Source organism: Salvia hispanica, chromosome 2 (assembly GCF_029641045.1).
Source record: "Salvia hispanica isolate PSC_SH4W2 chromosome 2, Shi_PSC_v1, whole genome shotgun sequence".
Lineage (NCBI taxonomy): Eukaryota > Viridiplantae > Streptophyta > Magnoliopsida > Lamiales > Lamiaceae > Salvia > Salvia hispanica.
The window spans coordinates 26,745,741-26,817,829 of record NC_142693.1 but is presented as its reverse complement, the minus strand read 5'-3'; the positions used below and the strand labels follow the sequence as shown (position 1 = coordinate 26,817,829).

The 72,089-nt window shown below is 37.0% G+C and overlaps 3 protein-coding genes, 1 long non-coding RNA gene and 4 pseudogenes across 10 annotated transcripts; 3 read left to right on the top strand and 5 right to left on the bottom strand.

Moving 5' to 3' along the window:
• Window positions 1-10,610: 10,610 nt before the first annotated feature.
• Window positions 10,611-20,382, top strand: LOC148931969 (uncharacterized; annotated as a pseudogene).
• Window positions 20,383-23,074: 2,692 nt separating this feature from the next.
• LOC148931968 (uncharacterized) lies at window positions 23,075-26,141 on the bottom strand. Its single transcript, XM_089063543.1, has 3 exons — window positions 26,005-26,141; window positions 23,997-24,832; window positions 23,075-23,296 (listed from the first exon to the last, which is right to left on the bottom strand). Exons 2-3 carry the CDS (start codon window positions 24,406-24,408, stop codon window positions 23,268-23,270), a joined length of 441 nt encoding a protein of 146 aa, XP_088919669.1. The 5' UTR covers window positions 24,409-24,832; window positions 26,005-26,141; the 3' UTR covers window positions 23,075-23,267.
• Window positions 26,142-31,454: 5,313 nt separating this feature from the next.
• Window positions 31,455-33,359, bottom strand: LOC148931967 (uncharacterized; annotated as a pseudogene).
• Window positions 33,360-38,990: 5,631 nt separating this feature from the next.
• On the bottom strand, window positions 38,991-40,895 carry LOC148931966 (uncharacterized). Its single transcript, XM_089064969.1, has one exon. The coding sequence runs from the start codon at window positions 40,893-40,895 to the stop codon at window positions 38,991-38,993; it is 1,905 nt and encodes a 634-aa protein (XP_088921095.1).
• Window positions 40,896-43,120: 2,225 nt separating this feature from the next.
• Window positions 43,121-65,314, bottom strand: LOC125191135 (uncharacterized; annotated as a pseudogene).
• Window positions 45,797-46,554, bottom strand: LOC148931965 (uncharacterized; annotated as a pseudogene).
• LOC125197988 (uncharacterized) lies at window positions 53,883-54,401 on the top strand. The gene is made up of 3 exons (XR_016134958.1): window positions 53,883-53,985; window positions 54,051-54,166; window positions 54,254-54,401. It is a non-coding gene; the product is annotated as an uncharacterized LOC125197988 (long non-coding RNA).
• A 1,294-nt stretch (window positions 65,315-66,608) lies between the features above and the next one.
• On the top strand, window positions 66,609-70,989 carry LOC125190923 (receptor-like protein Cf-9 homolog). Of its 7 annotated transcripts, none has more exons than XM_089063540.1 (6): window positions 66,609-67,233; window positions 67,732-67,781; window positions 67,854-67,947; window positions 68,472-68,615; window positions 69,108-69,254; window positions 69,584-70,989. In XM_089063540.1, exons 1-6 carry the CDS (start codon window positions 66,609-66,611, stop codon window positions 70,987-70,989), a joined length of 2,466 nt encoding a protein of 821 aa, XP_088919666.1. The 7 variants fall into 7 exon arrangements, with proteins under 7 accessions (XP_088919666.1, XP_088919665.1, XP_088919664.1 ...); XM_089063539.1 differs by having other exon boundaries at window positions 67,732-67,947; window positions 69,584-69,655; window positions 69,728-70,989; XM_089063538.1 differs by having other exon boundaries at window positions 67,732-67,947; window positions 69,108-69,314; window positions 69,584-69,655; window positions 69,728-70,989.
• Window positions 70,990-72,089: the final 1,100 nt, after the last annotated feature.

Genomic DNA, 72,089 nt, shown 5'->3' with positions numbered 1-72,089 from the left:
CGTCCGATCGTGACCCGAAGTTCACATTGAAATTTTGGACTAGTCTACAGCGCGAGCTTGGAACGCGATTGAATTTTAGCACGCCATTTCACCCGCAATCCGATGGGCAATCCGAAAGGACGATCCAAACCCTCGAGGATATGCTGAGAGCTGTGGTACTCGACCGCGGTGGAAGTTGGGAGACCGTACTACCGCTAATTGAATTTGCTTACAATAACAACTTCCAAGCAACAACCAACATGGCGCCATATGAAGCCTTATACGGAAGAAAATGTAGATCGCCGCTCTATTGGGAGGAAGTTGGAGAGCGACGAGTGCTAGGACCCAATGCGGTCGAAGAGATGGTTGAAGTCGTTCGACAAATTCGTGTGAGAATAAAGGAAGCCCAAGACAGACAAAAGTCATACGCTGACGTCCGACGAACCGACTTACAATTTCAAGCCGGTGATAAAGTCTTTCTAAAAGTGTCCCCGTCGAAAGGGATAACACGTTTTGGTGTTAAAGGAAAATTGAAACCGCGTTTTATCAGGCCTTACGAAATTCTAGAAGAAATAGGACCCGTAGCCTATCGATTGGCGCTATCGCCAAGTCTTGGAAACGTGCACAACGTCTTTCACGTATCGCAGTTGCGAAAATATGTGTTCGATCCGAAGCACGTGATTCACTACGAAGAAGTCGCGTTGAATTCCGACTTGAGCTACGAAGAGAGACCCCAAATGATCTTGGACCGAAAGGTTCAGAATTTGAGAAATAAATCCATTTCTAGTGTGAAAGTACTATGGAGGAACCACGAATATGAAGAAGCCAACGTGGGAGCTTGAAGACAAGATGATGGAACTGTACCCGGAACTTTTTCCATGAGGTACCAAATTTCAGGACGCCCCACTTTTTCAAACCCTAATTTTCGGGTTATAAAATTTTTGCATTAAATGCCTTAAATGCTATGATATGTGGATTATTTGATGAGTAATTAATTGCATGGTGTCTTTGTGACCTAATTGCGTATGAGAATATAGATTGTGTTGAATAGTCAACTTGATGAAATTATGACGTGGCTATTGAATAGTCAAAGATGTGGAAAATATGACGTGGCCGTTGAAAGGTCAATGCGTTGAGAAAATGAAGTGAAAGTGAAGAAATGATTGATTTGGTGTGAATATTTGATGCGGAGTAATATAATTGTGGTGAATTATTTTCCTAAGGGATGAGTGAGAATTAAATAGGAGCATTATTTAATCATGTGGAATTTCCGACCCCTCCTATTTATTGGAAAGAAATCCCATTTTTCTTGGATTTAATTATTTGTTTGGGATAATTATCCAAATTAAATCCAAAGTCCGATTATACTCTAATTCCATCTTGGAATTTTCGAAACCTTTGATTTTCCATGAGATTTTCGAAAATCTCATATATATTGTGGGAGAAGGGATTATTTATTTATTTGATCTCTTATTTATTCTCTTCCATGAATAAATATAAATATGCTAGAATATCTTACCATATCTTGCCATATCTAGGAAGATATTGCCATATCCTAATTTAATTAGGATTTATATTAAGACTCACTTGGAAGATTTGAAATACACGCCTATTTCCTTTTAAATTGGGGAGTATTTTTATTTTCATCTTGCTCCGTAATATTTTATTCTACTCCGTGAAATATTTGAATTAAATCATAGGCTAATTTAATAAGCCCAGAATTCGAAATTTCCTACTAATTCTCTTCAAATTTTCGGTCCTTCAACAAACAAATCTCTCCAAATCTTTTATGATTTAATTGTTGGAGTATATCTTAACCTCTATAAATAGGAGAGAAATCCTAAACCTAAATCATCAGAAAACCGCCGCCCCACTCCCCTAATATTTTCGAATTCTTCTCTCCCCACTCTCTCCAAAATTTCTCCTACTTTCTCCATTAATTCTTCATCTTTTAGAGAAGAATTGAAGCTGATATTCAAGAGTTTATTGAAGAATCAAGGCTATAACTTGTTTCTACCGATCGTTCTTTTGGAAAAGGTACTTTAATTTTGATCTTCTCTTCTTCTACCGATTAATCGGTGTTCTTGAGTCCACATGCATTTAGATTGAGTGAAGGGGAATTAAATTGATGAATTTGGGATGCATGAATGGCCGTGTGTGTGTGGCCGTGCGTGCGTGTGCGTGCATGCCTCGGGAGGCGTGCACATGTGTGGTGTTCGTGTGCGTGTGTTGTGTGTGTAGAACACTCATGCGTGACACGATTTAATGGTAAATTTTGAGTTGTTATTCGAATAAAAATGATATGCTAATCGTACTTCGATTTTTGAATGATGATATTAAAGATTTATCGATGGGAAAAAGGGAAACATGGGAACATGCATGATTTGAGATCAATGATTGAAACTGATTTATGATACGCCTAATTTAAAGGTGATACTTCGCGCTCTCAGCGTGATAAACGAGGAGAAGAGAATACTTTCGAGTTAAGCCGACGAGGTGGGCTTTCTTTTAAAATAAGGACATTGTCCTAAACTGATATTGATGAGAATGAGATATGTGTTATCATGCCTTGATTTGTTTTGTCGTGCCTATCCCTCGTGGCTATGCCACTAATGATTTAATCGAATTCAGATCCTTGTAGAGCCGCAAACTCTACTTGGTTTAGTGTACACCAATGTTAGACCGAGTGTCAGCGTACGGGTTGGCCGGTCTAGTGACCTAGATTGCGGCCGCATTCCTTGTCATGTAGAATGAGGATATGGTAAACGTCGATGTGAAAAATGGTTGCGCGACCGTGATATTTGATAAAGAATATATTTTGGTGTATAATTTATAATTAGTCAATTTATAATTAAAGGAGTATAATTTTGAAGTCAATCTTCGTCAAGTGTATGTGATAGAATATAATTTATACGTTAATTAAATTTTTTACTTGACGTCATGGAAATCTTTAATATACTACTCCCTTTCTCTGCGGTAGGGGCATTTCTTTTCGGAATGAATTTTATAAAAAAATTGTATTAAGTGAGTTCAATAAATGGATAATAAAGTATGAAAGGAAAAAGGTAAAGAAATGAAGAAAAAATAAAGTAAGAGGGAGTAAATAAGAGAGAAGATAGATTGTTGTTTTTTGCCAAAAGAAATGACTTAATTAGGACAACCTAAAGAGGGATAGACTCAGAGGGACGGAGGAAGTACATGATATCATTAGTAAGATTTTCCGCATTAATGAAAGTCTCAATTTTCTTTACACATTCAAAATCAGATCCACAACTAACATGAGATTTCTTGATGTACAGTTCTGTTGTAACGATGACATAAGATTTCTTAACGTAAAGTTGATATGCAAAATCAGAATTTGGCAAAAATTTATAAATGACTAAAGGTCAAAACTGGTCCTGAACATATGCCCATTTTACGATTTTGGTCCTAAACTTTATCTTTTGAATATTTTGGTCCTGCACATTTCACGTTCGGATCAATTTTGGTCCTCCGCTAAATATTCCGTCCATTTCTAACAGTCAACGATGTTAAGTATAATTTTGACCAATTTAAGCATATTAACAGTGATTACCAACTCCTTAATTAAAAATTAATTATTTTATTGACATATTATTTAAAATACCAAATAAATAATATTAGAAAACAAAATAAAGAGTAAGAAATTGGTTTCGACAATAATTCGAACAATAATTCGAAAGGTCATTCTTCTCTCACTTCGACAGCTTGACGACGCCGTTCTCCCTCTCTCACTTCGACGGCGCCGTTCTCCCTCTCTCACTTCGACGGCGCCGTTCTCTGAGCGGCGATCGGCGGAACGAGAGCTAACCTTGTTGGCCGAACGAAGAAACTCTAGTTTGTTGGCCGAACGAAGAAACCCTAGACATGGAGAAGGAGAACGAGAAGGGAGAGGGGAAGGGGAAGAATCGACCTCAAGCACCTACTTCGACTGAGAATCGACGTCAAGCACCGCCTCCTACTGCGAATCGACCGCAACCACTACCTCCGACTCAAAATCTACCGCAACCACCACCTCCGACTGTAATTCCACCACTTCCAAGACGTAATGTATGGGCCCCGACCGCTTATCGTGAAGGTGAAATTTTAATTAAAACTGCTTTTTAAATGTATCTCATTTCATATAGATGATTAGGGTTGTTTCAGTTTTAAAGTGATTAGGGTTTCACTTGTTGGATTCTGGGGCTTTACATAGATTTGAGTATGAATATTTTGGGGAAAATTTGGATTTGGGATTATGGGGCTTTATATAGATGCATGAATATGAAAATTTTTTTTGGGAATGTGGATTGTGGTGGGACAATGAAGTCGAATTTTTGTTGTTGTGTGTGTATGGTTTGTCATGTGGGGTTTAATTTTTAGGTGGTGGGGGAAAATAAATAATGTGGGGTTAGTTTATTCTTTTATTTTTTAGTGTTCATTGTATGCTACTGGGGTTTACAAGAACATTTGGATTTGGATTTGGATTTCTGGGCATTTTATAGATGCATGAGAATGAATATTTGTATTCGGGAATGTGGAATTGTGTTTTGACAGTGAACCCAACTTTGTATTTAGGATTTTGAGTTTTTTGGGAGACATGTGGATTTGTTGTTTGTTGTGGTCCCCAAGCATGAGCTTTCTATTTATAGCTTTTTTTGGGTGTGTGTGAATTGGTATGTTATTTATTGTAAATGGGGGAACATGTGGGGTTTATTATTTTGTTTTTTACTTTTAATGGTGTTTTTTTAATGGTATTATGCTGCTGGGAGGACAAGGCAGAATATTTTGTTTTTTAGTGTTAAAAAACTATTATTCTCTTCCTAAATGTGTAGTACTAATATGATATTTGTTGAATAATTTATGCATTGTTTGGTCATTGTGTGTGCAGTGTCTGGTCAAAATTGTGTGACTTGTTTATGTGCATTGTTTGGTCAATGTATGTATGCATCGCGTGAGAATTGTGCAATAATTTTTAGAACTGATATGATTTATTTGCATTACAGATGGGATCTTTACAACAAGGCTTCATTACTCTGGTCAAATGGTAGATACCAATGGAAAGCACTATGTGGGTGGGAAGGTACAACTCATAGACAATTGTGACTCAGATAAGTGGTCTAAATTAGAGGTGGATGATATATTGGAGAAGATCAATTTTGATGTGAGTAGGTTAGAATACTATTATTTGAAGCCTGGGATGAGCTTAGACGATGGCTTGATGAGATTGTTTGATAACCTCTCATCAGTGGAGATGGCCGAGATTGGAGTTCAAAAGGGGGTTGTGGATGTGTTTGTGGTTGAAGCTAATGACTTAGTAGTTAGTCAAATAACACAGGAAAATTCTATTGATGGTGTGGGTGGTGAGTCTGGGGACGAAGCAATGAGATCTGAGGGTTATGAATTTGGGGATGAAGATGACAAGGCAGATTATGAAGATTGTGAATTTGGGAAGGGTGAGGGGATTGAGGAGGCTGCTGCTTGTGGGAAAGGGAAGGCATTTGAGAATGGTACTGGGAAAGGGAAGGGGAAGGTTGCTGATGATGATCTAGAAGAGGATCCTTCCTTCATTGATAGCGACTACGACCTCAGTGACCATGAGGAAGATGCTATCATGGCTGGTCAAGTAGAAGGGTGGAAGAAGATTGTGGATGAGATGGTGAATGACCACATGGGAGATACTAGCGATAGTGATCACCTTCCTAATGAGTCACCAAATTCATCAAGCGAAGAAGAGATGGAGCATGATGACAACAATGATAAACTTGTGTCAAGACGGTATAGGCGCTTGATGGAGCATGATGACAACAATGATAAACTTGTGTCAAGACGGTATAGGCCAGCAACCGATCTCAATGACCCCAGATGGGAACTTGGGATTCGGTTTAATTGCAAGGAAGACTTTGCTGACCTCATCCGTCATCAAGGAGTATTGCATGGAAAGAGACTGAGATTGGTGAAGAATGACAGCATTCGGTGCCTCGCGAAATGTAAAGGGGTGATTACGAGTAAGAAGAAACTTGCATGTCCATGGTTAGTACAGATTGCATATAAGGGGCCAACCCTTGGTTTTTGGCAGATTTCCCGCCTCCGCAATCAACACAAATGTGGCGGGTCGTCATTTAACCATGGATGTGCGAATGCAAAGTATCTAAGCAAAAAGTACAAAGAAGATATCCGGGTGTTCCCTGGTATGTCTGTGGGACAGTTCATCGAGAAGGTCCACTTGGATATGAAGATAACCATTTCTTCATCCAAAGCAAAGAGAGCTGTGCAACAAGCACGAAAGCTGATTGAGGTGGACTTGGTGCGACAATACAAGAGGCTGCACGACTACAAGGCTGAGATTTTAAGGAGCAACCCGGGAAGCACTGTTGTGTTATCAACCCACCGTCTAAGTGATGGCACTGACAAGTTCAAGGCCATCTACATTGCCTATGCAGCTTGCAAGACATCGTTTAAATGTCATTGTCGTCGCTTGGTAGGGCTAGACGGGTGCCATCTTAGAGGTAAAGGCAATGGAATTCTACTGACAGCCATCGGGCTCGACCCGAATGATCAAATTTTTCCTATCGCCCATGCTGTGGTACGCATTGAAAACACAGAGACATGGACATGGTTTCTCGGGCTTTTGGTGACGGATTTGGAAATTACCGACTCAAGCATATGGACATTCATCTCGGATAAATAGAAGGTAACATAAAATCTCTTTTTTTTGCAATCATAGTAGGTCCTAAATCTGATAGCATGTGGATTTATATGTGTTTACTGAATTATAATGCCTTAATTTTGAGCAATCATAATAGGTCTTAAAACTGATTTCTTTTTGTGTATGAACTGATGGAGAAGGTGTCAATTCCTTGTGTGAGTATATTGTGTTTACTGAATTGAAAAACTTTAATTATGTGCAATCATAGTATCGTAGGTCCTATATTTGATTTCTTTCTCATGTAAATTACCAGTGTGATGAATATATCATCAGCAGCTCTCTTGTTTGAAAGTTATTGCATGAACTCAAACTCTTTAGCATCATCCTTCCTGCTGTCATTTTTTAAGGGCTTGCCAATCCTTTTTTTTCTCCTCCAGAATATTCCCATATAGTTCCAGTGTCATCTCCTATTGTTTAGACAGAATTAAATCTCTATATCAAATCTATGGTGAGCTTTGAATGAAAACAGTTAATAAGTAAATAACTTTTAAATAAGTAGATATTGTGAGTTGGACTAAAATACTAATCTATAAAAGAATATTTGCATTATTAGATTGAAATGCATATCTGAACCAGATCATTCAATTTGTATAAACTGATTTCTTTGAGTGTGGATTTATGTGTGTTTACTGAACGGGTAAACATCATTTTTGAGCAATCATATGATTTCTTTGAATAAACTGAACTGATGTATTTTATTTTCATTGATTTCGTTCTTGGCAGGGGCTGATCGCCGCTATGAGGTCCTGCGTAGAGCATGCTGAACACCGGATGTGTGTATGGCACATGCATAACAATTTCAAAAAACAATTTCCTTCGGCCAAATTGAAGGATAAAATCTGGGAGGCGGCTCGGGCGACCAACACTTACGGGTTTGATAAAGCGATTCTGGAAATTAAGGACCAAAATCAGGGAGCTTACAAGTGGCTTATGGAGCATACAAGAAAGGAGAACTGGAGCCGAGCATTTTTTGGGTTCGATGCAAAGTGTGACATCCTTGTTAATAACATTTCTGAATGTTATAACAAGGTGTTACTGTTCGCTCGAGAGAAGCCACTCTACGCGATGCTAGAGTGCATCCGAATGTACCTCATGGACATATTTACGACGAGGAGGAAGATGGGTGAGAGAATGGAGGATGCCTTTGGCCCGAAAATCCGTAAGAAGCTCGAGAAGGCGAAAGCCAAGATAGGTGAATGCATGGCCAGGGAGGCTGGGGAGTTTATCTACCAAGTGAACACAATTTGGGATGAGCAATTCGTGGTTGACCTGTGGAAAAGAAGTTGCAGCTGCCGGCGATGGATGTTGACAGGATTGCCTTGTACACATGCGATTGCCGCGATAGAGATGACGACAGAGAACGTCGACAACTTTGTTTCGAGACTATACTCCAAGGAAACCTTCCAACAAGTGTACGCACCCATCATCTATCCGGTGCAAGGTCCGCAGTTATGGACGAGGACTGTCCAACCGGATGTCGTACCACCCGAGTTGACCAAGCTGTCGGGACGCCCAAAGGGAGCGAGACAGAAGACCATGCAAGAAGCCCAAGAAATTAACAAAAAGAAAGCTCGGGCAGCCCGAATTGTGCAAATCAGAGAAGATGGTGAGGGATGCATGACTATGTCCCGTAAAGGGTTAATGTCGGACTACAAATGCCGACTTTGTGGTGTCGTCGGCCACAACAAAAGAAGCTGTCCGACGCGTGAGCCAGTAGCAGGATGCAGCGGCCCCAAACCTACCACAGGTATTCTTTTTGTATGAGTGTATTATCTGGATTAAAATTCTAAGAAACAGCCTATTGTCTAATTGTTGTTTATATAAGCAGGGAAGAAGCGCAATCGATCAGAAGAACAACAAAAATGCGCATTATGTCGCCAACCCGGTCACAATAGGACACGTTGTCCAAGTGCCATAGCTGACATGTTTGCGGATCATCCGGCGTCTGCCTCGGTGGTGGGTGACAACCAAGATAGTGCATCGACTTTGAAGAAGAAATGAGATGTGTTGTGTTCCTGTCAATTCAAACAATTGTCTTACTGCCTTGATACAATTGTGTTATAACTTCACTGTTTTTTGTTCATATTTTGGTTGGTTTGGCAGAGGGCAGTGCCCATTGTGGCTGAATAGAATATTGACAGGTTATCGCTGATTTATTTTGGTACAGGCAGTGTGGCCATTTTGGCTTGGGCACTGCTCAATTATGTAAACTTTGGTGAAACCTTTCTAGGTTTTCTAGGTAATTTATGAATTTAGTTGATGGTCTTTATGATTCGTACTACTGCATTAAAACCATTGAATTGTTTAGAGTAGCCTTGTGCATTTATGCCATTTATTGTTCTTAGCTTTGAATATGGTGGTTGTAGGCATTTAACACTTCTCATCTATTTATAACACCAAATGAGTAAAATTTCTAAAGAAATCTCTATAAATCTTGTCTACGAAAATGTATAACAACAACAAGCTTTCGAAGTCTGAGGTTGAGAGGGTGATGGAAAAACTAAAGAAACCGACCGACGTCTTAAGCACCACGTCAAACAAAGAGTTCGAAACCAAAGCAAAATGCACAACACATACAGATAAAGGAAGAAGTAAACAAAAGATCAATTATCAACTCCAACTGGAGATTGATGAATTCGAGAAAATTTGTTATACATCAATGGAGTAGTTGCTGGTATGTTCAAATAAGAATTTTATCAAACACTTGGTGTGCAACCAAGTGGTACTACTTGTTCTACTTTTTTCTCAATTTTAGTTCTCAATTTTAGTTCTCAATCGTAATCCATTACTTAAGAATCAAGCTGCTTTACTTCTTCATACAATTTTAGTTCATCTGAAATTAATTGCAACACCATTTCCAGAATTGGCTCACCATAATTTTCAGAATACACAATTTTAGTTCATTACTTCAACATTACAACAAACATCACAAACATTACAATAAAAAAGAACCATAATCCATACATCACAACAGTAGCTAATTTCTGTATGGTCCGATTATTCTCATCTATTGATGCCAAAATCAACCCTAAAGTTTCCCCATCCGTCTCGGCCTGCATCAGTGATGAATCCTCGTCGTCTCCTTCTTCTTCTTCTTCTTCTTCTTCTTCTTCTTCTTCTTCTTCTTCTTCTTCTTCTTCTTCTTCTTCTTCTTCTTCTTTAATTGGCTCGATTGGTTCGCACCATTTGAAAAAGTTGCACTCATTTCTCTCACAAACAAAGTAGAGCTTCCCCCTCGTAGGTTTTCCATGGGTTTTGACGATTCGGAGTGAAGCAAATTTCTTGCAATTACAAGACTCGTACCTGAATCGAAGGTCACGTCGGCCACCACTCTCGCCGGACCTGGCCGCGGAACCTCTGCTGCAGGACGACCGCTCCACCATGACGAAGTTGAGCGGCTAGGGTTCTAAAATATTTTTCAGCGAGGAAGAAGATACGCGCTGGGTTTTGAAACGGTGCTGAATGAATCTAGATTCATGAAATTATGTGTTTATGGTACATTATTTATGATTTTATTTACAAAAAAATATTTTGATTATTAAATAATTAAAATTTGCTTAAATTGGTCAAAATTATACTTTACATCGTTGACTGTTAGAAATGGACGGAATATTTAGCGGAGGACCAAAATTGATCCGAACGTGAAATGTACAGGACCAAAATATTCACAAGATAAAGTTTAGGACCAAAATCGTAAAATGGGCATATGTTCAGGACCAGTTTTGACCTTTACTCTTTATAAATTTACAGGAAAGTACTCCAAACATAAATACAAAAAGACCAAGACTTTGCCCCACTTGAAAACTTCAAACCATTCCCATTCTTTCAAACTACTTTCCACCACTAATATTCCACCACTATAAAACTTATATACAAAGCTGGTAGTTTCAGAACTTCAAATTAAGCATTTAAGAAATCAAGCCTAATGGGGAGATCTTCCCAACATACCCTTCTTCCACTCCTTCTAATTCTTCATTGTCTACAAAACTCTTTACTTTCCATCTCAGCAAATACAAATATCAACACAGATCTTTCTTCTCTTCTTACCTTGAAATCCCACATAACCCCAAACCCTAATAACATACTCATGAAAAATTGGACCTCTGAAGCCAGTGTATGTAGTTGGGTCGGAGTCACTTGTGATTCTCGTTATAATAGGGTGACTCAGCTGAATATATCTTCGATGGGCCTTGTGGGAACCATCCCACCCGAAATCGGGAATCTTTCTTTTCTATTTTCTTTAGATATGAGCGAGAATTCGTTTCATGGTCCTATCCCTCCATCTATTTTCAACATGTCAACTTTGGAAGATTTGAATTTGAGGAATAATAGTTTGTTTAGTAGTCTACCATTTGATATGTGCAAACACAATTTGCATAGACTCAAGAGACTTCTTATGTCTCACAACGAGTTGTTTGGGGAAATACCATCGAGTTTGGGGCAATGTTCACAGCTTGAGTATCTTTCTTTGTTTAACAACAGTTTTAGTGGACATGTGCCAATGCAAATCGGGAATATTACACTACTTCAGTTTCTAAGCTTTGGTGCCAACAACTTTACAGGTAAAATCTTACATATTCATCTAGCTTAAATTCAATTTGTTTCCTTAAATATTGAGTACTTTGATTGCAGTGTCATAAGTTAATTTAGTTTTGAGAAAATTGTGCCTATATATATGAATTTCTCACCCAATATTGGTATGTGTACATGAATAAAATTTCCGTCTTCATATATATCAACTTTACTTTTTAGTTGGTGTATACCATTGTAGCTAGCCATGATTATATTACTTTGCTTGATAAGAATTTAGAGTTAGGAGTTGGACTATTTTATCACATGAACTTATAGCATAACCGTTATAAATATATAATTCGATTTTCATTTATGCAACTTTACAAGTAATATTACAAAAGAGATTGTGAACTTGACAATGATTCAAATATTAGACTTAAGTGCCAACAATTTCAGCCAGAATATCTTTATCTGACTATAGCTCTTTATTTCCTTATGTTTTCTGTTTTATTGGTCTAAAATTGACTGCTTTAGTTGAATTCTTAATTTCTATGCTTTCCATTTGAATACTACATATCCATATTTACATTTAAAAAATTGGCAGGTAATATTCCAAAAGAGATCGGCCTTCTTACTCAATTACAATTGTTGAATTTGAGAGAGAACAAGTTCTCAGGCCCTTTACCATCAACTATTTATGGCATGACTTCGTTGGAGTATTGTGACCTTGCATTGAATGATTTGAATGGATCATTGTCAATAGATATTGGAAATATGACATCCCTTCGCAGAATAGGGCTTGAAGACAATAATTTACTACCTCTGTCCCTGAAAATTTGATACATATTACTATTTCGGTCCGTCCCTGAAAATTTGATACACTTTACTTTTACCATTTTTGGTAGTGGACCCCATATTCCACTAACTTATTCCTACTCACATTTTATTATAAAACTAATACTTTAAAAGTAGGACCCACATCCCACCAATTTTTTCAACTCACTTTCCATTACATTTCTTAAAACCCGTGTCGGGTCAAAGTGTAGCAAATTTTGGGGGACGGAGGTAGTAATTGGTATGAGTTATTCCACCATTTCCTGCATTTTAGTATAATATCTCCTAACAACATAGAATGTTTATATTTTATAACAAGATATAATTTCTGTTTGTTGTATGGTGAATCACTTGTTGAGTTTATGGATTAATCACAAACCCTATAGGTGAAATTCCAAAAGAGATCGGCCGTCTTACTAATTTTGAGCGATTGAGCATGTGTTGCACAAAATTAGTGGTTCAGTGCCAAGAGAACTTAGGAACTTGACAGCCATGGTTGGCATATACCTTGGCAATAATGCTTTAAGTGGTACGATTCTAACCCTTCTCTTCCTTTCACACTTTAACTGTTGATTAATAAACTTAATTGATTTTTCAAAACCATTAAATAATTTACTATACACTTAACTTGGATTGACTATTGTAAGAATTATTTATCGTCAAAACATATATTAACTGTACTTAACGTCTTAACGTAAAAATATTTCCATTGAAAGAACTAGGTACAATGATATTAATATATTTTTAATATTATCATAATAACATCTAGTCATTTTGTTCGATTAAAATGCCTCATTTTTCTTTTTGGTCCGTTCCAATAAATATGATTTATTTCTAAAAGTAAAACCACTTTATACATGGGTCTGGCTAGTTAAATCGGTTCTCACATTTTCCTTTCTCAGAATCTTCTTATTTGGCATCCCTTTGAACCAATAAAAATTACTTTATGAAGAAGCTTGAAGTAAATGTGCCATAAGAATGATTAAATTGATAGAAAAAACACAAGAACCCCTAGTTTCTTGATTTCAATTTTTTTTCCGGGATAATATAAAATCTTACATCATTAATAATGAAACTCGTTATTTATAATTGGTTCGCAAACCCTAAGACCTTAAAAGTAAATAAAATGAAATTGCAAAAATTAAAAATAAATTGAGAAAAATAATGAAATACTAACTCATGAGCTAGAACAGCAGCATTCTTCTTCTGTATCACATGCCATATTTGCATGATAACTAAATTGAACATTCAAGATTTAAAATTCTTGTAGGTCATATACCAAAAGAGTTGGGTCGCCTTGTGAATTTATGGGAACTCCAATTGAAAGAAAACTTCATCAACGGACCAATACCAAAGGAATTTGGGAACATGACTTAACTTTCCTACTTATTGCTCTACACTAATGAATTAACCGGTATGATATTCTCCTTTATTGCTACATGCATGTGAGCGTGCGTGGTGTAATACTCTCTTCTTCTCAAAATAGATGTCACACTTTCATTTTTAGTTTTTCCATCAAAAGATGTCAAATTTCCTTTCTTAGAAAAGTTCTGTCTCATATTAATATAATTATACTAATTTCTCTCTTCATTTAAAACGCAAAATAACATCTCAATAAATCTCGTGTCATTACCTAAGTGTGTCATCTATTATGGGATGGAGGGTGTACTTAGTTTTACCGACTATGTAGAAAATCGTTATATGTCGAGATTTAATAAAATTTTGCAGAGTTTTAATATTCAGCACTTATTGATCATCTGTATATGAAATAGGAGACGTTACACAATCTTACTATGTGGGGATCTAGTTGTTACTTCCATACTACTTTCATTTATCTTTAATTCTTTGTCATAACCTTTTTATTTATTGAAGTTTATTTTTAACTATTTATGAGGAGTAGTAATAATTATTCCAACCAGAGTATATCATTATTCCAATTGGATTGTCAAAAGTTGATTATACGCAGGTCCTATTCCAAAAGAGATTGGAAACATGACACTCCTTTTCCGCCTATATCTCAACAACAATAATTTAAGTGGTATGCTTTTATGTATACATTTATATTGTTGGATTACAAAGTTATAGTAACTACAAGTACTAATTAACTTATTTAATTTCTTTGTTTCCATTTTCAAAATTTGTACGACATTTTTTCACAGGTAATATACCAAAAGAAATTGGTCATCTTAATAATTTGGAGATACTCAATATTGCAACCAACAATATGAGTGGACCATTGCCGAAGGAAATTGGAAACATGATAGCCATCAGTAGAATATGGCTTTTCGAAAATAATTTAAATGGTATCACTCACTCTCTCTCTCTCTCTCTCTCTTTATGACTCTCTATCTTCCATATGTTATTCTTGATTCAAAATTTTTTTTAGGAACTATACCTTCCATTTTTGGGAATATGTCGAAGTTGACTTATTTAGGACTCTATCGAAACAAATTAATTGGACAAATTCCATGGTCAATATGCAACTTGAGATCCCTAGAAGTTCTCCATTTGTCAAATAATCAATTGGAAGGGGCAATTCCAAAATGTGTGGGTAACTTGAGCTCATCTCTATTAGTCCTCCATTTGAATGCAAATAAATTCAGTGGCCTTATCCCATCAACATTCAAAAAGAATTGCAGTATTGTGTCAATCAATCTGAATGGAAACAAATTGGAAGGAACACTACCCCAAACCATAGCCAACTGTCAAGGTCTGCGGGGCATAGACATAGGTGGTAATGAAATACGAGGTGCGTTTCCCTTTTGGATGGAAACACTCCCTCGACTCCGCACTCTCATCTTATCATCAAATAAGTTCAATGGTACAATGTCGGTGACTTCAAACACTGAGCAACCATTTCCAATGTTGCAAGTGTTGGATGTGTCACAAAATGCGTTTGTTGGTTCTCTACCTAATGGATATTTCAAGAATTTTCGAGGTATGATAGATGTAACATCCCGAATTTCCGAACCCTAATTTTAGAACCCTAAAATTTATTATTGATGACGTGGAAGATGTGAATTATTTGATAAAGTGAATTTATTGCATGAGTTTCTTTGACCGAGAAGTTTGAAATGTCAAATTTGTTGACTATGTGATGTGGCATGTGATTTATTAAATTATGAGGTGAATTAATTGATTAAGGGTGAGTGGGAACATTAGAGAAAATATCCATAAATACTAGCCATTTTCGACCCCCTTGATTTTTTAAGGAGAAATTCTATTTTTCCGGATTTAATTTAATTCTTGGGATATTTATCCAAATTAAATCCAAGACCCAATTATTCCTTATTCTAAAGAGGGAAAAATCGAAACCCCTTGTTATTTGGTGATTTTCGAAAATCACTATGTTGGGAAGGAAGAAATTATTTTATTGTTTAATTGATCCCTTATTTGATCTCCTTCCATACCTAGAATTAAAATATTCTACCAAATCTTTCCATACCTCAAGAGATCATGCCATATCTATTTTAGTTGATATTTAAAAATCCCTTCCTTATTTAAAAGGCTAAATACACGCCTAATTCATTCTTCCAAGGGGAGATTTTTATTTTTATTTCGCTCCGTGATATTTTATTCTACTCCGTAAAATATATTCAAGACAAAATCTTGGCTAATTAATTAGCCTAATTTTCGAAAATATCATGGAATTATGCCTTGGAGTCTATTTTTGTTATTTCTTCTTCCCTACTCCACAATATTGTTTTATTTAATTGTGGAGAATAAAATCTTACCAAATATTCTATTTACCTAAAGATCTTGTTGAGCACTATAAATAAGAGAAGCCCCAACCCTAGCCCCCATATTTTTCGTCCCCCTCCCTTCCTCACTCTCTCAAATTTTTCTTCTTCCATACTCCAATATTTGGTCATCCTTTGAGAAGAATTAGAGTTTGAACATCAAGATTCTTGAAGAACCAAGTCTAATACTTAATTCCTACCGATCGTTTTTCTCACAAGGTATTTTATATTCATCTTATTCGTTTCTACTCAACTCCTCTTCTTTTTAACCGATTAATCGGTTTTCTTGAACCCTCATGCATCTTGGTTGAGTGAAAGTGGGATAAAGGGGATATGGGAATATGTTACATGTGTGTGGCGTGTGTGTGTGTGCGTGTCGTGTGTGTGTGAGTGTTGTGTTTGTGTGAGTGTTGTGTTTGTGTAGTGTGTGTTTGATGGCTAAATATTCTTGTGTGACATATGTTGATGTTAGATCTAGATTTGGAGATGCGAATGGAACTTGTGTGATAAACATGATCTTGATTGATTAGTAATGATAAGATAAATCCATGGGAAAAGGGAAAAAGTATTGAGACATGCATGATTAAGAGTTGTGTTAAACCTAATTTGTGATATGTGCCTATGTGATTAAAAGTTGAAATCTCAGTTGCGAAGCCGGATAACAAGGGAAAGAACTTACTTGAAACCTAAGCAGTCGAGGTGGGCTTTACTCTTAAACTCTTGTATGTGCAATTTTATGAATGTGGAGAAATAAGGGTGGTATAACTATTATGCCATGCCTATGTCTGTTTTATTGTGATATTGTGCGCCTGATGCCTAGCTTGTGAGTTCGCTCCATTGGGCAATCAGGCTATGGATATGTTTATACGAATTCGGGTCAGAGTATGGGCCACAAACCCTACCAGACTGTGTACACAAGGGGATCGGGAGCCGTCCTTGCTAGTCGGCCGGTCTCGTGGGCGAAAAGTGTGGTCACACTTTCGTCGCACTATGGAAAGATTGTGATTTATGAATTGATGAGAAAATGGGGAGTTGTTTGATTGGCCAATCTATCTTAAATATTTTGGTAAGGGTGGCATAACTTATAAAATGTTTTGGCAACGATTTCACTTAGTATTTCAAAATACTCAGCCCTGCATGTGTTTTCCTTATGTGCAGGTTGAACGATGACGAGCGGTGGCGGGTGTTGAGCATGTTAACTAATTAAGATGGATGTCTTCGAACTTCAAGCGTAGTTGTGTCTTCATACATAGCTGCGTTTTCTCTTGGTCGTTTTCCGCTGAATTCTTTTTGAAACACTTTAGTATCTTTGACCATTTTGCACGCTCCTTCGGTTTAGAGGCTTTAGACTATCTTGTGGTTTTTATCTTGGAAACTATGTCATACTCTTGAGATTTTTGAACGTCATTTATTATACCTTCCTTTCTCTCATTCAAGCTTCTAGGTTAAGTTGTTGCTTTAAATGCTCTGATAGTTCCTTCTAATCTTTTGGTCAACACTCTTTAAGCGAAACCCTAGCCTTTGTTTATTTCTTTAAGTCCGTTTTGGTAGCAAACGCCGCATTCATTGTACCCTAGGAAAGCGGGCTGTTACAATAGATGCCAAGGAAAATCAGATTGCCGATGATGCAACATATTGGTTTTTAATATTTATGGAGTTGAAGCTCACATTGAAAGGATTGGATCAGTTACTGGGGCGACAGCTGACAACATTTACAAATATCGACTTGTCCCCTTGATTTTTTAAGGAGAAATTCTATTTTTGCGGATTTAATTTAATTCTTGGGATATTTATCCAAATTAAATCCAAGACCAAATTATTCCTTATTCTAAAGAGGGAAAAATCGAAACCCCTTGTTATTTGGTGATTTTCGAAAATCACTATGTTGGGAAGGAAGAAATTATTTTATTGTTTAATTGATCCCTTATTTGATCTCCTTCCATACCTAGAATTAAAATATTCTACCAAATCTTTCCATACCTCAAGAGATCATGCCATATCTATTTTAGTTGATATTTAAAAATCCCTTCCTTATTTAAAAGGCTAAATACACGCCTAATTCATTCTTCCAAGGGGAGATTTTTATTTTTATTTCGCTCCGTGATATTTTATTCTACTCCGTAAAATATATTCAAGATAAAATCTTGGCTAATTAATTAGCCCAATTTTCGAAAATATCATGGAATTATGCCTTGGAGTCTATTTTTGTTATTCCTTCTTCCCTACTCCACAATATTGTTTTATTTAATTGTGGAGAATAAAATCTTACCAAATATTCTATTTACCTAAAGATCTTGTTGAGCACTATAAATAAGAGAAGCCCCAACCCTAGCCCCCATATTTTTCGTCCCCCTCCCTTCCTCACTCTCTCAAATATTTCTTCTTCCATACTCCAATATTTTGTCATCCTTTGAGAAGAATTAGAGTTTGAACGTCAAGATTCTTGAAGAACCAAGTCTAATACTTAATTCCTACCGATCGTTTTTCTCACAAGGTATTTTATATTCATCTTCTTCGTTTCTACTCAACTCCTCTTCTTTTTAACCGATTAATCGGACTTCTTGAACCCTCATGCATCTTGGTTGAGTAAAAGTGGGATAAAGGGGATATGGGAATATGTTACATGTGTGTGGCGTGTGTGTGTGTGTGCGTGTCGTGTGTGTGTATGTGTTGTGTTTGTGTAGTGTGTGTTTGATGGCTAAATATTCTTGTGTAACATATGTTGATGTTAGATCTAGATTTGGAGATGCGAATGGTACTTGTGTGATAAACATGATCTTGATTGATTAGTAATGATAAGATAAATCGATGGGAAAAGGGAAAAAGTATTGAGACATGCATGAGTAAGAGTTGTGTTAAACCTAATTTGTGATATGTGCCTATGTGATTAAAAGTTGAAATCTCAGTTGCGAAGCCGAATAACAAGGGAAAGAACTTACCTGAAACCTAAGCAGTCGAGTTGAGCTTTACTCTTAAACTCTTTTATGTGCAAATTTATGAATGTGGAGAAAAAAGGGTGGTTTAACTGTTATGCCATGCCTATGTCTGTTTTATTGTGATATTGTGCGCCTGATGCCTAGCTTGTGAGTTCGCTCCATTGGGCAATCGGGCTATGGATATGTTTATACGAATTCGGGTCTGAGTATGGGCCGCAAACCCTACCAGGCTGTGTACACAAGGGGATCGGGAGCCGTCCTTGCTAGTCAGCCGGTCTCGTGGGCGAAAAGTGTGGCCACACTTTCGTCGCACTATGGAAATATTGTGATTTATGAATTGATGAGAAAATGGGGAGTTGTTTGATTGGCCAATCTATCTTAAATATTTTGTGATACTCGTGAAATTCTCTTTAAACTGCTTAATACTCGAGTTCACTTGGTAAGGGTGGCATAACTTATAAAATGTTTTGGCAACGAGTTCACTGAGTATTTCAAAATACTCAGCCCTGCATGTGTTTTCCTTATGTGCAGGTTGAACGATGACGAGCGGTGGCGGGTGTTGAGCATGTTAACTAATTAAGATGGATGTCTTCGAGCTTCAAGCGTAGTTGTGTCTTCATACATAGCTGCGTTTTCTCTTGGTCGTTTTCCGCTGAATTCTTTTTGAAACACTTTAGTATCTTTGACCATTTTGCACGCTCCTTCGGTTTAGAGGCTTTAGACTATGTTGTGGTTTTTATCTTGGAAACTATGTCATACTCTTGAGATTTTTGAACGTCATTTATTACACCTTCCTTTCTCTCATTCAAGCTTCTAGGTTAAGTTGTTGCTTTAAATGCTCTGATAGTTCCTTCTAATCTTTTGGTCAACACTCTTTAAGCGAAACCCTAGCCTTTGTTTATTTCTTTAAGTCCGTTTTGGTAGCAAACGCCGCATTCATTGTACCCTAGGAAAGCGGGCTGTTACAATAGATGCCAAGAAATCAGACTGCCGATGATGCAACATATTGGTTTTTAATATTTATGGAGTTGAAGCTCACATTGAAAGGATTGGATCAGTTACTGGGGCGACTGCTGACAACATTTACAAATATCGACTTGTCCTCCAATAGATTCTCTGGGGGCATTCCACTTTCCCTGGGATATACTTGAATTTGTCTCACAATACCCTCATAGGACATATACCGCCATCTCTTGGAGATATGAGATTACTCGAGTCATTGGACCTGTCTTCAAACAAACTGGATGGAGAAATTCCAAATGAATTGGTAAGGTTGACATTTATTGGAAAGTTGAACTTTTCAATGAATAATCTCGAGGGAAAAATACCACAGTCTACTCAACTTTCCACATTTGGTAACGAATCATATGCGGGAAATGTAGGACTGTGTGGATTTCCATTGACGAGAAACTGTGCAGAGAGTGATGGAAAACCATTGATTCCTGAAGCAGAAGACGATGATTATGATGATGAGTATGGATTTATAGATGGATTTGGTTGGCGATGTGTTGTAATTGGATATGGAAGTGGTTTCATAGTTGGGATTGGAATTGGTTACATGATTATAAGAAGTGGAAGGCCATTATGGTTAGTTGAATTCTTTTTTGGAGTTGGTTATAAATATAAGACGGAGAAGAAACGCAACCGAGCTGCACCAACACGAAGGAGAACTTAGGTTGGAAGACAAAAGGAGGATTGTGTGCTCTTCTTGTGTTTAATTTTGAACTCTTTCTTGAGTTGGTTCTAATTTTTTTTCTTACTTATTTTTTTCGTTTTTGTATGTCTTCATGAGAGCTTGTATTCGAGTTGTATTTATATTTCTTTTACCTTCTTAATTGCTAGTTCTGTGGTTTTCTCAATTTCATTTTCAGTTGTTGAAGTATATGAAATTGATCCCTTTTGATGCCTCTGCATTTTGATCGCCCACAATATATAGATAATGCATCAAGAGTCCTATTTCAATAACTCTAAAACAAATAAAAACGAAATTGAATCCTGACTTGGAATCAAATAACAAACCAATAAAGAAAACAATTAGAGTTAATCAACTATGATAAAAATGGAAAAATGATTTGATACTAATCACAATATCTTCAACATTTCGTATCCCTTAGCAATATTCACTGCACTGAAAATAACTTGCCGTCCGTCCTCCCAAACGCCGCGCAACGTAACCACCTTATCGTTATGCCTAAATTCCATTGTGTGGTCGTCATAGTTTTGGTTAATCTCACCCAAGCTCTTCAGCCACGGAGCTCCTAGGACCACGTCCGGACCATCAATGTGGAACACAAATAAACCGACAACAGTCTCATGTCCTCCAAAAGATAACTTGGTGTTTTTACACTTTTGCCCACATACCAATGGAAAGGATTGGTTGGCCACATGCACACAGAAAGGATCGATTGTTGTAACCTGCAACTCAAATTTCTTGACAATATCGGGATGGATAAAATTATGTGTACTGCCACCACTGATCAAGATTTGGACATGTTCCTCCGAAATCGTACCTATTAGAAATTGGCCACGCACATGAACTTCAGATTTCGACAGTGGCGGAGCCAGAGTTTTAATCCTGGGGTGCCCAAATTACTAGTGTACTATTGTTTAATTTGTTGAGTGCTCTTATTGTCAACAACACGAAAAAACTTAAACATAAATAACATAGAGTTGCATGTAAAAACGGATAATGAGATAAATAAATAGAAGTCGAATAGTAGAAACTAGAGATACAATGACAATTAACATCAAAATAATTAATAATAAATTTTTTTTTTATAATAAATAGCATACTATTGAAATTGTTATTGCTAATATTAGTATCTCCTTTATTTATATGATTAAAGAATTATTTTCTATTCTAGATTTTAAAATAATATTATTTGACACATTTACATGTTTATGAGATTAAAGAAATAATTTCTATTCTTAAATTATGAAAGAGTACAAAATATAATTATTTATACAAAATTATTAGCTATAACTAGAGAAAATAAATAAAACTACAAATATTAGAAAATCCAAATAGAGAATAAATGAAATTTAAGAGAAAATCCAAGGAGGCAGAAAAATAAAATATTAAAAATAAGAGAAAATCCAAGGAGGCGGAAAAATAAAATATTAAAAACAAGGACATGGGATTCGAACTTGAATTCATTTGGTTGCTAGTCACTCTTTATGCCAACTGGGCTGTAGCATCAAGTTTCCATTGAGGTATACATATAATACACATAGTAAATTAAAAAAGGGTGAGGGGCCCAAGGGCCCCCCTGGCCCCACCCTGGCTCCGCCAGTGGATTTCGAACTTCAGATTTCCACTCATGAGGAAAGATAAGAGAAGAGATAACAATATCTATCACACCATACGGCTAGCCCAATACAACAATTAAGATAACATCAAACAATACAGATTCAAGGCATACTAACAGTATAGATGAGATATGATAGTCAATGTGGGATAAAATTTATTGATTTTAACAGTACCTGTCACTTTCAACACCCGGGGAGGGTCGAATCTCCACTTCACGTCCTCCAAGAAATTAGGCCACGACGTCAGCAAATCGTTATCATGTTGGTATCGGAGCCAATTGGACGCCGGGTGTTCAAATAGTAGCGCAACTAAGCGTAAACGCTCCTCTTCTGAGAACTGAAAATAGTCGAAATACGATTTCACCTTGTAAATCCAGCCCGATGGGTTATCTCCGTTTGAATTTTGGAGGATCGATGCGAAGATCGGGCTGCCTTGCCTTGGCCTCCAATATAGAAAACAGCCGGTCCGCTCTGTGTGAGAAGGCAACAAATTCATGTCTGTTGTAGCGAAGTTCCGAAGATATACATTTTATGGATAACACAAGATCTTCTTGAAAATTGGTGTTTGAATCATCAGCCTGAGTTTTTCTTGCCATGTGATTGAAGGGGTGAAGGAGAAGTCAAGAGAAGATTAGGGTTTAGGAAAAAGTTAATCTTGTTCGTGTTTATTTGAATATCACATGTTTTAGGTAATTAATTATACATTACTTATCTTTTGTGTCAAGAAAAGTTAAGAAGATGGCTTACTCTACCGAAATTCAATTAAGATATCAAGAGAAGATTAGTGTTTAGGAATAGTTATCTTGTTCGTCTTATACATGTCTTTTTTGTTAAGATAAACAAACACATATTTTAGATCATTGTATATTTCTTATTTTTTGTGTGAAGCAATCAAGAAAAATTAGGAAGATTATTTTCTTTAGTTCAATTCAATTAATATATCGATGAAAGTTAAGGAAGATTACTTACTTCAGTTATATTCAACCGACTAATATACCTAATAATTAAAGTATGTTTTTAAATCAATAATAATAATCATAATAACGATGAGAATAATAATGATAATAATATATTTAATAAAATTATCCATAGTGTTTTGAATTAAGATGTTTTTAATAAATTATTAATTGAGAAAGTCATTAATAATTAATTACTAGTAGTAATAATAATCATGACTAATTGATAAAACAATATCAATAAACTAGCTTAAAATGACAGCCTCCTTATCTCGAGCCCCTTCTTCTGTTCGTCTCAAAATACATCGTCTCTGCTACATCTACCTACAAGATGATAAATGATTGAAAATCAATAACTGGAATCTCACTATAATCATCAAAGATACAAAAGTGGAACCTCAATTACCATCACATTTTCTTTAACTTTAAGGCAAGAACATGAAGTCCAATTAATATGGACCAAAACATAATATTTAGAACCAAAAGCTAACTAAGTTGATGTGTAGGACTAAAATATCTTAACAAAATAATATTCGTATCAACTCCCCACGGTTGAAATCGAGTGATACTAGAATGGCACCATGAAGCTCCTTAACAATTGAAAACCCCATGTACTCAATTGAAACCATTCATATTCCAGATTTTTGAGAAGACTTAGTTCTACCGGGAAGTTTGGCTCGCAAAGAGGATCCATGAGGAAGTACAAGCTTCTTTAAAACATAAACATCATGGTTTACAGGATGAGCAGATGCAAGCTAAGAAACATACCCCCTTGGATAACTGGTAAGAAAATAGGAGTAGCAACAGGTAGTGGCATTGTTGATAGGGTATTAGTCCTATCGGGGCTGCACGGCAGATTGACTTCCGAAACTCGTGCCCTTAGGGGCCGCCATCTCTATTTACCTCTTAGTTCCATGATTATCACTAGGCAAGCCAATGGTTGGATTTGATACATTTTCTTTTGCTTTTGTCTCCAATCTAGAGTCAGTTGAAATCACATATTCTGGTTTATCACAATGCTCACCTTTTCCAACTGAGTATTCTATCTGAGCATCCAAACTCGATAAATCAGACACTTCTCCTTCTTGCTCCCTCATTCGATGCGTACTTCCATACATAGAACTATCCATCCCTTCACCATGTTTTAGCAAATGTGTATGAGAGAACTCATCATCATAGCATCTCTTCTCCGAGACTTCATTATTACTAACCTGGAAGTTTGGCTCGCAAAGAGCAAAGAGCCCCTTCTTTCTAATTTGATCCCTGAGAATAGCTTTCTCAGTCACTGAACCCGGCTTTGAGCACTTTTTGACATCTTCAAGATATCTATTATGGGAGAAAGATGACCTCCTCCCCCCAACATAGATCTTCACTTTCAAACCTCCCAAATGACCAAATGATATCGATCCTGAAAGAATAGATTTGGCCTTTGCCATTGAGGTCGGGACAGCGACAGTATGCAGCGGTGCTGCTGAACGTTGGTGGCTAGGTGGATCAAACACCGTGCAATCAGGCTGCAAAGGCTGTGTACCCAGGCGTGGGTTAAGACAAGAATCAGCAAGAGTTGCTCTCAATTGATAGCTTCAATTCCTCAAGGGCTGTAGACTAGATTGTACATGTTTTTAAGATAATGTACTTGTATCTTCTGAAGATGTTGCACTCCCCCCTAGAATTTGCCTTCCAACAAGATAAGTTTCTTCCTCGATTACATCTCTGAAACTTGTCATCGACCTATCCAAAGAGGCAGAATAACCCCTTTGCCCATTTTGGAAGTTACCAGCAAAACCAGAGTCCGGGCTGGCCGAGGTCAAATTCTCATGTCTTTGGATCCATTTCCCACAAGATATTACGAGTAAAAAACTATCAAACCAAGAAAAGAAAAGGAAAGTCATTGACAGCATCAGCAAATCCAATCAACAGAACAAAAGCAAGTACGCATTGATTGACTAATGCAATCCACCGGCCACAATGAAAAAACTCAGAGAGAATTTCTACAAACAATTTCGTAAAGACGTTCATTCAACAAGTAGACAGCCTTCTAAAACATCATAAGAATACAAGTACACTTAGTTAACTGGTTGCACAAAACAGAACCCCAACAATCTTCATATTAACAGAATGCTAAGCACTTCATAAAAACAGAGGCATATAAAGTTAAAACTAATTACAAATTTATGGTTGCCATGCAGCTGGTTTAATCAGACAATTTCATCAATTTTATAAAAATATTTCATCTTAAATTTAGATCAGGTGACGGCTATATATTCTAAACTTTAATAAATTATACTCATCAACTTTAATATTTTTTAAATACAGAACAAATTTTAGGTTAAGACTTTACATATTACAAACTCTAAATTTGAAATCGAGTACGACCACATAACTAGCAATTAAAAGTAGTAAAAAAAAATAGAAAACACAAATCAAACAATACTTTTAAGTCTTTGAATCAAGTTCACCTGCGTGTGGGATCCATTTCTTCTGTGTCTTATATTTATACGTCCAACACCATAAAACAATTTTTGTGGGATCCATTTCCCACAAAACTTAAATTAAAACAATTTCGTAACAAATGCAAAACGATACACATTCAAACAGTTTGCAACAGAACAAAGAAAAATTGCAATCTTCATAAAAACAGAGGTATATAAAGTTAACTAATTACACAAAACCGAATCCAACAGTTCCCTACACACCAATGCAAAATTCAATCTTCTTCTTTAGTGATAAGCAAAAAAAGCGTAAGTTTAAGTAATTAAAAGCCATATAACAAAGAAAAGGGAGCAATCAAACACATCACTACCCACTAACACCTACCAACTCCAAAATTAGCTCATAAATATCACACTAATTAGTGAATTAACACATAAACCACTCATCAAAACACTTCAATTTCCCATTCCCATGCTCAAAAACAATAATTGAGCTAAATGAGAAATTAGGGTAAATTCACAATTCTCAAAATTCACAAAAAATACGAAGCTTCTAGAACAATTCAAGCAGAGAGGTGCGAGCTGAGCAAATAATCTAACCATCATTCATCGACGAGTCGAGAGGGATCCAAGAGATAACAACAGTGAGATATTTTAATCTTTATCCCCTTTGGCTTCATGAGCGTGTCCGGAATTTGCAGATAATAATTTATTACTTCCTCTATTTCTTGTTAATAGAGTAAAGACGAAGACACAATAAAATAAGAAAGAGACATTTACTCTTTTGTTAATTTAAATTATAAAAATAATTACTTCCTCCGTTTCTTCATAGTTGAGGCCGAACTTTTTGGCACGGAGTTTTAGAAATGAATGTTGGGTATGTTAAATAAATAGATAAAACAAAGTAAGAGAGAGGAAAAAGTAGAGAGAATAAAGTATAAAGTGAGTAAAGTAGAGAAAAAGTAAGAGAGGATAAAGTAAGAAAGAGAGAAAAATTACCATATATGGAAATGACTCAATTATGAAGAAACTTCCCGAAATGAAAAAATGACTCAACTATGAAGAAACAGATGGAGTAATTAATATGGAACGGAAAGAATAATTAGCAGTACTAAACAAATTTAAACACGTGATTTTAAATTTATTTTTTACCCAACGACTCTTTCAAATTTAACGAATATTTATCAATTTTTAAAATATTTTATAATAATACTCCTTCCGTCTATCATTAGGAGTTTCGATTTACTATTTTAGTATATCGCCATTAGGAGTTTCAGTTCATTTTTAATATAAATCGTAGGTAGAACCACCCACTTTCCACTAACTCATTCTACTAACATTTTATGATAAAATTGGACTCCACATTCCACATTTTCTCTCACCCATTTTCCTTTACATTTTTTAAACTCTTGCTGAACTCAAATAGAACTCCTAATGATGGACGGAGGGGGTATAATTTTAAGATCATAATTTTGTTATTTTAAAATTTTATTTGGTGACTTTATTAAAAATTCGGAATTGCAAATTACTCAACATTAAAGAATAACAAAAACGAAGAGATTGGATTTATAAATATTGGTAAAAGAAGAACAATAACAATGCATGAAATTTGGATTTGTTCTCGATTATCTAATGATGACACTTTTTTGTAAAATTGTACTCCCTCCGTTTATTTGTAGTAGGGACATTTCTTTTTGGCATGAAATTTAAGAAAAATTATGTTAAGTGAGTCAAGTAAATATGAAGTAGGAAAGAAAAAAATAGAGAGATGAAGAGAGAAGAAAGATTTTTGCTTTTTTCAGAAAATGAAATGACTCAGCTACAGCGGCAACCAAAAAAAGGAATAAGACTTAGCTACAGGGGGACGAAGGGAGTATCTTATACCACAATCAAAAAATTATTCATTGATGTTATCGTCGATAAATTAAACAATGTTGTCTACTCATCGTTCAGTTGAAAAATATGAACAATACACACATACTTATCAAAATTGATGGACAGACTAGAATTTGACCAAATTTTGTAAGTTTTTTTTTCCCTACTATTTAATCCCTACTACATAGTGAATTTCGAAAAAATATAAAATTGTTTGGGTTAATATGTTATAGTGTTTTATGGAGTAATAAAATATCTTACTCACTATATAAAATTTAATGACTTAAACTTAATCCATCACATGCATGCATGAGAATTTTACTCCGTTTAATTTTATCTTTGGATTACAATATATGGATATGGACTATTTGTACGATAAAAAAAGAAATATGATAGAGGGAGTATTAGTTTTACAATGGAATGTAGGGGAATGTGATTACCAAAAATGATAAAAGTGAAAGGTGATAAATTTTAGGATGGACGAAAAAGGAAACAAGTGACAAATTTTCAGGAATGGAGGAAATACTGTAACAACTCCAAATTTGAAATTGAGCATAGCCACAGGAGTAGCAGTTAACATGGTAAAAGAAATAGAAACTCGACTCAAACACAAGCTCTCATGACATCCAAAAACAGAAAAAAGGAAGAGAAAATTAGAACAAACACAAGAAAGAGTTCCAATTTAAACACAAGGAAAGCACACAATTGAGAGGACGGGTTTTTGCACGCGTGTCGTAGGCGCGTGTCCCTTCCTATTCAACAAGATTTATAAGTTCCCACTTTCCAAAATACTATTAATTAGTATGTGGTAAGTTAGGGTGTCGAACCCACGAGGAACGGTAGCATCCGTTATGTATTTCCACACTTAAAAAGGTTTTGGCGATGCCGCCACACTTTAAATTGGGGGTGGGAACTGAACTACGAAATATAAATAAAACTTAAGCTAAGATTGAGAACTAAACATGCAAATAAAATACAATAAGAAGAAAGCAATTAAACTGGAACGCTGACTGGGCAATCTGATAAACTGGGCAACTTAGCAGTGGCGAAATAAGAACATTTCGGAAATGAAAAGAGAGCAGCAACTTGCATGAGCATCCTAAGTTCAGAAAGCAACAGGAACTAAGTTCAAAGACTAAGGAAAATAAACTAAGTGTTGGCTCCTAAAAGAAAGCTAGAAAACTAAGAAAGTGACATGTTCAAAAGGTGAACTTTAAGGCCCTAACTAATGTGACTTAAAGCTTAAATGAAAAGCATGTGGAGTGCAGATATTATCTAATCTAAATGGCTGCCAAAAGTGAAAAGAAAGCATGTACTTGTTGTCTCCCTAAACCCTATTACCCAAGGTGTAAAACCAATGGATAAAAGCCTACAACTAATGGTCACTTCACTTAACTCCTAAAATCTGATCATGGCTCCTAATTCAACACTAAAGGCACGAAAATAAGAGTAAATAAAAGACTAAATGGCTGCTACACAACTAACCAAGCAAGAGAAACACCAAATCATCAATTAAACTAGCTAAACATGCATTGAAAACACCAAACTAAAAGCTGAAACTTAAAACACTTAAGCAAGATGAAATAAAGCTCAAGAACACTCAAACATGGAGGAATAATACTAAGAAAACGAAACCAACAAGAACCATACAAAGATATGCAAAATAAAAACCAACTAGATGACGAAAATCATGAAATAAACCGGCCATCTTTCACACACGTTTTTCCCTTCCATTTTCTTCCACAAATTGAAACACAATTAAGAAAATAACTTAGAGAACTGATTTAAAAAGCTTGAAAGAAGTTTTAACTAAACAAGAACATAACCCACACTAGAACTAATCAACAAGCTAAAAACCGAAAATAAACAAGAGCTAAACTTTAAAACACGTTGAATACACAAACACTTAGAGAAATTACTACTTGAAATGAGCTTTTTAAAGCAAGAACTAAAACAAAAACTAAGATTAAGAAAGGTGCAAAAGAACTCCACAAGTTAAGGACAAGCAACTAGAGAAAATAAACACTACTACTAAATCTACTACTTCAACCCATGATGAACAATGATCTTGGCAGTCTTGAAGTTGAAATCCCTCTTCTTAAGGAAGAGAGAAGTTTTCTAGAGAGAGAATAAACTAAAACTAAACTAAAGCTAAGTGATAAAGTTGAATGTCTTGGTAGTTGGTCCCAAGCTAAGTTAAGTATTTTTTTACATATCTCTCATTTAACAAAAGATATTTCCATTTTCCCATGCCTTAGACGGAGGTGGACACGTGTTGCAAAAGGAAGCAGTCTTGTAATTGTGCTCAAGTGGCTTCATGCATTTTCCCGTCGGGTCCAGCTTGGCCAAGCTGACAGCTTGGGCAGTTTGCCATTTTTCTGATTTTCTTCAAATTCTTGCACTTTTTGCCTCCTTTTTGCATCACTCCACTACAAATGCCTTCCTACAATGCCTCCGATCCATAAGCTCAATTCCCTGCCAAAATAGCATCTTATCATGCAAATATCCAACTAATAAGTACGAAAAGTGATCAAATCCGAGTGACGAAAACTAGCCTATCAAACCTCCTCACACTTGGATCATACTTGTCCCAAGTATGTGGTTGGACTCCCTCTACTTTCTAAACACACACACTAAATTAAACAAACACAAAACACCAAGACGTTTACAAGATAAACACACACAACGACTCAAGATACACACGAAAGACATACCAAGCAAGTTGTACGAAAAGCGTAATGATACCCCCAAGAACCAAGCTCAAAACAGATTTTTAAAACATAATATTTTTTAAAACATAATTTTCTTCATCGAACAATGTGGTTCCAACCGTCGGTCTCATCAAGATAGCTAAGCACATACCACAAGCAAAAGATTCACTCCCTGACCCTCTCAAAATGTAAGGACAATTATCTCATTAATAATAATGAAAATGCAATCAAGGAGATATCACTTTATCACATGTAGCTCAAGAGGGTCTTTTACGGGATGTAATGGGGCTTGGGACCATTTAATATTGTCGGTTAGATCCTAGGGGTCCTAAGCTATTGAGTGTAGTACAACAAAAACTTGTGCTTATTCTCCAAAGGGATACTTAGAAACTCCAAACACAATCACCCACAATCAAACCAAAAGTTAGAGATGCATTTAACTTCCTTCTTCTTCTTTTTTCATTTTTCTTTTTTCCTCTTCCTCTTCTTTTTCTTTTTCTGCTTCCATCTACCTTCCCACATTCTCCTTGCCATTTTCTCTTTGTTTTGTTTCCTTCCTCTTTTTCCTTCTTTTTCTGTTTCTTCTTTTTTTTTCTTTTGCTGTTTCTTTTTCTTCTCTTCTCTTTTTTTTTTCTTTTTCTTCTTTTTTTTTTTTTTTGGCAGCCACTGTTTTCTTTCTTTTTTTTTTGGTGGGGGCAACAGATTTTTGGATGTTCACAACTACTATCTCTTTCTTAAAAGGTGGTGATCATGTAGGAGCAACTAAGCACATTTATTTTGCACAAGAGGGAAACCATTTCCTAACTTAGAAAGAAATGTAGGCTCAAGGTTTCAAAGTGGCAACTAGGGGTAGCTCTTTTTTGGTTGATGTAATCACAAAGAATAAGGCTCAATTTGGCTTTTTCTAGTGCCCTCTATCTATGCCATAGTGACCAAGCGATATCAACTATCATGCAATGCAATGTCATTCAACGCTCGAAACACATGTAGAAAGTGTTCTACTTTGAGGTTTTGAACCTTACCATTTGTGAATTTTTATGCAAGTGATAGTGCTTCACATTTCCATCGTACTCAACTTCATTCAATAAAAACCACAAGTTCTTGAATAAATTTTTTCAAAACAAAGCAAGTCATTTTTTTTTTTGCTACAATTCAACAAGTATTTTTTTTTTGCTACGATTCAATAGGGGGATCATTACAAAATCATGCATCAAGGCTTGGGAAAAAGATAAAACACGACACTTTAGAAAAACGGCACAATACAACATGACCAAACAACAAAACAAACCCACTCCTCACACTTAGACCTTGCTTGCCCTCAAGCAAGTTTGATTAAAGTGTTGGAAAAGAAAACACATCACATAAAACTTAGAAAACCAAGAACGACACACAAGAATCCCACCTCCTCACACTTGGGTATTGCTTGCTCGAGAGCAAGTAGACCAAGTGTTTAGAGAAAGATTACTAACAACACATAACAATCACAAAGGCCGACAAGGCCACAAAGCATGCATCAAGGCCGACAAGGCCACAATATATACAAAACAAAGCCGACAAGGCCACAACTACAAAAACTTTAAAGCAAACACATACATCACACACAAAACACATATATACAACAAATAAAAGAGAGGGTTGGATAGAAATTACCTCCCCCGCACAAAGCGGGGGGTACGGGCTGATGTGGCAGGTGGTGCTAGATCTGGTGCAGCTGCCTCCTTTGGTTTCGATCCACTCATGTGCTAGCTTGATGGTTTCTTTGGATTCAGCTACTTTATCCACTGTGGCATCCAGACTGCCCAGTTCAGTAAACTGGGCAGGATCCATGTGTTCTTCCAAAAATACATCATCAAATCTTGCTTTCCAATCCTTCCAAGTAGATGCATTCAACTTCCTTTTAGGATCCCTGTAGAGTTTGGAACCCTTCTCTGAACTCATGTAAAACATGCAAACATAGGGGATTATACTCACGATGTCGTCGGCCGAAGTCCGACCGGTCACCTCTTTATACCTCTTCAAAGATTTGATCAAATCATTTTCTTGAGTTTTGTCTAGGCACCTATTGTTGATAATGGAAATGGTCTCATTCTTTTCCAAAGATTTGAGGCCGGAAGGAATGGCATTCGGCTCCAATTTAGGTAAATGAATCTGCAATGGTAGCAACTCTTCTTTTTCTCTCGTGTTGGGCAGCTCATTCTGACTCGGTACTTCCATAGGGTTGGGTAGCTTACATCTCTCAGGCGGATTTGTGTGATCCCTCTTCTTGCACCAAGTCATGATTTCAACTTCTATCTCCTCATCACTAAGCCCTTGAGTGCTGAACAACTTGCATTCACTAAGTTCTTCAAGCTCAACTTTTTCGTCAATGGAGGGTAATGGATACATATCTTGCAAAAACTCAGCTTCAAGAAAGTTGGGACCTTTCAACTCTTTGATCAACTTCTCACCTTGGCCATTTTCCATATCACTATCGATGATAACAGAGAGAGTGTCACTTTCCCCAAGAAAGACATGCTTGAGGTTGGTGGACAGCAGCTTCAAATCCAATTTTGATGACCAAACTTCTGACGGCACCAATTCCTCCTTTACGCTCAGACAGGGCAGTTCGCCTGGATCGGGCAGCTTGCTGGTAGACTTTGCATGCTCCAATTGGTTGCACCCTTTCATGATGGTCGCTTCTGGTCTCAAAGGCATGAGTGTAGTTCCATCGGGTGGAATGATGATGTGCTCTTCAATCTCCTCATCGCTATCCTCTTCATCTTCAAACCAAGGAGTCACCTGACTTTGGCAGTGTATTGCACTGGGCAATCTTGGCCCATGTTCCAATATTTCCCTCGGTTCGCTGTTTGAGTTATTGTTGAATGAAGCTTTCAACTCTTTCCCGAACCTAAGGGTACTCTGATTAAGATTCTCCTTTCTTGATGGTTGCACTTGAGCCGGAATTCCTCCACCATTCCCACGCATATCATTGATGGAAGTCGCTAATTGTTCCATTTGGCATGCAAGATGATCAAGACTAATCATTTGCTCATATTGTTCATATTGCATCTCATGCACCACATTGTAATTGGCTTGCAAATTGTTTTGCATGAGTTGTTGCGATGTGATTAGGTCCTCCATCATTTCTTCTAAGCACTTTGGTGGCATTGGCGGATGATTTGGTTGATATTGGTCGAATTCTTGTGGCTGGAAACACGGAGGGAAACCACTTTGAGCCGGAGGCCAATAAACATGATTTTCATCTGACCCTTGGAAAGCTTGGTGATATACTTGTGGTGGTGGACCTTGATATTGTTGATTCGGATCGGTCCATACAAAATTAGAGTGATCATCCTATCCAAGATCGTATGGGTCTATAAAATAATCCATGCCGCCTTTAATGGCGCACCACTTTCGTCATTGCCACTTGAATTGGTTTCCTCGTCGGTACACTCCTAAACTTCTGACTCTTCAAACATGGCATTCTGTTGAACTGGGCAATTAGAAGAACTACCCTGTTGATCTTCTCAGACCGGCTTCCTCAAGCAGCCTCTTCGTCGTCTTCTCAATTTCATTATCGAGCAACAACCTTGGAGAAGATGACCTGCTCATAAACTAAAAATAAAAGGAAAATAAAAACAACAAACAAAAGGAAAACAAGTCAAAAGCTATATACAATAAGTGTAGAAAAACATAACAAGACAACAACACCGTTTCCCGGCAACGGCGCCATTTGAGAGGTCGGGATTTTGCACGCGTGTCGTAGGCGCGTGTCCCTTCCTATTCAACAAGATTTATAAGTTCCCACTTTCCAAAATACTATTAATTAGTATATGGTAAGTTAGGGTGTCGAACCCACGAGGAACGGTAGCATCCGTTATGTATTTCCACACTTAGAAGGGTTTGGCGATGCCGCCACGCTCTAAATTGGGAGTGGGAACTAAACTATAAAATATAAATAACACTTAAGCTAAGATTGTAACTAAACATGAAAATAACATGCAAGTAAACGAAAGCAATTAAACTGAAACGCAGACTGGGCAAGTTGGTAAACTGGGCAACTTAGCAGTGGCGAAAATAAGAACATTTCGGAAATGAAAAGAGAGCAGCAACTTGCATGAGCATCCTAAGTTCAGAAAGCAAAAGGAACTAAGTTAAAAGACTAAGGAAAATAAACTAAGTGTTAGCTACTAAACTAAGTCTAGAAACTAGGATTGTGACCCTTAAAAGTGGCTAGACTAATTATTGAATCCTAAAAGCTAAACTAAATCAGATGTAAATGGAGGTTGAGTGCAGAAATTAACTAAGCTAAAATGGCTGCCAAAAGTGAAAAGAAAGCATGTACTTGTTGTCTCCTAAACCTTATTACCCAAGGTGTAAAACCAATGGATAAAAGCCTACATTCCTCTCACTTAATTTTCGTGGCCTTAGTGTAGATTTAGGAGAGATATCAGCTTTTAGAAGTTAAGTGAAAGGACCATTAGTTGTAGGCTTTTATCCATTGGTTTTACACCTTGGGTAATAAGGTTTAGGAGACAACAAGTACATGCTTTCTTTTCACTTTTGGCAGCCCTTTTAGCTTAGTTAATTTCTGCACTCAACCTCCATTTACATCTGATTTAGTTTAGCTTTTAGGATTCAATAATTAGTCTAGCCACTTTTAAGGGTCACAATCCTAGTTTCTAGACTTAGTTTAGTAGCTAACACTTATTTTATTTTCCTTAGTCTTTTAACTTAGTTCCTTTTGCTTTCTGAACTTAGGATGCTCATGTAAGTTGCTGCTCTCTTTTCATTTCCGAAATGTTCTTATTTTCGCCACTGCTAAGTTGCCCAGTTTACCAACTTGCCCAGTCTGCGTTTCAGTTTAATTGCTTTCGTTTACTTGCATGTTATTTTCATGTTTAGTTACAATCTTAGCTTAAGTGTTATTTATATTTTATAGTTTAGTTCCCACCCCCAATTTAGAGCGTGGCGGCATCGCCAAACCCTTCTAAGTGTGGAAATACATAACGGATGCTACCGTTCCTCGTGGGTTCGACACCCTAACTTACCATATACTAATTAATAGTATTTTGGAAAGTGGGAACTTATAAATCTTGTTGAATAGGAAGGGACACGCGCCTACGACACGCGTGCAAAATCCCGACCTCTCAAATGGCGCCGTTGCCGGGGAACGGTGTTGTTGTCTTGTTATGTTTTTCTACACTTATTGTATATAGCTTTTGACTTGTTTTCCTTTTGTTTGTTGTTTTTATTTTCCTTTTATTTTTAGTTTATGAGCAGGTCATCTTCTCCAACATAAGCAACACTAGAACTAAACAACAAGCTAAAACCGGAAATAAACAAGAGCTAAACTTTAAAACACATTAAATACACAAACACTAACAGAATTACTACTTGAAATGAGCTTTTAAAACAAGAACAACAACAACAACTAAGAGTGAGATTGGTCCAAAAGAACTCCAAAAGCTAAGAACAAGCAACTAGAGAAATAAACACTACTACTAAACTACTACTACTTCAACCCATGATGAACAATGATCTTGGCAGCCTTGAAGTTGAAATCTCTCTTCTTAAGGAAGAGAGAAAAGTTTCAAACAGGACATTCTGTCGGCCTTGATGCATGCTTTGTAAAATTAAGTGAGAGGAATGACTACATGGCTGCTACATAATTAAAATATGCTAGACAAACACAAGATCAACAATTAAACTACCTAAACATGCATTAAAAACACCAAACTAAAAGCTGAAACATAAAGACTCATTAAAGAAGATAAAGAAAGCTTAAGAACACTTAAACATGGTGGAAGAACACTCAAGAACCGAGCTCATCAAACTCATGCAAAATCATACGAAAATGACACCCGACAAGGTGCCGAAAACACACAACACATGGCTGATTTTTTTGAGACTTTTCAAACACCTTCTCCACGTTTTTTAACCATAAACTAACTAAGAAAAATGCTTTATAAACTGATTTTAAAAGCTTGAAAGGATTTTTAACTAAACAAGAACATAAGCAACACTAGAACTAAACAACAAGCTAAAACCGGAAATAAACAAGAGCTAAACTTTAAAACACATTAAATACACAAACACTAACAGAATTACTACTTGAAATGAGCTTTTAAAACAAGAACAACAACAACAACTAAGAGTGAGATTGGTCCAAAAGAACTCCAAAAGCTAAGAACAAGCAACTAGAGAAATAAACACTACTACTAAACTACTACTACTTCAACCCATGATGAACAATGATCTTGGCAGCCTTGAAGTTGAAATCTCTCTTCTTAAGGAAGAGAGAAAAGTTTCAAACAGGACATTCTGTCGGCCTTGATGCATGCTTTGTAAAATTAAGTGAGAGGAATGACTACATGGCTGCTACATAATTAAAATATGCTAGACAAACACAAGATCAACAATTAAACTACCTAAACATGCATTAAAAACACCAAACTAAAAGCTGAAACATAAAGACTCATTAAAGAAGATAAAGAAAGCTTAAGAACACTTAAACATGGTGGAAGAACACTCAAGAACCGAGCTCATCAAACTCATGCAAAATCATACGAAAATGACACCCGACAAGGTGCCGAAAACACACAACACATGGCTGATTTTTTTGAGACTTTTCAAACACCTTCTCCACGTTTTTTAACCATAAACTAACTAAGAAAAATGCTTTATAAACTGATTTTAAAAGCTTGAAAGGATTTTTAACTAAACAAGAACATAAGCAACACTAGAACTAAACAACAAGCTAAAACCGGAAATAAACAAGAGCTAAACTTTAAAACACATTAAATACACAAACACTAACAGAATTACTACTTGAAATGAGCTTTTAAAACAAGAACAACAACAACAACTAAGAGTGAGATTGGTCCAAAAGAACTCCAAAAGCTAAGAACAAGCAACTAGAGAAATAAACACTACTACTAAACTACTACTACTTCAACCCATGATGAACAATGATCTTGGCAGCCTTGAAGTTGAAATCTCTCTTCTTAAGGAAGAGAGAAAAGTTTTCTAGAGAGAGAATAAACTAAAACTAAACTAAAGCTAAGTGATAAAGTTGAATGTCTTGGTAGTTGGTCCCAAGCTAAGTTAAGTATTTTTTTACATATCTTTCATTTAACAAAAGATATTTCCATTTTCCCATGCCTTAGACGGAGGTGGACACGTGTTGCAAAAGGAAGCAGTCTTGTAATTGTGCTCAAGTGGTTTCATGCATTTTCCCGTCGGGTCCAGCTTGGGCAGTTTGCCATTTTTCTGATTTTCTTCAAATTCTTGCACTTTTTGCCTCCTTTTTGCATCACTCCACTACAAATGCCTTCCTACAATGCCTCCGATCCATAAGCTCAATTCCCTGCCAAAATAGCATCTTATCATGCAAATATCCAACTAATAAGTACGAAAAGTGATCAAATCCGAGTGACGAAAACTAGCCTATCAAACCTCCTCACACTTGCATCATACTTGTCCCAAGTATGTGGTTGGACTTTTCACTCAATTGCTAGTTTAAGTCACTCCCCTCTACTTTCTAAACACACACACTAAATTAAACAAACACAAAACACCAAGACGTTTACAAGACAAACACACACAACGACTCAAGATACACACGAAAGACATACCAAGCAAGTTGTACGAAAACCGTAATGATACCCCCAAGAACCAAGCTCAAAACAGATTTTTAAAACATAATTTTCTTCATCGAACAATGTGGTTCCAACCGTCGGTCTCATCAAGATAGCTAAGCACATACCACAAGCAAAAGATTCACTCCCTGACCCTCTCAAAATGTAAGGACAATTATCTCATTAATAATAATGAAAATGCAATCAAGGAGATATCACTTTATCACATGTAGCTCAAGAGGGTCTTTTACGGGATGTAATGGGGCTTGGGACCATTTAATATTGTCGGTTAGATCCTAGGGGTCCTAAGCTATTGAGTGTAGTACAACAAAAACTTGTGCTTATTCTCCAAAGGGATACTTAGAAACTCCAAACACAATCACCCACAATCAAACCAAAAGTTAGAGATGCATTTAACTTCCTTCTTCTTTTTTCATTTTTCTTTTTTCCTCTTCCTCTTCTTTTTCTTTTTCTGCTTCCATCTACCTTCCCACATTCTCCTTGCCATTTTCTCTTTGTTTTGTTTCCTTCCTCTTTTTCCTTCTTTTACTGTTTCTTCTTTTTTTTTTTTTGGCAGCCACTGTTTTCTTTCTTTTTTTTTTGGTGGGGGCAGCAGATTTTTGGATGTTCACAACTACTATCTCTTTCTTAAAAGGTGGTGATCATGTAGGAGCAACTAAGCACATTTATTTTGCACAAGAGGGAAACCATTTCCTAACTTAGAAAGAAATGTAGGCTCAAGGTTTCAAAGTGGCAACTAGGGGTAGCTCTTTTTTGGTTGATGTAATCACAAAGAATAAGGCTCAATTTGGCTTTTTCTAGTGCCCTCTATCTATGCCATAGTGACCAAGCGATATCAACTATCATGCAATGCAATGTCATTCAACGCTCGAAACACATGTAGAAAGTGTTCTACTTTGAGGTTTTAAACCTTACCATTTGTGGATTTTTATGCAAGTGATAGTGCTTCAAATTTCCATCGTACTCAACTTCATTCAATCAAAACCACAAGTTCTTGAATAAATTTTTTCAAAACAAAGCAAGTCATTTTTTTTTTTTTTGCTACAATTCAACAAGTATTTTTTTTTTGCTACGATTCAATAGGGGGATCATTACAAAATCATGCATCAAGGCTTGGGAAAAAGATAAAACACGACACTTTAGAAAAACGGCACAATACAACATGACCAAACAACAAAACAAACCCCCTCCTCACACTTAGACCTTGCTTGCCCTCAAGCAAGTTTGATTAAAGTGTTGGAAAAGAAAACACATCACATAAAACTTAGAAAACCAAGAACGACACACAAGAATCCCACCTCCTCGCACTTGGGCATTGCTTGCTCGAGAGCAAGTAGACCAAGTGTTTAGAGAAAGATTACTAACAACACATAACAATCACAAAGGCCGACAAGGCCACAAAGCATGCATCAAGGCCGACAAGGCCACAATATATACAAAACAAAGCCGACAAGGCCACAACTACAAAAACTTTAAAGCAAACACATACATCACACACAAAACACATATATACAACAAATAAAAGAGAGGGTTGGATAGAAATCACCTCCCCCGCACAAAGCGGGGGGTACGGGCTGATGTGGCAGGTGGTGCTAGATCTGGTGCAGCTGCCTCCTTTGGTTTCGATCCACTCATGTGCTAGCTTGATGGTTTCTTTGGATTCAGCTACTTTATCCACTGTGGCATCCAGACTGCCCAGTTCAGTAAACTGGGCAGGATCCATGTGTTCTTCCAAAAATACATCATCAAATCTTGCTTTCCAATCCTTCCAAGTAGATGCATTCAACTTCCTTTTAGGATCCCTGTAGAGTTTGGAACCCTTCTCTGAACTCATGTAAAACATGCAAACATAGGGGATTATACTCACGATGTCGTCGGCCGAAGTCCGACCGGTCACCTCTTTATACCTCTTCAAAGATTTGATCAAATCATTTTCTTGAGTTTTGTCTAGGCACCTATTGTTGATAATGGAAATGGTCTCATTCTTTTCCAAAGATTTGAGGCCGGAAGGAATGGCATTCGGCTCCAATTTAGGTAAATGAATCTGCAATGGTAGCAACTCTTCTTTTTCTCTCGTGTTGGGCAGCTCATTCTGACTCGGTACTTCCATAGGGTTGGGTAGCTTACATCTCTCAGGCGGATTTGTGTGATCCCTCTTCTTGCACCAAGTCATGATTTCAACTTCTATCTCCTCATCACTAAGCCCTTGAGTGCTGAACAACTTGCATTCACTAAGTTCTTCAAGCTCAACTTTTTCGTCAATGGAGGGTAATGGATACATATCTTGCAAAAACTCAGCTTCAAGAAAGTTGGGACCTTTCAACTCTTTGATCAACTTCTCACCTTGGCCATTTTCCATATCACTATCGATGATAACAGAGAGAGTGTCACTTTCCCCAAGAAAGACATGCTTGAGGTTGGTGGACAGCAGCTTCAAATCCAATTTTGATGACCAAACTTCTGACGGCACCAATTCCTCCTTTACGCTCAGACTGGGCAGTTCGCCTGGATCGGGCAGCTTGCTGGTAGACTTTGCATGCTCCAATTGGTTGCACCCTTTCATGATGGTCGCTTCTGGTCTCAAAGGCATGAGTGTAGTTCCATCGGGTGTAATGATGATGTGCTCTTCAATCTCCTCATCGCTATCCTCTTCATCTTCAAACCAAGGAGTCACCTGACTTTGGCAGTGTATTGCATTGGGCAATCTTGGCCCATGTTCCAATATTTCCCTCGGTTCGCTGTTTGAGTTATTGTTGAATGAAGCTTTCAACTCTTTCCCGAACCTAAGGGTACTCTGATTAAGATTCTCCTTTCTTGATGGTTGCACTTGAGCCGAAATTCCTCCACCATTCCCACGCATATCATTGATGGAAGTCGCTAATTGTTCCATTTGGCATGCAAGATGATCAAGACTAATCATTTGCTCATATTGTTCATATTGCATCTCATGCACCACATTGTAATTGGCTTGCAAATTGTTTTGCATGAGTTGTTGCGATGTGATTAGGTCCTCCATCATTTCTTCTAAGCACTTTGGTGGCATTGGCGGATGATTTGGTTGATATTGGTCGAATTCTTGTGGCTGGAAACACGGAGGGAAACCACTTTGAGCCGGAGGCCAATAAACATGATTTTCATCTGACCCTTGGAAAGCTTGGTGATATACTTGTGGTGGTGGACCTTGATATTGTTGATTCGGATCGGTCCATACAAAATTAGAGTGATCATCCCATCCAAGATCGTATGGGTCTATAAAATAATCCATGCCGCCTTTAATGGCGCACCACTTTCGTCATTGCCACTTGAATTGGTTTCCTCGTCGGTACACTCCTAAACTTCTGACTCTTCAAACAGGGCATTCTGTTGAACTGGGCAATTAGAAGAACTACCCTGTTTATCTTCTCAGACCGGCTTCCTCAAGCAGCCTCTTTGTCGTCTTCTCAATTTCATTATCGAGCAACAACCTTGGAGAAGATGACCTGCTCATAAACTAAAAATAAAAGGAAAATAAAAACAACAAACAAAAGGAAAACAAGTCAAAAGCTATATACAATAAGTGTAGAAAAACATAACAAGACAACAACACCGTTCCCCGGCAACGGCGCCATTTGAGAGGACGGGTTTTTGCACGCGTGTCGTAGGCGCGTGTCCCTTCCTATTCAACAAGATTTATAAGTTCCCACTTTCCAAAATTCTATTAATTAGTATGTGGTAAGTTAGGGTGTCGAACCCACGAGGAACGGTAGCATCCGTTATGTATTTCCACACTTAGAAAGGTTTTGGCGATGCCGCCACACTTTAAATTGGGGGTGGGAACTGAACTACGAAATATAAATAAAACTTAAGCTAAGATTGAGAACTAAACATGCAAATAAAATACAATAAGAAGAAAGCAATTAAACTGGAACGCAGACTGGGCAATCTGATAAACTGGGCAACTTAGCAGTGGCGAAAATAAGAACATTTCGGAAATGAAAAGAGAGCAGCAACTTGCATGAGCATCCTAAGTTCAGAAAGCAACAGGAACTAAGTTCAAAGACTAAGGAAAATAAACTAAGTGTTGGCTCCTAAAAGAAAGCTAGAAAACTAAGAAAGTGACATGTTCAAAAGGTGAACTTTAAGGCCCTAACTAATGTGACTTAAAGCTTAAATGAAAAGCATGTGGAGTGCAGATATTATCTAATCTAAATGGCTGCCAAAAGTGAAAAGAAAGCATGTACTTGTTGTCTCCCTAAACCCTATTACCCAAGGTGTAAAACCAATGGATAAAAGCCTACAACTAATGGTCACTTCACTTAACTCCTAAAATCTGATCATGGCTCCTAATTCAACACTAAAGGCACGAAAATAAGAGTAAATAAAAGACTAAATGGCTGCTACACAACTAACCAAGCAAGAGAAACACCAACTCATCAATTAAACTAGCTAAACATGCATTGAAAACACCAAACTAAAAGCTGAAACTTAAAACACTTAAGCAAGATGAAATAAAGCTCAAGAACACTCAAACACGGAGGAATAATACTAAGAAAACGAAACCAACAAGAACCATACAAAGATATGCAAAATAAAAACCAACTAGATGACGAAAATCATGAAATAAACCGGCCATCTTTCACACACGTTTTTCCCTTCCATTTTCTTCCACAAATTGAAACACAATTAAGAAAATAACTTAGAGAAACTGATTTAAAAAGCTTGAAAGAAGTTTTAACTAAACAAGAACATAACCCACACTAGAACTAATCAACAAGCTAAAAACCGAAAATAAACAAGAGCTAAACTTTAAAACACGTTGAATACACAAACACTTAGAGAAATTACTACTTGAAATGAGCTTTTTAAAGCAAGAACTACAACAAAAACTAAGATTAAGAAAGGTGCAAAAGAACTCCACAAGTTAAGGACAAGCAACTAGAGAAAATAAACACTACTACTAAATCTACTACTTCAACCCATGATGAACAATGATCTTGGCAGTCTTGAAGTTGAAATCTCTCTTCTTAAGGAAGAGAGAAGTTTTCTAGAGAGAGAATAAACTAAAACTAAACTAAAGCTAAGTGATAAAGTTGAATGTCTTGGTAGTTGGTCCCAAGCTAAGTTAAGTATTTTTTTACATATCTCTCATTTAACAAAAGATATTTCCATTTTCCCATGCCTTAGACGGAGGTGGACACGTGTTGCAAAAGGAAGCAGTCTTGTAATTGTGCTCAAGTGGCTTCATGCATTTTCCCGTCGGGTCCAGCATGGCCAAGCTGACAGCTTGGGCAGTTTGCCATTTTTCTGATTTTCTTCAAATTCTTGCACTTTTTGCCTCCTTTTTGCATCACTCCACTACAAATGCCTTCCTACAATGCCTCCGATCCATAAGCTCAATTCCCTGCCAAAATAGCATCTTATCATGCAAATATCCAACTAATAAGTACGAAAAGTGATCAAATCCGAGTGACGAAAACTAGCCTATCAACAATCTACCTTTTGTTTTTCAATCTAACTTCCCCTTCGTGTTGGTGCATCTCGGTTGCATCTTTTCTTCGTCTTATATTTGTATCCAACCCCAAAAAAGAATTCCACTAACCATCTTGGCCTTCCACTTCTTATAATCATGTAACCAATTCTAATCCCAACTATGTATCCACTATCGTACCCTATCACAACACTTCTCAACCAAATCCAACACTTTTCAAGATTGTTCATTGAAAGGTTTAATTTTGCAAGAAATGTTCAACCTTGACAATTCACCTGGAATTTCTCCATCCAATTTGTTTGTTGACAAATCCAACGATTCGAGCTGCCTCATGTTTCCAAGAGATGAAGGTATATGTCTTGTGAGGCTATTGTGGGATAAGTTCAAATATTTGAGAATGTTAAGATTTCCTATGGAAGGTGGAATAGTTCCAGAGAATCTATTGGAGGATAAATCAATTGTTGTGAAGGTTTCGAATAGTCCATTGAACAACTGATCCTGACCTTTCAAGGTGACTATCATACCCACAAAACCTTGATGTTGGTCATCTTCTTCTTTTTCTCTGTCATAGGAACTCTCTTTGTCATCTCTTTGCTTTTCCTCTATCATTGCTCTGAAATTCTTGAAATATCTTTCTGGTAGAGAGCCTACAAATGCATTATATGATATATCCAGAACTTGTAACATAGGAAATGGAAGTTTTGTTGGCGAATGAAGTGATAAGTTTCCAGCAAACTTGTTAGACTTCAACACTAGCACTTTAAGCTTGGGAAGGTGTTCCATCCAGAAGGGATATTCGTCTTGTATTCTATTATTCCCAATATCGAGACCCGTAAGATTTCGGCAATTGACTAAGGATTTAGGTAATCATCCGTGGAATTTGTTATTACCCAAATTGATGGAAATAAGACTACATATCTTGGAAAAGGTAGATGGTATGAGGCCACTAAACTGATTTTTGTTTAGGTGAAAGATGGTCAATGATTTTTGTTTAGGTGAAAGATGGTCAATGATCTGCTAAAGTTCCCAAAGCATTTCGACAGTCTTCCTTCCAAAGTATTATTTGAGAGCAGAAGATCAGAAAGGTGTGACAACTTGCAAATGGAGGATGGGAGCTCACCATTTAATTTGTTGGAAGAGATAAATAAGGACTCCATGTATGATAGATTTCCGATGTTGGACGGAATTGGACCTTCAAATAATTTATTTGAAAGATAAGATAAAAGAAGGATATAAATCAAATTTATTCGTACCATAACTATGCATGCATTCGTAACAATATGTTTGCTATCTGCACTAGATATTACCCCCCCCCCCCTCGCAATTAGGAGGCCCATATCCATTATGGTTCGTTCGTGAATAGGAGACTCAATTCATTTTTACTATAAATGATAATAAACTTCACATTCACCGACTCATTCCACTCACATTTGATTTAAAACTAATATATATACAATTAAGACCCATATTCCACTAATTTGTTTTCATTCACTTTTCTTAATATTTCTTAAAATCCATGCCGTGAATAAATGGTAACACTCCTTATGGTGGGCGGAGGGAGTAACATTTTGCGGTAGAGGGAGAGTAGAAAATCAATATGTTTGTTGTCAAGATTATTCAAGATATGTCAAGTTGCATAATAGCCCGTATAGGGGATGAGAGCTCACCATTTAATCTGTTGGAATCGAGAAATAACTCCCTCAGATTTGAAAGATTTCCAATGGTGGATGGTATTGGACCTTCAAATCATTTATTTAAAATATAAGAAGGATATAAATCAAATTTCTTTACATCTAAAACTGTACATGCATATCATGTTGTGAACTAAACTAATAGTACTCAATATTGTAGATAAAAGCACCATTTTATTTGTAGATGGTACAAGTTTGGGAGATAGCCATAACTATAGATTCTCAATTGTAGATGGTACAAGTTTGGGAGATAACCATAAACTCATATGGTAATATCCCAAGGAACAAAATTCGTTTTCTAGCAGGCATGTAGGGAATCACTATAACAAAACATTCAAGAAATGACATAATATTTTTGGTTTATATAAGATTCCCAATTGTGGATGGTATTGGACCTTCAAACATCGTAAGATAAATAAGGATACAAATCAAAATTCTTTACTTTTAAAAATGCACATGGATAGTGATAAAAATCCATGGGTTCCATCCTAAAACCAATTAGTGATAGGAGGAGGGGCCCATGAGACTTATATAGTGGATTAAGCACTTTGTGTACACCAATGTGGGATATTGTTACATTCATTTTTATGTTTCAATTGTCAAAAGATAGTATTTTAACAGCACATTTATGAGTAATGCATTGCATTCTTTTTAAAAAGTATTTTATTCAAACTCGTTGCAGACAGTCATGAAAAAGAATAAGGAATATAAAGCATCATTTTCAAAGTTCCAACTCAATCGGTTTATGACTTGGAGGTATTTTACCTGAAAAGTTATTGATTGAAAGGTCCAGCCCCCATAAATTTTGTAGATTTCCTATCTCTGATGGGATGCTGCCTGAAAACGAGTTATTAGAGAGATCCAGATACTCGAGGTTTGTGAGCAAGCCTATTTCTGATGGAAGTTCCCCACTGAATTCATTGTCTTGAATATCTAGTGAGATTAGTTTTCTCCAACTCGTGATGAAAGTGGTAAATATTTCACCAGTCAGGCTATTATTAGATAGTCTTAAAACAGATAAATTGCCCAGATTTGACAAGGATGGCGGCAATGGCTATTATCCCAGAGTGAATTCTGGGATAAATCTAAGTTGGTCAGCTTGTTACACATGCAGAGCTCTCGGGGAATGAAGGAATAGAAGTTCGGTGAACAATGATTGGTGAACAATGATTCAGGAATTTGGCCTGTGAAGGTGTTTTCAGGCAAATAAAGAAAAGTAAGATTGAGACATGTGGTTATGAAGTGTGGGAATTCTGAGTTGAGTTCATTCCCACCAAGATTAAGGTGAGTTAGGAAAGGGAAAGTAAGAAATCTAGACCTGTCAGGAGTTTCAAGAGATTGGAGCCCAAATCCAGGAAGCGCACCTTCCTCAGATTGCCAATCTGATATGGGATTTCTCCAACCATAAGGTTGTAGGAGAAGCTCAGGTATCAAAGCTCTGTCAAGCGGCCGATCTCTGGTGGAATGGCGCCGGCAAACGAATTGTTGGAGAGGTCCAAGAGAGTGAGGCTTGTGAGGTTGCCAAGAGCAGCTGGTACGGAGCCGTTGAGAGCATTACTATTAAGTTTGAAAGTGGTGATATTCAGCAATGTAGTGAAATGGAACAGGTCCAATGTCCCTTCAAGCTCTGCACTGGAGAGATCAATCTCAGAGACAGATCCCTCGTCGATGCAGCGAATGCCAATCCATCTGCAGTGGTTGCTGATGTTGTTGACGGACCAAGACTTGAGAGAAGCAGAAGATGATAGGCTGGATTTCCATCTCATCAAACCCTCTGCTTCACTTTTGGCTGCTCTTGAAGGACACACACATAGACACAGTGTTATGATAGAAAGATATGTAAGAAAAAGGTATGATGTTTTCATGGCTGATGTTTTTGTCTATCTACTCTACTTCATTTGCCTATTTATATGCAAACTAGGAGATGCCCTTTTACTCAAAATTAAAATATATATTCCACAAATATTTCTGAACCTTCTCCAATAACATTTTTTCAAAGTGCGAAATTTCCAAACTTGTGTTACCCCCACTGGAAAATGAGAGAAGCTTGGTGTTTGATGGGGCAGAGATAGGGATGTCAATCTAGTCCGAACCCACGGCTCGACCCATATTACCCGGTAAAATCATAGGGTTAGGGCCGGAAAATCGCAACCCATATTTAGAAGCGGGCTACATGGGCTAACCCGTTCGGGTTGGCGGGTTATGCGGGCTGGCCCGGGTAGGTTGCGGGTTAGCCCACGGGTTGAGCATTTAATATAAAAATATAATTAAAATTTTGAATTATATACTTAATGAAGTATATTTGGTAATATCAATATTAAATACACATTGATATGAAGAAAATATGGTAATTATGTTCTCTCAAAAATTAAAAGTTTGGGTTATATGAAATGCATGATTTCCATTTAACTGTAGTTAGAGTCATGTGTGTTATTAATTAAATGATATATTTATCTATTTTGTTTCAATTTTCAATTGCTATTATTTTCTTTCTCTTGATGACTTTGATAATACTTTACTATTTGCACCAATCTATTTTTTTAAAATTTAGAATTTTGGATTTGATAGAAAGTAATATAAGATTATTATGGACCCAAACAACCCGTGGGTTAGCTCAAAACCCGAAGATTTAGGGTTAGGGCCGAAAATTTATAACCCAAAAAATTCATAGCCCGTATAACCCGCACCTAAATAGCCCGACAACCCGAGTGGATTGATTCGAATCCGAGCGGGTTAGCCCAATTGACATCCCTAGGTAGAGAAGTAGAAAACTTGTTAGCTTTTGCAGTTGCAGAGGAAATATTACACAAACAATAAAGTAAAAACAAAAACATAAAAAATAAGAGTAAAAACTGATACGAAAAAATAGGCCAGCTTTGATACAGGCTCAGCTCTTGACACAAATGATCATATAATTAGATTATATGAATTAGGTAACTCTAACACCATCATTTTAAAATGCTAATGGAGAAATAGTCCGACCTTATTAAAGTGAAAGAAATTTCCAAAATAAAAATCTATATTTAAATGACGGTCCAAAACGGAAGTATTTATATTTTAAAATGACAGAGTATATATCAGCTAAAATAATTGTAGTGAAGGTAACATTTTGGAGGAAAAATCTTTTCCAAGTCAAGTCAATTGTAAAGTCAAAATTTTCCAATATTGTGTTGTCTACTGGAGTGGATACGAGTGAAGCTAATGTGTATAAAGTCGCATTTGGTGTCTCATTAATTGAAATTAGGGAAGCTTCTTAATTAATTATCCGTCCCACTTGAACCGTAAATTGGTATCTCACCGAATGAAAATGAGGTAAGCTTCTCTAATAAATCTCTAACCTAAATTTTTATGACTTGTCGGTTCTAGTCATTATTTTGGCTCTTGAGAAAATCGGTACTGTTTGGTCAAGAAAATAGAATTTTATTTGTGGGCCAAATTACCTGATAATCTTTTTGTCATGGAAAATACTATATATGGCCCTAAATTTGTGTTCTAATCAAAAGGCCTTGAGAAATTACTAGTAAAAAAAATATAATATTATTTTGGGTCAAATTAATCATATGTTAATCTTTTGTATGAGAACTGCGAACTCAATAAGTAAAGATAACAAATGTTGATAGATAAAAAAGAAAGGAACAAATACCAAATCATCAAGAGTCTTATTTCAATACCACAACTCTATAACAAATCAAATCAAATCCTCACTTACTTGAATAGAATATCAATTGACTTGACCTCCTCAAATAAAGATAACCAATGCAATGATAAATCAATTACGATAGTTTAAGCAAATCTTGCCCAAACTCTGCAGCCACTGAACTCCCAAGACGATGGCACAAATAAATCAATCACTACCTCATGCCCTTGAATTAATAATCAAAATTCGTTATTTTTTTTAAGTATAATGAGTGGAGGAATTTTTTATGATGTTTAAAAAATAATTCGAAATCTCAACCTCGTTTATCTAAGACATATGTGTTAACTGTTATAAATTCAGTAATCTCATGAATCTAAGAGATAAGTGAGAAACCTTGATTAATATTTAAGTATTTTAATTTGTGGTGTATTTAAAATAGAAAATATAAATTATGGTCCAAGACACAAGTGATAAACACTGAGTAAATGTTGAGTATTATTTTAAATACTTTAACTAGTAGTAGCAATGCCAAGACAAGAAACCCATATTAGTATGGGGAAACTCTCTCCATGTCGTTAATACAGCTATTAAAAACTAAAATAATTTTTTTCTAAGTAAAGTTCCGCTTCAAGACGAGTAAAGAAAAACTGGCTACTAGGATGTGAAAAGATAGAATTTTGTGGCAAAAGCAGTGGCGGACGCAGAAATATTTTTTGGGAGGGGCTGTACAGTAAATTTTTTTAGTCAATATACATTTCTTTGTCTTTTAAAAGTAGAGATTTCTACAGCAACCCAAATTTTAAAGTAAAATTAATATAGAATGAAACATAAATTGATAAACTGGTTGAAATAGTGCTAGTCGTAGTGGATGGAACCCATCATTAATAATAATAATATATGATAGTAAATTTTAAAATGACTAAAGAATCAAAAGATAAACATTTGATGAACTTACTGTATTTAATATTTTAAAATTATAATACAACAATTAAATATTTTTAAAACACTAATAAAAGTAGAATACGTACACGTGATATAGGTATAGCCTATAGGCAGGGGATTGACATTTGCAAATTCTACTATTATTATTAATTTAATTAGCCTTATTTATCTCATCTTCTTCTTCAAACAGCAACGACAGCCATTTTTTTAAAACCTCCTTCTGCAATTTCAAGTTTCAGCCCCTCCTTCTAATTCAATCTTTTACATTTAAGACTTAGATACAGTAGTTTAGTGAGGGCTAAAGACATTTTTTCATATATTTTGAATTTTTTTGAAGTACAAAATATAAAAAAAAAATTATTTGGGGAGGGCTTAAGCCCTTCCTCCCTTGGCTGTGTCCCCGCCACTGGGCAAAAGTTACAGAAAAACTGATGCAGTTCTAGAAGACAAGATTTGGAGGCTATTTTAATTGGGTTAAGATGCTATTTTATTAAAGTAGACTCGAGGACAGACTCGAGGACGAGTCTTTTTCAAGAAGGGGAGTATGATGCAGTTCTAGAAGACAAGACTTACAGGCTAAGAAAGTAATTATATTGGTTTTATTTATTTTCTAGTTAGTAGAATTAGTAGATGAAAAAATATTAAATTATTTTTCCTTCTACAAAATGTTGAGAAATAAACACATGCAATCACGAATATGAAAGGAGAATGAACACAACGAATTGTTTACCCAGTTCGATACAAAGTGTATCTACGTCTGGGGGCGATGCCAAGCAAGGAATTTCACTATATAATTTTAGGATGATTTTACAATGAGGTGACACCTCTATTTATAAGCAAAATAGAGATCCCTAATTCTAGTCAAACTAGGAAACATATTCCATAAGGAAATATCTTCTATGGAATAAATCTATCACAAGGAAATATACTTCTATGAAACAAATCCTAAATATGGTAGGAGATATTTTAGGCTCCATAATTAACAATCTCCCACTTGGAGACTAACAACTCCTGCGCCACCATATCCGTGATCTCATCCCTGCATTCGCTAAGCATCGCTTAACCTTCTCTTCAAGTTCCAAGGCCAATTGAAGCTATGCATAGCTTCAATTTCTCTAAGGTCACCACCTTAGTAAACATGTCTGCTGGATTCTCACTTCCAAGTATCTTCTCAAGTTCCAAGATCTTTCATATAGAATCGTTCAGACAATTGCCTTTTCAAATTATCCATCTCCTTTGGATCACCTTTTGCGATCAACATATCATCTACATATAATAACAGGATAAGATAGCTCTTGTCAAACCTCTTGTAGTAACAACAATGGTCAGCGTAGCATCTTTTATAGCCAATCCCCATCATGAATCCATCAAACTTCTTGTACCATTGCTTTGGAGCTTGCTTTAAACCATACAAGCTCTTCTTCAACTTGTATACAAGATTTCCTTTCCTTTTACTACGAATCCTCAGGCTGTGTCATGTACAACTCATCCTCCAAATAACCATGAAGGAATGCCATCTTTACATCCATTTGATTTAACAATAGATTTCCTACAACTACCATACTCAACACTAAACTAATAGTAGTCAGTTACAACAGGAGTGAAGACATCTGTATAATCAATACCGTATAGTGGCTCAAATCCCTTGACAACCAGCCTACCCTTATAGCGCTTGCTACCATCAGCTTTACCGTTGATTCGATAGACCCACTTGCAATGCAATGCCTTTTTCCCTTTTGGAAGTTCCACAAGCTCCCATTTACCATTCAAGAGAAGAGAGGCAAACTTGTCATCCATGGCAATTCTCCACCTTCGTTTATCATGGCCTTCTCCTGCCTCTGCATAACACTCAGGTTCACCACCATCAGTAAGTAACAAATAGAAATTAGAGGGCGAGTACCTATCAGGTGCACGTCGCTCTCTAGTTTGTTTAGGCAGCGGAATAATTGGTGGTGGCGTGCTTGGTTCTTCTTCAAGCACATCTTCAGCATTCTGACTCTCCTTGCTCCCACTCGAGTTTGAGATGTCTAGCTCGACTACTTGGGGCTTAGAACTGCTGGAACTCGACACCTCCAATCTATCCTTGTATAATACATGTTCATTGATAACGACATCTCTACTGCGAACGGTTCTGCTCATCCCATAGTCTATAACCGAACTCATCGCCTCCATAACGATGAACGTACACTTAATAGATTTGGCATCCAACTTACTTCTCTCAACAGAACTAACATGAGCATAAGCAACACAACTAAAGATACGTAGGTAAGATAGATTCACCTCTTTTCCTATCCAAACCTCCTCGGGTATCCGAAACTCCAACAGAACTGATGGACCTCCGTTGATTAGGAACGCATCTGTGTTGACTGCATCTGCCCAAAAATTCTTTGGCAATCCACTTTTCAACCTCATGCATCTTGCTTGCTCATTCAACGTTCTGTTCATGCGCTCCGCGATTCCATTCTGCTGTGGAAATAAACACAGGCAATCACGAATATGAAAGGAGAATGAACACAGCGAATTGTTTACCCAGTTCGATGCAAAGTGTATCTACGTCTGGGTGCGATGCCAAGCTAGGGATTTCACTATATAATTTTAGGATGATTTTACAATGAGGGGACACCCCTATTTATAAGCAAAATAGAGAGCCCTAATTCTAGTCAAACTAGGAAACATATTCCATAAGGAAATATCTTCTATGGAATAAATCTATCACAAGGAAATATACTTTTAGGAAACAAATCCTAAATATGGTAGGAGATATTTTAGGCTCCATAATTAACAATCTCCCACTTGGAGACTAACTACTCCTACGCCACCATATCCGTGATCTTATTCCTGCATTCGCTTAGCATCGCTTAACCTTCTCTTCAAGTGTATGCATAACTTTTTACACAAATTTTGCCCCAGCCTTGTTATAATTTGGCTTATTTTGTCAACATTCACTACCAAACCAAACCTTGACTGATTTTAAAATTATTTGCCTTTTCATGTATTCGCCGTTAAATTGTCTTGTGTTGTATGTAAATCCGAAGTTTTAGCTATAAAATAAAATATACTCCCTCTGTTTTATAGCAGTGGAGACGTTTTTTTTCGGCAATAGATTTAAGAGAATTGTGTTAAGTGGGTTAGATATAAGAAGAATAAAATAGAAAATGAAAAAAAGATGAAGAGGACTAGAGTAAGAGAGAGTTAAGTAAGCGAGAAGTAATGTGTTGACTTTTATTAAAAAAGAAAACAAACTCCACTACTATGGAAAGTACCAAAAGGTAAAATGACTATTCTACTATGGAACGAATGGAGTATTTAAGAAAGTTTAAAAAAATTGGGGGCAAATTAGTCATTAAAAGTAACGACTCAAAGTTGACTTACTGAGAGAATTATAGCTCCTGCTGCCATGGAATTCACCACAAAACCGAGAAGAAGACGGAAATTCAATCTCTTTCTCATTCACAAGCTGGACTAATGCCTCGGATTACGTCATTCATCTTCTTCTGTCTTCTGCTCATCACAACTGCTACCTCCTTCTACCCCTCCGGCGTTGCGTCTCGCTATTTTCAAAGAGTATTGCCTCTTAATTTCTCTCTCTGAGGCTAGCTAGCTTCTTTGGTCTTTCTTTTCTCGATATCGATTCGTTTATGCTGTGACGCTCGATTCGATTGATTTGCATCAGTTTATTGATTGATTGTTGGAATTGGTATGGGCAGCAGATTTTACTTTTGTATGTATGGTTTCACCTACAATTTTGAAAAATCTGTTATGTTAGCTCAATTGTGTTTTTAGTTGGTAGTTTAGTAATAGTATAAACAAAAATCCATAATACTTAAATACAATGCAAAGAGTTTTCCTTGAAGGTTTCAGATCTTCATTTTGCTATTTATACCAACCATAAGTAAAGGAAACTAAGAAAGAAAGGGCAATGATATTTTGAATGCAATGATCTCATACATGTTTGATCAGCTAATATTTGAAAGAATGGCTGATTTGTCATTAATTTTTTCTTCTAGTGGGTTTTGCTTATGCAATTTGTTCCCATTGTAAAGTTTGTGCATTCTTAACAGGGCGATGAACTTCAACTGAAATGAACAAGCTGTTATCTGCAAAGATACTACTTCCATATGACTATTACTACTTGAAATACTGCAGGCCGCCGACAATCAGAGATGCTGCTCAAAACTTTGGACAAGTTCTTCGTGGTGACCGCCGCACTTCTGTTTATACAGTTACTATCTATCACTACTTCCTTTCCTTATTTTCTCTTTTTATTGCATTGTTGTCAATATTTTCTGAATGGAGCTTGGGATGTTATAAGTTCCATATGAGAGAGGAGCAATCCTGCACAGTGACTAGCAGAATTGTCCTAAGTGCTCAAGATGCGAAGGATTTTAAGGAAAAAATTGATGATGAGTACCGAGCATATATGTAGGAACCAATCTATGTTGCCTTTTTTGTTATGTGTTATAAATATTTGGTGTGAATTAAAACCACTGCGAACAAATGTTTATGCAGGATTCTAGACGATCTTCCTGTTGTTGTACGTAAGCAAAATCTAGATGGAAGTCCATCAACTATCTACCAGCAGGGTTTTGAAGTTGGATTCAAGGCATTCTACGAAGGGGTTAGTATCTTTGTTGCTTTTCTTGAAGAGTCAAATGTGTGTATTGAGTGTACCTTCTTTTGCAGACTGGTGAAGTGTATTCATATTATATCACTAATCACTTAAGCTTCAAAGTGATGTACCATAGAGATGAAGAAGCTAATTCTGCTAGAATTGTGGGGTTTGAAGTTACTCCTAACAGGTTACCTCTTTAATTGTGTTGGACTTGTTCAAAGACTGTTATTATTTCATTCCTTCAGGATTTGATTCATTGCTTTTTTTCCTTCAGCATTAAGCACGAGGTCCAGTGGGATTATACTAATAGATTGAACGTGTCGACATGCAACAACAGCACCAGATACATGTTTGAAGAGGGTGGTGTTTTTCTTCAGGAAGTTTACGCAGGCGCAGATATCGTATTTTCATATGATGTTGTCAACAAGGTATCTCCCTTTCTTATCTCGCGTTTTTGGAATAGTTTCGTTTCTTCCATATGGATCATCCTACAACAAATCTCTGGTGCAGAAGAGTGAGAGTGAGTGGGCATCAAGGTGGGATGTCTACCTCTGGATCAATGATGGACAAATCCACTGGTTCCCAATTGCCAACTCATTGTTGATCATGCTCTTCCTTGGTGGCACAGTGGCAACGATCATGATACGGACTCTGCGCAAGGGCATTGCTGATAAAAATGGCCAAAAAACAGAATTTGCTGCAAGATGTAAAAGAAGACATTGCAACTTGAGGAAGAAAAGAGTTTTTGCATTAAGCTTTCATTGAAATCAAATCCGGATGTTACAACTTTGTCTCTATATATACTATGCTGGAGAACAACCTAGACATTAGTCAAACCCTAAATCCCTAACAAAACAAGCTGTAAAATCTGAACTACAAGACAATGTTCATTAAGAGAAATAAGGTGTGGTCCATCCTTTTTCATGTGCTGAGATAAAGCCTGTACCTGGACCAATCAGCCGATTCCACCAAGCAGCACTTCCTTCCATGTAGGAGCAGCTAGCATCGGCTCCAACGTGGCACAATGACATACTTGGATTTTACATGGTTTTAGAGGGTGGTTATGTATGAATTTGATCATATTTTGTCTATTATTGGACATGTTTATATCTACTTCTCTATTATGTTGGTAAGTCCAATCAGCCCCTAATGCATATCAATCTCTTCGTCTTCGAAAGAGCTTCGCGTGGGTATCTCGCACACCTTAATCAGAGTTCGGTAGAAGAAATCATGGCCGTTACAAGAACACTGCGCTGTCCAGAAACTTTCACGCAGCCGGGTGAATTATTACACTATAAATTCACCCGGCTGGGTACAGCGATTCTGCGCAAAAAGGGTCAGAAAGTGGTCGAAAATGACCACCCGGCCGGGTGAATTTTGCTCTTTATAATTCCACCCGGCCGGGTACGCTATTTTGGCGTATTCTCTTGCCAAAATCGCGATTTTTTATGGGAGATTAAAGGAAAAACGCCTAGGGTTCATATCATTCAACACCCACTGCCTCCATCACTCATACACACCCCCAAAGAACACTTTGAGAGAGGGAATTGAAGATTGAAGACTTCCAATCGGAAGATTGAAGTTGCCATTCCATAGATTCATTCTCACAGGAGTATCTTAATCTTTTCTCCATGTATTTCATAGAATCTTTTGTTTTGAACATGGTTTTTATGAAGAACATGAGTAGCTAAAACCTTTTTTTTTAGAATTCTTGGTGATGATGCACTAGTTTCATAGTTTTTATCTAATTAATTTTGTTCTTGCCTTGCTCTTGTAGTTATTTGATTATTCTTGTGTTTATTCCTTTCAATTGCTTTATCACCACTTGATTGTGTAGGATTAATTAAATTAATCTGGAGATGAAATAATTAATCTGGAAATAAGAATAATTCACACCTTAATGCAATAAAACTCGGAAGAGTTGAGGTTTTGAGTGAGGTCTTTGACCTAATCAAGCTTTTGGGAGTTAGGGGTTTTAGGATTAGAAGGGGACTTCAATCTTAGCACCTAATCTACAGGTTTCTCACCTCGGGAGGGGGTTTAATCTATAATTGTGGTCGACTTAATAACTCTAGGGACACCAAAAGGTAAGACAATTTGATTGGATAAGAGCTTGGAATTGTGCATCGGATACTTGAGTTCCACAATTTTCTCCAAATTATCTTTTCACTCTGTGTTTACTTGCTTTTACTTGTTTATTTACTTATCATATGCTTTTATTAGTGTTGAAAAACAACCAAACCTTTCATGATTCTCTAGATAGTAGTCAACATTTGTTCGTGGTAGTTAAGTTGATACGAATTTGTCTCTATGGGATACGATACTCTTGCTTGCTAATTGCTACACTAGCCCGTACACTTGCGGGTATCACTTGTGTTAAAATAAGTCGAGTTACACAACTAGATATTATCTTTGACATTGGATATGTAGCATCACAAATTCTATTAGCTGGCTTCTCTTTAGGAACTTCAGTTTGGATCACCATGTTAACACTTCCCCTCAATTAGATCCCAGACATAGAACAAATGCCAAGCTTGTTTCGAAGTCGGGAGAAGAATTGGTAGCCTAAGGGCTTGGTCAAGAGGTCTGCAATCTGATCAGTAGAAGGGACATATCTCAACTCAATTTTCTTTTCTTTCACCTCGTCTCTTATGAAGTGTGCATCAATCTCTATATGTTTGGTCCGTGCGTGCAGCACAAGATTGCTTGCTAAGGCAATCGTGCTCATGTTATCAACCCAAACAACTGGAGTCTTTCCATAATCCACATTCAACTCATTAAGCAAAGATGTTACCCAACCAACTTCACAAACAGCTTGAGCAAGACTCCTATATTCAGCCTATGTGCTTGATCTCGAAACAATGGCTTGCTTTTTAGAAGACTAAGATATTAAATTCTTCCCAAAGTATACACAGTAGCCGGTAACTGACTGCCCAGTCGGAGTCTGAAAACGCAGTTAGAGTGAAATCTGACTTTTGTATGTGTAGGCCATAATCCACATAACCTGCTAAAATATCTCAAAATCCTTTTTACTGCTTTCCAATGTGAATCAAGAGGTGCAGCCATAAACTGACTCACCTTATTAACACAAAAACTGATTTCTGGTCTGGTAATTGTAGGATATTGAAGTGCTTCAACAGTGCTTCTGTAAAGCTTGTTATCTATAAAAGGATCTCCATAAATAGGGCTTGCAGTCTTGCATTTGTACCTTGTTCATGAGCTCTTTTATGTAGGCTGCTTGGCAAAGATGGATGCCTTGTGCTGTGTGTGTGACTTCAACTCCAAGGAAATGCCTCACTTCCCCTAGATCCTTTAAAGAGAAATGATGGCTGAGCTTTGAAATGACATCTTTGACAACAATATGGGAAAAACTAGTGATGAGCATGTCATCAACATAGATAAGCAGATAGACCATCTCCTTGCCAGAAATCCTGAAAAATAGGGAAGTATCTGCTTTGGATTGGGAGAAACCAAGAGATAAAAGTACAGACTGAATAGTTAGGAACCAAGATCTGGAAGCCTGTTTTAAGCCATACAATGCCTTGTTGAGTTTGAAGACAAGAGAGGGGTCACCTTACTCAAAACCTATAGATTGTCTCATGTAGCAAAGCATTATTCACATCAAGATGTGAAATACTCCAGCCAAGAGAGATAGCAATAGAAAGAATTAACCTGATAGTAGTAGGCTTGACCACAGGACTAAACGTTTCACCAAAGTCAAAACCATGTTCCTGTGAGAAGCCTTCTGCCACTAATCTTGCTTTATGTCTAGCAATACTGCCATCAGCATGTTTCTTCAATCTAAAAACCCAAGTGTTACCAATTAAATTCTTGCCTTGAGGTAGTTTGGTTAGAATCCAAGTATTGTTTCTCAACAGAGCCAAAAATTCCTCTAACATGGCTGCTTTCCAAATAGGAATCAGCAAGGCCTCAAGAGCAGACCTAGGTATACAATCAAGAGACACAGTGAACACTTTAGGCTTAAAAATTCCAGCTTTACTCCGAGTGATCATTTGGTGAGATGTTTTGGCAGAAACATCAACAGTTGGTAAATGAGAAGAGGAATGAGTAAGGAGTATTGATTGGTTGAGTGGAAGAAGAGGAGTTCTGTGAGTGATGATGACCAGATGATGCAGATAATGCTGGAGGATAATTATGAGGAGAAGATGAGTTACCATCAGCTGGAGCTGGAGGAGAATTATGAGGAGATGCACCATCAATAAATTCAGCTGGTGGAGGTGACTGCGAAGTTGGAGAATTGACAGATCACCTTCTACTCTCCTATGCCAGTGATCATTTTTGGCAAAGCGGCCCCTGTTTCCGGTGAACAAGGCTTCTTTCTCATGATCCTTCACTGCAACTTTAGACATCTTATCATCCAAAGTCTCTTCATTGGACAAGATATTCTCTAACTCGTCCAGAGTTGACTGTGTAGCCCAACCACGCGTGGCAGTCACAAGACCCTTGAACTCAGGTCTTAGACCATGGATGATAATCCTCCTCATTCTCGTCTCATTAATCACGTTATCAGGATCTAATTTCGAAATCTCTCCGCATAATGATTTAACTTTGGAAAAGTACTGACTTACAGTGAGCTCCAGTTGCGAGATGGAGAATAGCTCATTCTCCACGCGCTGCAGCTTTGCCTCGTTCTTCTTGGCGAAAGCAGTGTTCAAAATCTCTCACACCTCCTTCGGTGTCTCAGCTGACCTGATATGTTGCATCTGCTCGTCTTCCACTGCAACCATCAGCACGAACATTGCTCTTCCGGATTTCATCTCCCGCTCCTTTCGCGCCTTTGCGTCGCCAGTCGGTGGTGTGGTACTCTCTCCTCCAACAATATCCCAGAAGTCCCGACCTATGAGATAATGTTTCATACGGATACTCCAATTTCCGTAATTGTTGCTATTTAGCTTCTCGATGCTATTGGCAACTCCAGAAAAATCCGCCATCTGGTATCCGGCAGAGTAACAACACCAACAATAGTCCTTGACTATTAACTCCGGCAGAGTAGCGGCTCCAACAACATTCCTCGACTTGTTAATGCTGGCAGAGTAACAATATACTCTCGAGTTGCGAATGAACACCATGAAAAGACCACAACTACAATAACAACCACCACGGCTCAACATGGCTCTGATACCACTTGTTGGATATCAGCGGTACTCAGGATCAACACACAAACGGAATTTTATTAAGCTCCCGACAACAGTGTACGAAACACCAATACACAACACAACAGTGGTGTACACAACACCAACACAACAATACGACTCTTGGAGGACACACCTCACAAGACACCCGAGGACACACCTCTAGCTCTACGAGGACACACCTCGCACACTAACTCTCGTACACACTCACGCACACTTAACTAGTGCACTCACTCACTCTCTTTTGTACACTACAAAATAGCCTAGTGCCTATATTTATAGTAGTATATGTCGGTTGTTTTGCCGACTTTGAATTTGCTAGAATATTCTAGCCTATTACCATAATATAATATACCTAAATCTAATTATTTAATAATGCATCCAAGTTGCAAGGTAGTTCTCGGCACTTCCAGATTATTCTCATAAGTCGGTGGAGATATAATTCCAACGCTCCCCCTCGACACCGACTTTCTTCTCCGTATATTAAGTTGCTCTTGTAGCTTCTGCAAATTTCAAATCACTGAGCTCTTTTAGTCTGCAATTCTCCTTTTCCGGCTGCTGCTCTCTTTCGCGGTTTGCTTGATCCTTGTGCTTGTGAGTTCTCCGAGTCTTTGCTGGTCTCCAAAATCTTTTCTAGTTGCTCCAGCTTCGACGAATCCTGATCCACTTCAACCTCTGATATTTTTATTCCTTCTCCTTCATCATTTCCTCCTTGAATTTCTAGAAGCTCCACATGTTGCTCGTCGATTTCCTCCTCATCTTCTAGCAGCTCGAGTTTTATTTCTCCATTTGCTTCTCCCCAAGTCTCAATAATATTCCCCTCTTCGTCTTCAATAATCAACATGGAATCGTGAAAGTTCCAATCTTCTTCTTCTATAACGGAGGACACCTGGGACTCCGACTCTCCTTCACTCAGAATAGCTAATGCATTCATGTCCCATTCCTCTTCATCCGGTGATGCACCACTAGTTATCACTGCATGACCTTCTACTGGATTTTTCTCAGACCGACAGTACCTGGCTATGTGGCCCTTCTTCCCACAATTATAACACATTCCATCAAACCTTCTTGGTTGATGAGATTCGCTGCTCTTACCATCTCCGCGTGCTGCTCCCCCTAGCTGAGAGCGCCTCTCCTCTCGATCATCTTCTTCCCGTTCACGCCATTGATCTCGATCACCTTCGTCCCTTCTACATCGATATTCTCGATCACCTTCTACTCTCCTATGCTAGTGATCATTTTTGGCAAAGCGGCCCCTGTTTCCGGTGAACAAGGCTTCTTCCTCATGATCCTTCACTGCAACTTTAGACATCTTATCATCCAAAGTCTCTTCATTGGACAAGATATTCTCTAACTCGTCCAGAGTTGACTGTGTAGCCCAACCACGCGTGGCAGTCACAAGACCCTTGAACTCAGGTCTTAGACCATGGATGATAATCCTCCTCATTCTCGTCTCATTAATCACGTTATCAGGATCTAATTTCGAAATCTCTCCGCATAATGATTTAACTTTGGAAAAGTACTGACTTACAGTGAGCTCCAGTTGCGAGATGGAGAATAGCTCATTCTCCACGCGCTGCAGCTTTGCCTCGTTCTTCTTGGCGAAAGCAGTGTTCAAAATCTCTCACACCTCCTTCGGTGTCTCAGCTGACCTGATACGTTGCATCTGCTCGTCTTCCACTGCAACCATCAGCACGAACATTGCTCTTCCGGATTTCATCTCCCGCTCCTTTCGCGCCTTTGCGTCGCCAGTCGGTGGTGTGGTACTCTCTCCTCCAACAATATCCCAGAAGTCCCGACCTATGAGATAATGTTTCATACGGATACTCCAATTTCCGTAATTATTGCTATTTAGCTTCTCGATGCTATTGGCAACTCCAGAAAAATCCGCCATCTGGTATCCGGCAGAGTAACAACACCAACAATAGTCCTTGACTATTAACTCCGGCAGAGTAGCGGCTCCAACAACATTCCTCGACTTGTTAATTCTGGCAGAGTAACAATATACTCTCGAGTTGCGAATGAACACCATGAAAAGACCACAACTACAATAACAACCACCACGACTCAACGTGGCTCTGATACCACTTGTTGGATATCAGCGGTACTCAGGATCAACACACAAACGGAATTTTATTAAGCTCCCGACAACAGTGTACGAAACACCAATACACAACACAACAGTGGTGTACACAACACCAACACAACAATACGACTCTTGGAGGACACACCTCACAAGACACCCGAGGACACACCTCTAGCTCTACGAGGACACACCTCGCACACTAACTCTCGTACACACTCACGCACACTTAACTAGTGCACTCACTCACTCTCTTTTGTACACTACAAAATAGCCTAGTGCCTATATTTATAGTAGTATATGTCGGTTGTTTTGCCGACTTTGAATTTGCTAGAATATTCTAGCCTATTACCATAATATAATATACCTAAATCTAATTATTTAATAATGCATCCAAGTTGCAAGGTAGTTCTCGGCACTTCCAGATTATTCTCATAAGTCGGTGGAGATATAATTCCAACACTCCCCCTCGACACCGACTTTCTTCTCCGTATATTAAGTTGCTCTTGTAGCTTCTGCAATTTCAAATCACTGAGTTCTTCCTGCAATTCTCCTTTTCCGGATGCTGCTCTCTTTTGCGGTTTGCTTGATCCTTGTGCTTGTGAGTTCTCCGACTCTTTGCTGGAGATACCTTTGATATCGAGGGTGATGATCTGGAGTTTATAGTTGAGACTCGTGCCATAGTTGGCAGTGGGCACGAACTTGTGCTCTGCTATTAAATGATGAACATGTATAGCAGGACTAGGATAAGACGAGATTGTAATGTGCGTAATACTGAAACATAAGCTAAGTGAACGGAAATGAGATGCCTTCAATCATCATCAAATACCAAAGCCAGTCGTTTAATTTACTTTCTCCTTAATGTGAAGCATCGGCCTTCTTTGATAGGCGGAGATATATGCTACAGATGATCAACACAATACCATTTATAATAGTCTCAAGGCAAACGATTGACAATGTGTTGAGCGTATGTGAGGGTCTCAGCCCAAAATTTCCTGTCTAGCCCGGCATTAGACAACATACAACGAACTTTCTCCACTAATGTTCGATTCATACGCTCTGACACTCCATTCTGCTGTGGTGTATTTCTCACTGTGCAGTGCCGAACTATGCCACACTCCTGGCATACATCTTGGAAAGGATCACTCTTGTATTCTCCACTGTTGTCAGATCGGAGAACCTTCATCTTTCTCCCCACCTGATTTTCAACTTGAGCTTTCCATTTTAGGAAAATCCCAAGGACTTTATCTTTGCTCTTCATAGTGTACACCCAAACTCTTCTGGAAAAATCATCAACAAAAGTGACAAAATAGTGTCTACCTCCAAGTGACGGAGTCTTGGCAGATCCCCACACATCAGAGCACGTAATCCAGAATTCCCTTTGTATTATGGATTGCAGTGCCAAATTTCACTCTTTGTTGTTTCCCCATAACACAATGCTCGTAAAACTCTAATTTGCAAGACTTCTTACCTTTCAGCAATCCTTGCTTGGCGAGAATTTGCAATGATCTCTCACCAGCATGTCCCAATTGCAAATGCCAAAGCTTCGTCGCTTCTGCATCCTTCTTGTTACTCGAAGTTGCAGTTGCTACAGTCCCAACAACTGTACTACCTTGGTAGTAATACAAATTGTTCTTCCTCACGCCTTTCAATATCACCAATGCTCCTGAAGTTGCTTTAAGAATTCCATCTCGCATCATCACAACTAGGCCTTTAGATTCTAAGGCCCCCAATGAGATGAGATTCTTCTTCAACTGGGGCACATACTGCACATCCTTCAAAACTCTGGTGGATCCATCCTGATTTTGCAGCTTGATTGAGCAGTAAAAACATTATTGTCAAGGTATAAGTCTCGGAGTGCTTTCATGTTCCAATTTCCGAAGGCAATGCCCCAGAGTATGTATTACTTGACAGTTGAATCCCTTCCAAAGAAGTCATATTGAAAATGGATGTTAGCAAAGGCCCTGAAAACTTGTTATAACTCATGTCCAACCACTCCAAACTAACAAGATTGCCAATCTCTTGAGATATAGTTCCTATAATTAAAATGTTTACAAAAAGTTTGTATGATTTTTACATACAAAAGTATAACTTGCCACCGTTTGTGTCATAGCATAAGCTTTAATGCAAGTTAATTTTCAATATATCCAGAATATACACGTTAACATACAGCTATTATGTCATAAATTTAAAATCATGCATGTCAAATAATTTAGCCTCACTTAACAATGTACCAAGTATTGGGACATGTGAATGTAATAATTTATTTGGAAAACATATACTCCTAGTTAGTTATTTGAATTATTCGATCATTTTGCTAACATTTGTTGATTTGACTCCCTAGGAAATAATTTCAGGCATTTTAAATATGTATGTTTGTTAGTTGTGTCTTTAAACAACATTTTTTAACATGTGATTTTCGTTAGGGTATGAGCTTGAGTACAACATGATGTTACTAAATTTAAGGCTAAGTGAATAATAAATCATACCACTTAAAGAATTATTCTTGATCCGTAACTGGAGCAGAGTCGTCATGTTCCATACTTCTCTTGGGATAGATCCGCTAAGTTTGTTATCATCCGACCACATCATCTCCAATTTATTAAGACCACCAATCTCTCTAGGAATATTACCTGAAGAATAACGATATCATGAGTAAAACGGATAAGTTTGTCGATAAAACTTGACTGACAACAAAGATATACTATCTCCAAATGTGGTCAAGTTTTATACCACTTAAACTATTACTGTCAAGCCATAAGCGGATAAGAGCCGTCATGTTCCCCACTTCTTTTGGGATGGTTCCGCTAAGTTTGTTGGACCCTAAACCCATGAACTCTAAATTACTATGATGGCCAATATCTTTCGGAATAGTACCTGGACAATAGTATAGGGTACTAATCTTTGTTTCCAACCTGATAGATTGTTCCAATGAAGGTCTAATTTTGTAAGGCGTGTGATGTTACCGATTTCTTGAGGCACATGTCCACCAAACTTGTTGTATGACAAGTCAAGAATCTCGAGTTGTTGGCATTCACCTAGGTCACTGGTATCTCTCCCTCCAAATGATAGAAATTTAGCTGAAGTTCTTTGAGTCTTGGAAGTTTGTTGTGGATGCAAATGTCCTTTGGTAGGCCACCATGAAGACGGTTCCAACTCAAATCCAGAGAAACAAGAAAAGAAAGATTTCCGATTTCTGGTGGAATGCTCCCATTGAGTCCCGTAGCGAGAGATCTAAATAAGTCACCCTATTATAAAGCGAATCACAAGTAACTCCTAACCATGTGCAAATAGAAGTTCCCGCGGTCCAATTTTTTTTCAAAATATTGTCAGGGTTTGAAAGCAAGAAGTGCAGATTCATCAGTATTGATTTGATGAGTAGTAGCATGGCTAAGACAAGGAAAGAATATGAGTATGAAAAGTAGGAAAAATGGGGAAGCTCTCTCCATGTAGTCAATGCAGAGTGCTAATTGCAATTATGTGCTAAGAAGAAAACTCTTTATATTCAAAGCTAAAAAAAATCTTTTCCAAGTCAAGTCAAGTCAACTACATAGTGTCTTCACCATTATCTAGTCATATCAAAGTGGAAAAATGAAAAAGCTAAATGTGGAAAAGTGAAGGAAAATGAGTAAAAGGGAAAGTGCGTGCACACCATTAAGCCAGACAAATCAAAATGGGCAAAAAGGAGAAAGGTAGAAAACAAAAGAGATAAGATGAAGCAAAAGGAAGAAGATAATGCGTGTAATTTTTTTTAATCCAAAATCAATTATTTTTAATCCGGAAATATGATATAATGTTAGTGAGATGCCTTGCCAAAAACGTATGTGTGTATTTAAAAAAAACAATTCTAACTGAAGGAATGACTTCAAGCTGTTCGGTCTATTGCTTCACCGAATTCCTTGGATCTGATCACAACGACAACACATGCAGAGTGTTCGACACTTTGTCGAACAGAAGAAGCATGTGTGTGCTTTTCTCGCCGAACCGAAGCTACTCCTACGAAACTATTAAACAAAATCTATCCGTCCCATGCTTCTTTCCGAGTTAGCACCTTAACCGCTCGACGTATTGTCCAAACGAATACCTTGCACCTGTTCATTCTTCTGCGCACATCATTTGCTCGATGGTTTGTTGATCGAAGCCGTTTGATGCTGATTTCTCTCCCTATTCGTTTGTGTGTACTGTCTATCGATCGACGATATACTTTTCGTCAAAAGGCACAAATCGCATCAGCTGCCGTTTTCACAATTGTTTATGTTGATTCAAACTCACAAACCTCACTCTTATCTCATATATCTACTTGAAGCAGATGATAAAATGAATATTTTGAATATTAGATTTGTGATTAAATCTTAAATACACAGAAAAATACCCACTAAACACTATCTGCACTAGTCATTAAACTAGTAACACACTAACTAAGCGACTGATAATAATTCCTAAAAAATATACTCCCTCCGCTCCGCGGTAGTGGATACATTTTTTTCGGCACGCAATTTAAGAAAAATTATTTTAAGTGGGTTAAGTAAAAAATAATAAAGTAGAAAATGAAAGAGAGAATAAAGCAAATGATGTTCTCCTACGAAAAAGGGAAATGACTCAACGGAACGTATCAAAATTGCAAAATGACTCCACTAATATGGAACTGAGGTAGTGGAAACTAACTTGACTGTAAAAAGATAATAGAGAATCTGGCATCAAGAAATGGGATATTTCTTATTCCCGAAATACAACTCTCCGGTCACGTCATCATGTGGGATTTAATCAAACATTTTCTCACCACAAAATTTTTGTTAGGTATTTCGGCAAACAGTTGAAGCGGAATATACCATGACATATGATAAATATTACATGATGAGTATTATTCAGATAATGGAAATCTACAAAATTAAAAATAAATTAATATTTAGTAAAAATAGATTTAAAATATTCTGTCAACTTGTTAAATGTCACTTCAGTTATCATAAAAATAATAAAGATGTCAACATTCATATTGTTTGACTTAAACACTAGAAATCGTCATATTTTAGAGAAGGTGGTAACCAAGTCTAGTGGTATCTATTTAATTCAATCTCTTACATTTCAATCTTTGACAAAATCTGATGAGATTGTTCATGAAAAAGTAAAAAACATAATAATTGGTGGATACATATTTTAGAAATTGAGATCACTTTCATTGACTTAATAAATAATTCTACAAGTGTAATCAATTACGAAGCCGCCGCGGCAACATCAATAATCAGATATATACAACGTTATATCATTCATGGCTTTGACTTTACCTAATGCTTTCATATTTGTTACAATCTCCTTATAATAAATATCCTCTACACATATATGTATATACATCGTAGCTCAATCACAAAAATACTACAGTTGAAATCAAGTCAAAAATGGTAAAATCTTCTCATTTTCTCCTCCTTACTCTACTCTTGTCTGTTCACTATTTGATGTATTATAGCTTAGCAACCGATATCAACACTGATCGTTCTTCACTTCTTGCCTTAAAATCTCAAATCACTTCCGATCCACAAACTATATTGACAAAAAATTGGAGCACTGAAGCCGGTGTCTGCAGTTGGATCGGAGTTACTTGTGATTTTCTCCTCAATAGGGTGACTCAATTGAACATATCAAACATGGGTCTAGTGGGAACCATCTCACCAGAAATCGGAAATCTTTCTTCTCTCGTTTCATTAGACATGAACGACAACTCTTTTCATGGGCCTATTCCACCATCTATCTTTAACATGTCAAATTTAGAAGTCTTGAGTTTGAGGAATAATAGTTTGTCTAGTAGTCTACCTCTTGATATGTGCATACACAATCTTGATAAACTCAAGATTCTTCATATTTCTGACAACAAGATATATGGAAATATACCATCGATTTTGGAGCAGTGTTTGCAGCTCGAGTTTCTGAATTTGTACAACAACAAATTTGATGGATTTGTGCCAAGGGAAATTGGGAACTTGACCAAGCTTCAAACGTTGAGAATTGGTGCAAATAAGTTGACAGGTAATTTGATCTCATCTCCATGGACTATAGTCAAATAATTCTTTTTTATGTCATGTTCTTTTCTATTTATTTTCAATTGCTATTTTTTTACAGTCATATACGTAGAGGGTCAAATTAATATTAACAATATTCTTATTATTATGATTATTTACTATCTTAGTTATCATTCATTATTAGAATTAGGTATTGTCCATAATAATAATAATAATAATAACAATAAAGATTAAATATAAGTTGGGGAATAAGAATTCTTGAAAGTTGCACTACTTTGAATTTTAATTACTTTTCCTGTAAGATAAAAAAATCCAACAAATACGTATAAAATTTCAAAGTCAAGAGTCATAGTATTATATTTTAGGTCATAATCCTACTAAACAAATACGCCAAGGAGATAAGTCTAATTGTATTATCTATACTCTATGAACATAACTTTCTGAAAATTTAAAATATTATAATGCTATATAATATGCACATGCAAATGGATTTGATTTCATGCAGGTGATATTCCACAAGAGATTGGTCGTCTAACTAAGTTACAACGTTTGAGCATGAGGTCCAACAAATTAAAAGGTCCATTGCCTGCAACTCTTTTCAGCATGCCATCCTTGCAATATGCTGACTTTGCTTACAATGAACTAAGTGGATCATTATCACCACAAATTGGAAACATGACATCCCTTCTCAGAATAGGCCTTGAATTCAACCATTTCACTGGTATATCTTATTCTTCATGTCTCTTTAGAATTTATTGAAGTTATTATTTTAATAATTATTATTATTATAATAATAATAAAGATTAAATATAAGTTAGGGAATAAGAATTCTTGAAAGTTGCACCACTTTGAATTTTAATTACTTGTCTTGTAAGATTAAAAATCCAACAAATACGAATAAAACAATAAAACTCACTATTTATAAATGCTTTGAAAACTCTAGAAATTCAAATAAATAAATAGAAAAAACAATCACATGCTTAAAACTATAAAGCCGAAAAAATAATTAAAACACTATTTCGCACTTAAGAGGATGTCCGATGGCCATAATCCATTGTGCATCCCGACTCTGAATCCTTTGTACATTTCAAATCCTAATGCGAATTTCAACTCATTCCGACATTGTTGAAGTTTTTAGTGTTTTCAGCTTGAAGTGCATCACTTTAAATGTAGTGATGAGATGTAGATAATAAATCTCCTTTTTCATGATTAATTTAGTTTATGATTTCTATTATAACCCTTCAGGTGAAATTCCAAAAGAGATCGGTCTTCTTACCAATTTCGAGCGATTGAGCATGTGTTGCAACAATATTAGTGGTTCAGTGCCAAGAGAACTTGGGAACTTGACAGCCATGGTTGGTATATACCTTGCCCATAATGCTTTAAGTGGTACGTACGACCCCAACATCTTTATTGTAATGTTTTATTGCATTTATTGCTACTAAAATTAGCTTAAGTCGTTCAATTTTGTGTCAACATGAATGCGTCACATTTTCCTATAATATGATACTACCCCCGTTCCATGTTAATAGAGATACTTTTTTTCGTCACATAGTTTAAAGATAGTGTGTTAAGTGGATGGTTAATAAAGTAAGAGAGAATAAAATTAAAGAGAATTCTTACTTTTTTCCAAAAATAGAAACTCAATTATCTTGAATTTGAAATTCTGAAGATGATAACAAAGTTATTCAATTAATATGGAACGGAGGCAGTAACTACTACCATATGTCATCCATCGGATCAATCGGATATATTGATGTTAACTCAGTATTAATGAAAATTAAAATTTAGAGTGTTAGTTATAACTAATCATTTTTTTGTCTCAAGTGGCCATTCTTATGTTTATAAAGCTTGCACAATGTTTATTGTATATTCTTGCAGGTCCTATACCTAAAGAGCTAGGTCGCCTTGTTAATTTATGGGAGCTGCAGTTGAAAGAAAATATTCTAATAAATGGATCTATACCGAAGGAAATCGGGAACATGACATCTCTTTCCTACTTATTGCTTTCCAGGAATATATTAACTGGTATGATATTTTCTCTTTCATTGTTATATGCTCCAAAGATTTATATAAAGTACTCCATATGTCCCGCAATAGTAGTCCTATTAAGTTACGAGTTTTAAGAAATGTAAAGAAAAATAGGTTGATTAAATTAGTAGAATATGAGTCTCACTTATATATATTAGTTTTATAATAAAATGTGAGTGGAATAAGTTGGTGGAATGCGGGGCCTACTTACCATTTATGGTAAAAGTGAATTAAGATTCTTATTGTGGAACGGACCGAAATGGCAAAATAAGACTCTTATTATGGGCGGAGGAAGTAATACCTTGTGTGCATGTTTTACTGAATAGGTACTATTCCAAAAGAAATTGGAAACCTGAAACACCTCGTGCAGTTTTGGCTTCACGACAATAATTTAAATGGTATCATACTCTCTATCTCTCTCTCATATGTCAATATGTCATTCTTGATCCCTGTTCAAAATCAATTTTCAGGTCCAATACCTTCCACCATTGGGAATATGTCAGAGCTGGATTATTTAGTACTCCCTCATAACAAACTAATTGGAGAGATTCCATCATCCATTTGTGACTTGAGATTACTGACACTCCTCCATTTAGCAGACAATCATTTGGAAGGACAAATTCCAAAGTGCTTGGGAAACTTCAATAGTTCATTGTTGGCTCTTAATTTGGGTGGAAACCAAATCAAAGCCCTTCAATCCACATTTGCAAAAGGTTGCAGTCTTCAGGCCCTTATTCTGTATGGCAATAAGTTGGAAGGAATAACACATTCCCTAATCAACTGCCAAAGCCTGGAAAGCATTGATTTTGGTGATAATGAAATACGAGGTGCATTTCCTTTCTGGATAGAAACACTCCCTCAACTTCGCGTCCTCATCTTGAGGTCTAACAAGTTGAATGGTACTATGTTGGAGGCTTCAAATACCGAGCATCCTTTTCCAAAGTTGCAAGTCTTGGATATATCAAGAAATGCATTTGTTGGCCCTTTACCAGATAGATATTTCAAGAATTTTGAAGGTATGATAGATGCCAAGGATAATCTCACACGCGTTGAGAAGGATATGCTCCAAACATATTTAGACTTAGGTGTCACTTTGAAAGGTTTGGATCAGGAATTGAAAAGATTGTTGGATACGTTTACAATGATTGACTTATCTTCAAATAATTTTTCTGGGAATATTCCAATTTCCATCGGCAATCTTAATTCTCTTAGATACTTGAATTTGTCAAGTAATACTCTCACGGGAGAGATTCCTGTGTCTCTTGGGAATATAAGTATTCTTGAGTCATTGGATTTGTCATGGAACAGATTGAGTGGAAAAATTCCAAGTGATCTGACAGGGTTGACATTTCTTTCGAAATTAAACCTATCAATGAATAATCTTGTGGGGTCGATACCAAAATCTAAGCAATTTTCTACTTTTCAAAATGAGTCATATATAGGAAACTTGGGATTGTGTGGAGATCCATTGGCAAAACAGTGTGAAACAACTGATGGTAAACCAATGCTTCCTCTAGAAGATGATGATGAAGACTCAGGATTTATAGATGGATTTGGTTGGCGAAGTGTGGTGATGGGGTATGGATGTGGATTTGTAGTTGGAATTGGACTTGGTTACATGATTATAAGAAGCGGAAGGCCAAGATGGTTAGTGGAATTTTTCTTTGGCGTTGGATATAGTAATTGTAAGATGAAGAGAAGAAATAGAGCAAAAGCAACGAGAAGAAGGTGATTCAAGACAACATTGGGCTTTACATGGATATAGCATGTTGTGTGTATGATGTTTTGCAAATAATTCATCTTAAGCTATGCAATGTTGTATTTCTAAGTTAGGCTACTTTTTGTTCATAAAATTGTAGAAGCAACCCTTGCATGCAATCTGCACATATGCTAAAAAATCAAATATTTTAATGTTCAAAATTGTTTTCTAATTTAATCGTGTGTCTTAGACTTTGGACCAAAATATTACTCTGTTATTTTGTTTCTCTTAAACAGAAGTATCAGAAGTATTTGTTCAGAACTTGTATGATGATTCTAATGTGCTGTGTCTTTCTAACAATATGTTAAGGTCTTTTCCCTTAACTGCGATCGGCGGCTGTTTGCTCAGGGATCAAAACGGTTCCGGCGTCCTAGCGTAGGTTCGGCGGAAGTCTTAGTTTCGGGCTGTGCGCGGTTTCTCCGTCGGGCAGTGAGAAAACTAGGGTTTGTAGAATAATTCACAAGATGTGTGGGTAAATAATATTTTCATTCATAATTGAGAGTATGAACAAAAGCCCTATTTATAGACTAAGGACCCTGGGGTTGATTCGACCTCCTAATTTATCTCGGGAAAGAATCAACAAAGAAAACCCGAAACAGAGCTTATAATTACGTTCGACACTTACTTAAATTTAAATAACAAAAATATTAATATCCAAAATAAATTATAGAAAATAAACAACTAAAAACGGAAATTATTTAGCGACGAAGTCTCCCAACTTCTCGGGCGGACGCACGTTCCTCTTCAGCTTTGTAGCTGCAATGGACGTCTGATTCCTCATGTCTTCATGATCATTGTTTCGCGACTCCGGCGGTGCTTCTCTGTCCTTGTCTACATTGGGTACTTGCTTTGTGGGACCGTATCAACTCCCCCTTCGATAGCGACCTCCTTGCCCTCAAGGAGCACATTTGGAAATTGACGACGGATCACGTCCAATGGCTCCCACGTTGGCGAATCCGTCCCGTCAGAGCTATCCTACCAAAACATGCTTCCGCGGCTTGTTCTCATGCCAAAGCATCACTACAAAAAAATCGCCAATTAGTCACGGATATCCGTCACTAAACAGTGAAATT

Bases quoted from the DNA above. Each gene is read 5' to 3' on its own strand.
- LOC148931968 (XM_089063543.1), bottom strand. From the start codon at position 24,408: ATGGCAAAGGCCAAATCTATTCTTTCAGGATCGATATCATTTGGTCAT. The intron at 23,297-23,996 runs GTGAGCATTGTG...ATCATCTTGTAG, and splicing joins AGAATACTCAGTTGGAAAAG to GTAGATGTAGCAGAGACGAT.
- LOC148931966 (XM_089064969.1), bottom strand. From the start codon at position 40,895: ATGGATTATTTTATAGACCCATACGATCTTGGATGGGATGATCACTCT.
- LOC125190923 (XM_089063536.1), top strand. From the start codon at position 66,609: ATGGTAAAATCTTCTCATTTTCTCCTCCTTACTCTACTCTTGTCTGTT. The intron at 67,234-67,731 runs GTAATTTGATCT...GATTTCATGCAG, and splicing joins TGGTGCAAATAAGTTGACAG to GTGATATTCCACAAGAGATT. The intron at 69,255-69,583 runs GTATGATATTTT...TTTACTGAATAG, and splicing joins TTCCAGGAATATATTAACTG to GTACTATTCCAAAAGAAATT.